Genomic DNA, 72,089 nt, shown 5'->3' with positions numbered 1-72,089 from the left:
TTTTTGTTTGCCAAGTCATAGCCCGATTGATGAGCCTTCTAGCCTGTTCAACCATGTGAGCCCATGGAGGCGTCTTCTGGACTATAGTTCCACCGTATCCCTCTTTGAAAGTTCCTTACGTCACTAAGAGAGAAAGAGAAACCAAACTTCTAGTACACAAAGTTTCTTTCGTTCATAATTAGAAAAAGGACAACCAAGCAGGGTTACTATCTCCACTACTCGCAACTAGACATGCCCTTCTGGAATATCACCACTATGCATGGCAGCATGTGAACAGCGTCATTACCCTTCTGGAATATCACAGTGTCCAGTAGGGCGACTGAAACCGACAAAAAGAAGAGCTGGTTATGAAAAGCAGAGGATTCAACTACTTTCAATTTTCTTAACCAATTCTGCTTTCAGTGTATTTTCTTCTGTCTCCAAAGTATTGGGCAGTCTTACGAACACATCTTGAACCATCACGTCCTTCAATCTGCAGATATTCATGTGGTCCACCTTCAGTCCTAAGTCCTCGAGCGCACTCATCACTTTTACTGCGCAGCTTGTGTTGCATTTACTCGTAACTTTGATCATGGCATCTAAACCAAGAACCTTTACATCCAATTCCATCTGTGAGTTGCAGTCATTGTCAATTTCACTGCTTCTATCAATGGTGCAGCCACCATCGTGTTTAATGCTGAGACTTTTCACAGGAGTCATTTCTTTCTGTTTCCCCAGCTCCAGCTCCAGGGCGTCCACCTTGCTCTTGAGCTCATTGATGTAGGAGACGGCGTCTGCAAGCAATGAGGCCTTGTCCATCTTTGACACATTCGGCACTGCGGCTCTCAATGCATAGAACCTGTGGTTCAGCTTTTCTCTCCTGTTGCGCTCGGCTTCGACATGGTTGAATGGAGAGTTTTGTTTACTTAATGAAGGCCTTCTTCCACGCTTCCTTAGCCGCTTCTCTGGCAGCGCAGGCAGAACGTTCTGCACCGACGACTGCTTGGAATCGACACTGGAGGACGCTGCAGTCTTACTGTCAACTGCAGCAAATGAAGCATTAGAGATGCCATCTTGGTTCACAGTTTGGAGTTCCTCTTTACCAATAACTGGGTTGATTTCCTCCAATAACGTGTATGGCATGAACAAAGACTTGGTGGACAGAATAAAATTTTGGCTCTCTGGAATGATATCCGCAGAACCCAATTCTATGACACCTTCTCCTGTTGGAATACACACAAGGGTCTGGATCCCATGAAGCTGGGCTTCTTTGGTCCTGTCACAGTTGTAACTCTGGAGCTCACCTGCACCAGCCAACCAGATTGATGACCCAAAAGCAAAAGATTGCACAGGGAGTCCATCCCCACAACAGATACGAAGGCCAATCGAGCTGCAGTAGAACCACTCCATACTGGACACCTCTTTGGTATCTTCCAACCCAGGCATCTCGAAGCCAGCTTGTTGAATTTGTCCTCCTTTCGTTTGTTGTTGCTGTTGACGATGATGAAGTTGATAGTATTGGAATTCATTGTGGCATTCCTCTTCTAGCTTCATCTTGTTGGTCTCACTGCCCTTATGGCCTCTATAATAGCCAGAATCAGAGGTCATGACCAGCCCGCCGGCGAAATCATAAGTGGTGCGCCAGAACAGGGCATAGATCCACCAGTCTGAGCAGCTCAAGACTAGAAATCGTATCCTGTCCTCGATTGAAGGCAGAGCTTTTGGCGTCTCAATTTGTGAATCTTGCGGCAGTGAGTATGCAGCGTCAACCTCCATCGGCATACAATACGGCGACTTGAGCACCTCTGAAGCTGTTGCTGCTAGTAATAGCAGCTGTTCTAGATCCGCGATGAAACTACAACTAACAAGATAGTTGGACATACAAATGGAGATGGTAGTGAACTAGAAGCTCAAGGTTATCATCGTCAGCAATGGAAACAAGTAGGAAAGAGTGCTTTGTGTTGCTCAAGAGTATGACGTCTGCTACTGATGAAGAAGAAATTGTGCTTTAAGTAGTCCAGTTGCACACATCCTCCCGTACAATGATTGTAGTAGCCACCTTCCTTCTTTATTACTAGAGCCAAAGTTGTGACACAGAGGAGACAACACCACCAATGGGAAGGGAACATGTATAGCCCTTGCTGACATGATAGGGGACCCCACGCTGCTCCACTTAATGGCGTGTCTTGGCTCATTTCCTCCCTTCGTCCATGCCCTGCTTTTTCTGCAGCAGCGTTGGCTGTGTTGTCTTCTTGAGGACCACTAGAAACAAGGGGACAAGTGAGTTTTGTTGCAGAATTTATCACAAAGGGTAATTACACGAGAGGGAGAGAGAGAGAGAGATAAGAGAGCGGGATAAAGAGTTCTATTTTCTAGGGAATTTAGCAATGTGATGATTCAAAATTTCAATAGCTTTCAACTACCTTCCTTTATCAAACACTATGGTTCTAGGTATCAATACCATCTTTTATTTTTTATTTTTTTGTTTCATAAATTTCGTACTGCAATTGGATGTAACTGTCTCCCGAATCCACTTTTCCAATCCCCTTCTAGCAGCAAGTAACAGGGAGAGGAAACAGTATTTTCTATACCTGAGCTTGTCATTGCATAGTGAGGATCTTTTTTGCTAAATGATTTCAAAATCGATGATATGTGGCATTCTCCAGAAGAAAATCCATTGCTAAATTTTGTTGGTCTTACAGCAATAACAGCATGGCATTTTAATTCATTATCGCTTGTTATCTTCTTTCATGTTACTTCCCCACTTAGTTTCGATGTGTAAAATCTAGAGAGAGAGAGAAAGAGAGAGCACAAGCAGTTAAGTGGTTCGGTCAAGATCGACCTACGTCCACGACAATGTTCCTCTCCTTTACAATTCTGGTAAGAAATGAATTCTCTCTTGTTAAAACGACAAAATTTTTGAAGAGGAAAGAAAGCTAAATAGGAAGATTCAACCTGTTCTATCAAGATCAGATATTTTTGGATCATTATTGAGAAATTGAATTTCTTTCTTTTGAAACAGATTTGGCATCTTCAGACATTGGAGCATTTCTTCCTTTCCTCTTTTGAGTGTTAATCACATTTCTTCCATATTGGGCTTGATTGAAGCAATTTGATTTATCTTACAATATTGGCAAGAGTGATGGATGAATAGGATCCACAACCTTATCTTTACCATGCCCCTTCGATTCAATCTCCATTTCAAGGAGGTTTAGCATTTCCTTGAGATAATGAAATCTTGGTCCTGGTAATGCTTAGTAAAAATATCAACTAATTACTTTTCTGACTAAACATATTTAATCTCAATTGTATTGTCTACCACCTTCTTTCTGACAAAATGATAGTCAATTTATATGTGTTTTGTTCGTGCATGAAAAACTGGATTTGCTGCCAAGTATGTTGCTCCAATGTTGTCGCACCATAGAATTGGTTTCTCAGTTTGAATTCCCAGATCTTTCATTAAGTTATTCAGCCATATCACTTCTGAAAGAGCTCCTGTAATGGCCTTATACTCTACTTCTGTGCTAGATTTAGCTACTGTCTGTTGTTTGGTAAATCTCCAAGATATAACATTGTGTGCAACTTTTGTAACATAGCCACTAGTGGATCTTCGGTCGTCTTGGCACCCAGCCCAATCTGCATTAGAGTAAGCAGATAAAATGAAATAATTGAATTTTGATATCACAAAACCATGCTGCATTGGTACCTTTAAGTATCATAAAATTCTTTTGACATAAGTCTTGTGAGTTGAAGTGGGCTGGTGCATGAGCTGGCAAGCTTTATTTATTGCAAAGGTAATATCTGGGTATGTTAAAGTGACATACTGAAGAGTTCCTACAATTTGTCGGTACTGAGTTTCATTTTTCAATCTTTTGCCATCGAGTTTGGATAGAGAAACATTTAGAGGAGCAAGCGTGACACAAGATTTTGCACTCTCCATGTGAGAAAAATTTTGTCCTTTTGATGTGACACTTCAATGCTTAAGAAGAAATGTAATTTGCCAAGATCTTTTATAATTATATCATCCACATATATAAGTAAGAAGATGATTTTATCTTGAGTTTTTCTAACAAAAAGTGAAGTGTCAACTAATGATTCCCTGAACCCATTTTCAAGAAGATATCCTTTGAGTCTTTCAAACCAAACCTGGGGTGCTTGCTTTATGCCATAAAGTACCTTTTTGAGGTAACACACTTGGTGAGGCTTAGCAATATTCTGAGATGCTGGTGGTTGAGTCATGAAAACTTCCTCCTTTAGAATCCCATGAAGAAATGCATTGTTAACATTCAATTGATGGATACTCCAACATTTGGACACAACAATAGAGAGGACGACCCGCATAGTGGTAGGTTTTATCACTGGACTATATGTGTTAGAATAATCAATTTATTCCCTCTGCTATAACCTTTAGCCACAAGGCTGGCCTTGTAGCGAGCAATGGTCCCATCTGAACATCTTTTGATTTTAAGGACCCACTTACATCCGACTATATTAACTCCCTTATTTGGTGGGATAAGGTCCCTAGTTTGATTTTTGTAAAGGGCATCCATTTCATTTTGCATTGTTTCAATCCATCGTGAGTCTTTTAAAGCCACCTAAAGACTTTCTGGTTCTTGTTCTTCCAGAGATGTAGCAGCCATGTAAACCTTGGGTCGCCTAGTTCCATCTTGGGACCTTGTGATCATGGGGTGAGTCCTACTTGAGACATTAATGGTGAGATTTGAAGTAGATTGATCAATAGCATTTTTTTAAATCCCATGATTATAAGTATGACTTTCATCAATTGAGTTGGTCGACTGGTTGTTTTGAGTTTGATCTTCTTCCCATGAATTTGGACTGGGTAAGAATATATATTTGGATCCATTTGGATTAGATTCAGCTTTCTTGGAGTTGTCTTCTTTTTGAGTCTAAACTGAAGGCATGTCTAGATGATTGGAAATCCATTTTCCAGCGTCCCTTTCAGTGGTAGGAGAACCACATCCATGAAATAAGAAATTGGTCTCGTTAAAAACAACGTGTCTACTAATAAAAACCATGTTAATAATAGGATCCAAATATATGTATCCCTTATGACATGTCCCATAGCCAAGAAAGACACATGCTTTAGATTTTGGAGAGAGTTTGGACTCTCTATATAGCACAAGAAAGGGATAGCATGTGCATCCAAAAACTCGAAAATAATCATATTGAGGAGCAGCTTTGAAAACAATTTCAAATGGAGATTTATTGTTGAGTTCTAAGCTAGGCAATCGGTTGATGACGTGAACTGTTGTTCTAAAAGAATCAACAAAAAAACGTTGAGGATGATATGCATGAACCATCATACTTAAGCCGGTCTCAACAACATGACGATGTTTTCTCTCCACAATGTCATTATGTTGAGGCATGTAGGGGCAAGAAAGCCATCTTTTTATTTCATTAGAGCTAAGAAAATTTGAGAAATCATTGCTTAGAAACTCGCCACTAGAATCGCTACGAAAAATTTTTATCTCATGTCCCAATTGTTTTTCCACAAAAAATGTTGAAAGCATGGCAGCGTGTCTGATTTTCTAACAAGGGGAAAAATTCAATTAAAACGTGAAAAATCATCCACAATCAATAGATAATATTTGTAGCCTTATCTAGAGTACGTTGGGGCAAGTCCCCAAAAGATTGGCATGAAGTAAATGATGTGGATGAATGCTAGTACTTAAACTAAAATCAAATGGTAGTCGGTGCATTTTAGCCAAGACACAATTAGAAGAGAAATCAAGTTTACTATCATCAAAAGGCACATAATTATTTTTCTTAAATTCAATGTCTTCAAGTGAGAATGACCCAGCCGTTGGTGCCAAAGATTGACCCGAAGACTTCTAGAATGTTGTGTAATAAGAGCACGCTTAGATCCTTTGCTGGCTTCATCAGTCCATATGTATAGACCATCCTTAATTTTTCCCTTGTGAAGAGCTGCCCCTGTCTGCAAATCTCTAACAACACATCCATTAACATCAAATTCCACTGAGCAATTGTTGTCTTTTGTAAAACAAGAGATAGATATAAGATTTTGGCTGATTGTTGGCACATGCATTGCATTCTTTAACTGAAAGGAACGAGAGACTGAGTTGAGAAATATGTTACCGATATAAGAAATTGGAGTCTTAGTACCATTGCCTACAAGAACTCCTTCACCTTGGTAATCGACTTTGTTTTCCATGGATTCATCACTATAAGCCACATGGTGGGTTGCACCACTATCAGGGTACCAAGCATTGTCACGACCTCCGTTTAGGGCCATGGCCATAAAGGCCTTAGGTATGTCATAGCATCTCAGCATAGTATGATTTCTACGCCCACAAAATTGACATATAACCTGCTGATTTTCAGAATTATTTTGCCCTTGAGAGCTTCATCCAGCAGAGTAAGAGTTCCTTCCACGACTATGGCCACCATGACCATTACGGCCACTACTTGCCCCACGGCCATTATAGTTTCCACGACCACCATAGCCTCCTTGTTGAAGTAATTGAAGTCAACACTCTTGATTAAGCAAGAGATCATGTAACTTGGAAAAGGTGGGTAGAAATTTGGACATGGTGATTGTTGTAATAAAACTCTCATACCCACTTGAGTTGAGAGTATGCAAGACCAGATCTGAATCTGATACTATCTCATTTACAGCTTTAAGAGAATCAACCAAAAACCTCACGTGGTTGAGATATTCTAACATACATTTGTCATTCTTTTTAGCATTTTGCAAATCCTTCTTTAACTGAAGAGTATGAATATTTGAATGAGATGCATGAGCCTTATCCAGGGCCACCCAAGCTTCACGAGCTGTGTCATATGAGATAATTTGAGTAAGTATAGATTCAGTAATGGTTGACAATATCCATCCTAACACAAGCTGGCCAGAGTGTTTCCAATTAATATACTCCAGATTTATTTCGGTGGAGTTATCATTCAACCTCTCAGGTGGAGGAGTGGAAGAGCCATCAACATACCTTAATAAATCTTGGCTATACATGGCACTTCGGAGCCAGAGGAGAGAGTTGTTTTCGTCTAGCTTGACAGATATGAGGCTTGCAATAGCATTCCATTGAAGACTTATGGTTGTCATGGTAGATTGCTAAAGTGAACATGGCTCTGATACCATATAAAAGTATAGAGACAAGAGAGAGAGACAGACAGAGAGAGCACACAAGCAGTTACGTGGTTCGGTCAAGATCGACCTACATCCATGACAATGTGTCCTCTCCTTTACAATTCTGGTAAGAAATGAATTCTCTCTTGTTACAAGGACAAAAAATTTTGAAGAGGCAAGAAAGGTAAATAGGAAGATTCAAGCAGGTCTATCAAGATAAGATCCGAGATTTTTTGGATCTTGATTGAGAAAATGAATTTCTTTCCTTTTGAAACAGATTTTGGCATCTTCGGATGTTGGAGCATTTGTTCCTTTCCTCTTTTGAGTGTTAATCACGTTTCTTCCATATTGGGCTTGATTGAAGCAATTTGATTTACGTTGCAATATTAGCAAGAGTGATGGATGAATAGGATTCGCAACCTTATCTTTAACATGATGTTTATTATATTGTTTGACCCTACAATTTAGAAATCATCTTGACTTTCTCTAGAGCCCCAACTTCAATCGTGACAGCAGACTGGTGACTGTAACTCTGCATTTACAAGCTTGTTTAGTTGGGTGTGAAAGTTGAAACTGTCGATTTCTTTTCTGTGAGATTTGGGAAGATCTTTCTCAAATGCTTGGTTTTGTCGCATTTCTCAGCGATCAGATATTGTGTCGTATAATTGATAACAAATCTGCAATTATACCTAAAAATCCCACTCTAATGTTACATGTCTGCCGTTATGGTGTAAAAAATTTAGAAGGTATTGATTAGTTATATGCATGCACAAGCAAATTTTATAACTCTTGAACTTCAATCATCAAATGAAACTCTTTGGGTTTTGGATGTTATGTAGGTATCCAAATAAACTGATCTTAGCAGATTCACATTTCGAGCCATTGGCATGACATCTGCATGGTTAGAGCTTTTTAAAAAAATGAAAAATTGGCATTTCAAAAGTCATTTCAGAATTTTTATCCAAATATTTCTCTATTGCGATTGATTTTCTATTTTCTCTCTCATCTCTTTTCTCTCTCTCTCTCTCTCTCCTCCCCCCCCACCCCCCCCCCCCCCCCCCCCTCAAGTGGCATGCCAATTCGATTTAGAGGCCGATAGAGGGTGCATGCCTCATTTGCTTTTTTTTTTATAAATATTTTCATGGATTTTCTTAATTTAATTATTTGTACATAAACTTGCATTTATTTTTCTTAAAATTGGACATGGTAATATTTTTTAACAATCCACAAGTGACTACTCTGAATTGCTAAACGGCGCAATGACTGAATCGGCACCCTATCTAATTCAGTTCAAAATGATAACGTTGGGGAAGACGATGTCAGTTAGTTTTCGAAACAAGTCAGTGGCAGCTACATATCAGAGATAGCGACCGGAATGCATTCATGTATGAGCCATCAGTAATATTTTATTATAACTGTTCCCGGCTTTTCCTTATTTTAAGCATAGTCATTCTCTGGCTGTAATATTTAAATCTCACTCTCTGGTGCAAAGATTGGTTTGAATCACGGGTGGAGATGGAGATAATGATTAAATCTGGATGCATTTGGCTTCAATTATATGGGTCTACCCCAATAAGACTTGAGTCACTGTTTTAAGGTTAATTGAAAATTTGTTAACTATATATTTATATATTTAACGATTTAACATTCTATAAAAAAAACTTCTGAACTTAAGTGAGACCAAGTAGAAACATAGCCCCTTAAATTTTTGTTTCTTTGATTGAGTGGTAAAAGAACGTAAGCCTAACTTTTAGGTTTATTAGTTTTTCTCCTTTCCTCTTTCTTTTTCCTCTTCATTTGCTGTTGGGGAGGATTGTTGTTGGGGGTAAATTTTTAGAAGATATCTTTTTTTTCGAAAGCGTACTTTTCTGTTGTGTTTTTTCCCAAATGCCCTTGAAACTGCACACGTAGCCATGGCAACGCCATAAACTTGACTTTTTGTTTGCGCATTTTGAAGTTTTCTAGTTTGTACGCAGGCGCAAAGACCAGACAGATGGAGCAAGTTCATTTGTATATGGACCTGAATCGCTACCGAAGTGCGTGGGGCCCGCCCACACTGCATGTAACTTAACGACTAATATTACATAAATGTACACCAAAAGCGGCGTATCATCTGAGTGGGCTGAGGGCATGTGATGTGGTAGAAATGAATCCCAAAGGGCATGGTTTAAATGGGTGGGTTGAGGTCACGTGATGCTTAAGGGTGGGTGTTAGGCCGGGCAGTCTGTGGGTACTTTATGGGTTCCGCTTGGGGTTTAAAAACAGAAATCGACTGAAGAAGATTTGATTCGACTCGATAACTTTTAAAAAATATTTTATTATTATTAATTAAAGATATATTTTATATTTAAAAATTATTTTTATATTTTAAAAAATACTTTTTTATTATAATCGGGTCACGTCCATGCTCAGGTTTCAGATATCAAGCCCAAGTTTCGGGTATCAGACGCAGGCCCGAACCCTTTGTGCTTCCTTACAAGGGAGAGCGAGCGAGTGGTTTTACATGTATGTAGAACTTCGGCTCTCGGGTGTGATAGAATAATCTCCTACTCACCAAAATGGGGGGATAGAAAATGTATTATAGAAATGAAGAAAAGGGATGGAATTGGAAACATTATGATTTGATGTAGGGACATGACCTATAAACCGAATGAGAAGAAACACCACTTTGTTTCACCAGTTCAGCTTCCGTGATTTTATATGAAAGACAACTTACTACAGTTGCATGTGGACGCAGTCAGTTGTCAAGATTTTATTTTTTGAGCTGTTGGCAAGAAGCTATTGGTCATAAGGTTTGGTATTCATTACCATACCAAATCTGCATCCAACTTTTCGTCCAGCCGAACGGAGTATGGAGCTTTTGCATATATCTTGGACTCGGAGCTGCTTAACTTTTTTCAATCTAAATAGGAAGTAAAAATAATAAATGGGCAGATTACACGTGTCTGTTAAACCTGAAGCCAACACAAGGCAAAACACAGATAAACAGAGCATATACAACAGGGAAGTGATCAGCGTACATGGCAGTCTCACATTTTTCCTATAGTAGGGAATACATATTTATATTCTGATTACATAAAACATGTGGGAAGAAAGAAAAGAGCAAAAAGAAGAGGAGAAAATCAAATCGCTAAGAATCAGAATGAGATACAATCGAAGTTTCTAGGCTTTTTCACTTGAGTCTAGAAATCTTTTGAATCATACTTGATATTATTCATAAGCACCATAGTTCTGTAAAATAGCAGAGTAGAGACACTACGAGAATTGACACCTTGCAGCATCTTCAACTTTATATTTTCCAACACTCCCCCTGGAAACTAGGGTGTGAAGGCCACAAACACCCAGTTTGGATTTCAAATAATCAAAATATTCCTTTGAGAGTGACTTGGTAAACAGATCTGTTAGTTGGCAGTTAGAAAGAATATTTCTGGTGGTGATTCTTCCATTTTTCACCAAGTCACGAACCAGGTGGTAATCCAACTACACATGCTGAGTCCATTCATGTTGGGAGTGGGTTTGCAGCCATCTGGATAGCTGACATATTGTCAAACATAAGCGCGACAGGTACGAAAAGATTAGAAATTTCAGATCACGTAGTAGATATTTCAGCCAAAGTACTTCACAACATGTATTCACATGGCTTTGTGTTCAGCCTAGGCGGAAGACCTTGACACTGTTTGCCGCCTTTTGGTTTTACCTCCCAAGAACACACAATAGCCAGTATCGATCTCCTAGGCTCCTTACATGTTGCCGAGTCAGCATCATAGATGCTGTAAACTGAAAATCAGTATTTTCAGGAAATAACAACCCTTGTCCAGGATGAAGCTTCAAATAACAAAGTACTTTGAAAGCTGATTTCAGATGTAATGTGGTCAGTTGATGCATATAAAGATTAAGAGAGTAAACAGCATACTTAATGTCGGGGGTCTGGTTATAGTTAGATATATTAAATGACCGACTAGATGCCGATATAATGAAAAGTCTTTCAAAGGTTTACCTTTAGTTTAAGGAAAGATTTAATCTGCTCTCCATTGGAACATTAGATGGCTGCTTCATCTAAGACATCAAAAGTATATTCTTTGAAATAGAAAGATGTCTTTCTTTGATCTACTGAGCCCAAGACCAAGAAAGTACTTCAAAGTGCTCACATCTTTCATGCGAAACTGCTGACTGAGAATGCCCTTTTAAAACTTTTCAGTGCTTGACAGGTCATTTCCAGCAATGAACAGATCATCTACATGTACAAGTATGGAAATGAACGCTTCATTTTGCTGAAACGTGAACAAGGGTTAGTCATTTTTAGACTGCACAAAATCTTGAGTTGTGACAGCGGCTAAGAACCAATTTCAATGGGTCTGTTTCAAGCCATATATATGTTTGTTCAATCTGTATGCACTTTTACCACCAACATTTCCATACCCAGGTGGCAACATCATATACAATATTCATCCACATGTCCATTCAGAAAAACGTTGTAAACATCCATTTGGTATAAAAAACAATATTTCTTTGTGGGAACTGGCAGTAGGCAACAAACTGTAACTAATTTTGCTACTAGAATATGGGTCTCGTTGAAATCAAGCCCTTCGACTTGAGCATGGCCTGCAGGAACAAACCTCGCTTTGTAATGCTCAATTTCCCATTTGATTTGTACTTGATTTTGTACACCGATTTATATGAAATGGGTTTGACGTTGGCTGGAAGTGGAGAGAGCGTCCACGTCTTGTTCGCCTCCAAAGCTTCGTCTTCAGCTTGCATGGCCTTTTCCCAATTCAAATCCTATGTATCTTGGCCATAGTATGATGGCTCAACGTAACGAGAAATGTTAAGCAGGTATGTTGACTGACATACTGAAAAATGAGAGAATGAAAGACTTTGAGAGAGAGGGCACCTGGTTGAGAACTTCCTCTTTGATGTCGATAGATTAAGTGCCTTTTGAACGGCTATGTTAAAATCTTTCAGCAGCATTGACGGTATAAGCCTTCAAGCAGAGCCTCTTAGCATTAGTACCTGATCATTAAGAGGCTGGGAGGTGTCTAAATTTTTTTGTAGGTTCAGAAATTTTGCTTATGTTGTATGGTTTGGACAGGTTCAGAGATATATTCAGGTTGTTCACCAGAATCAGGCCGCAAGTTGTTGAAATTTTCAGCCGGTTCAGTGTTATTTCTGTTTTCAGAGGTTCTTTTGGTTCATAATGATCAATATGTAGAATCAGAACAAGTGATCGCTGAGATTAGTGCTGGAACATCCACTTTCGATTTTAAAGAGAGGGTTCGAAAACATATTTATCCTGACTCAGAGGGAGAAATGCATTGGAGTACCAGTGTGTACCATGCACCTGAATATACACACGGTAATGTTCATTTCTTACCCAAAACAAGTCATTTAAGGGTGTCCTTGAACTGTTTTAAGAATGTTCAGGTTTATTATAGTACTCTTCTAATGACCCATCATTTTCAAAGGTATGACTATTAATGGTAAAACAGAAGATTGAAGTCCAGTTTCAGTAAGCTTAAATGAAAACACATTCTCATAGAAAATGACATCTCTACTGGTGAACATTTTTTTAGTTTGAAGATCATATATTCTGTAAGGTTTTTCCCATACAGATATGAAAGATACAGCTAAATGCCCTTGGATCAGACTTGGTTTTAGAATACACATTTGTTACATAGCATAGACACCCAAAAGCATGTGCATGAGAGTAAGATGGTTCTTATTGAACAGTTTTTCAAAGGGAGTCATGTTATGCAACTGAGAAGATGGTGTTTTGTTTATTAGATAGGTTGCAATCATGACACACTCATCCCAAAGGTTAATGGTAAACCTTAATGAAATCTTAAGACATGAGCAACATCTAGAATATGGGGATTCTTTTTCTCAATAATTTCATTTTGTTGATGAGTGTAACACACAAAAATTGATGATCAATCCTCTTGTCTAGAAAGTAACTTTTCACTTCATTTGAGAAGAACTTTGTTCTGTTATTAGTCCCAACCTTCAACCCAACAGTTTCATGTTGCTTTTCAGCCATGATTATGAAGTTTTTCAACTTATGGAATGCCTCACTCTTGTGTCGCATTAGACATGTCCAGACAACATGACAGTCATCAATTACAATTGATAGGAAATCATCAGCTTTGAAATGTGTTGCCTGAGAGTAAGGCACCCAGATGTCACACTGAAATAACTCAAAAGGAACGTTGGACTGAGTATCACTTAAACAAATGAAAGTCTGCATTGCTTGGAAAGCTTACATGTGTCACAAGGGACATTGGACCATTTTATATTGGCATCAGGCTGTGAAAACAGATGGCACTGGGAGGAGTGTTTGCCTTAGGTTCCAAACACAAGATTGATTTTGATTTCAACTCAGGACTAAGGGTTCTTCAATGCTTGCTGAATATTTTGTATATGTATTACCCATTTCTTAAGTCTCCCAAACTGGTCTTCATCGCAGAGTTCCAACCCTACAAGCAAAATCATCATAAGAAAACAATATGTGACAACAATATGGAATGGTTGGTACTTACAGAAATCAAGTTGAACCTGAAATTAGGTAGGTAGTAGTAGACAATATGAAAAATCAAAGAATAAGATAAAGGAACTTGGCCAACATGAATGGCTTCAATGATTTTGACATTAATTAGAATAGGGTCATTTAGCCGAGAGATATTAGTCATGAAATGAAGGGACGATGACAAGTGGTTGTTTGCACCACTATCACAATCCAAGTATCCTCTTGAAGATACATCGTACCTATAAAATTGACTTGGGAAATAGGTTTATTTTCCAAAGGTTGTTTGATTTGCACATACTCATCCATAGTCGGCACTGGAACAAATTCTTTGATCAGATCCTTGCCAAACAGAACTGAAACAGAAGTAGCGAGGCTCATTTTATCTAATTCTCCAACACATGATGCAGACATTTTCTCAGTTTTTTTCTTAGTTCCTTTAAAACTGCTGGTGGGATAGCCATTCAACTTAAAGCAGTGGACTCTAGTATGGCCAGAGATGAGACAATAACTGCAATAGTATTGAAACTTCTTGTTGTCACGATCCTTCTCATGTTTGTCATATGTGTTTGCAGCCAAACTCACACAATCAGAAACATTGGTTTGAATTCTAGCCTTTCATTGTTTCTCTTCTTGCAATATCAATGGGTAAGCTTTGGCAACCGTATCAAGTGGTTATGGGAGCAAGATTTGTCCTTGATGCTGCTATAACTCTCATTTATACCCATTAGAAATTTGTTTAGCATGTCTTCTTGCTGCTTGGCAGCAATTTCTGCTATAACCCTTCATGAAAAAGTTGGCAGACCGTCATAAGGCCCAAGCTCAATCCAATATGACTTAAGTTTGGTAGAACAGCTTGCAGAAATCATGATCTCCTATGGCATACAATTAGTGGTTGCCATTGTTTGATGTTTATGTTGTGCTCAACTGTGAGTAAACCTTCCTTCAGGATTCGCCCATACGTCGCTTGTTGTTGTCGCATATATTATACTATCTGACTCTTTGAAGATCAAATTTAGGATCCAAGACAACACCATGTGATTGCGACCCCTCCACGAAACAAATTATGGAGATGCAGGATCTGGTTGAGGAAGAGTCCCATCCACAAAGTTGATTTTATTCCATTGACAGCACCATGATCATAGGTCAGCTCTAGTTGCTGTCATTTCCACTGGTTAAAGGCTGAGGAACAAGGGTCATACTTGGATTTTATCCGAGTGATGCAGGTAAAAATGGTTTGCAAAGTCACTCAGATTTAAATCAGATGAGTTGTTTGAACAACCAGAACCACCTAAACCAAATGATGCAGAGGCAGGCAGCCATTGATCGTTGATCTGATACCACGTGTTAAAGCTGAAGGCAACAGAAGGCAAAAGCACAAAGAAACAGAGTATATGCAGCACGGTAATAAATAGGGCAAGTGGCAGCACATTTTTCTTACAACAGGGAATGCATATTTATACTTTGCCTGCCTTCCGTTTTTCCAGCAGCGAGTTACGCCAACGAGCCTACCCTTGCGGAGCAAGTTCTTGGAGTGCAGCCCACGCCTACCCACCTTCTTTTCCCCTTGACCGCCGGATTGCAAAGAATTGGAAGACAAGAAAAAAAAAGGGAAAATTTAAATCACAAAGAATCAGAATTAGTTACAATTGAAGTTTTTGGACTTTTTCACACTTCAGAAATATGTTCAATCATACCTGATATATTCATAAGCACCATAATTCTGTAATATAGTAGAGAGCAAAGATACTTTGAGAATTTGCACCTTGCAGCAGCTTTAACTTATATTTTCCAATAGTTTTCATATCAAATTAACCATGCAGCCTCTGAAACACATCAAACAATTCAACTTTCAAATTAGGTGGATAACACTCAACCCCATGTTAGGGGGCTCCACTACACACCCCCACACTACTATGAATTCATGTGTTGACCGTGAGTTAGAAGGGCATGCGTAGGGACAAATAAAACATGGAAGGCATTATATATTTGTTGCACACAAGGGTTTAAAGAGTTCTGGGTTTTCATACTGTAGGTGATAAAGATAGCTAAGTGTCTTCAGTATGCTGATAGTGATATCGTATTTATGAGTAAATATGGAGAGAAACGAAAGTGATAATGGATTGTTAAGCAGTCCCATCAATTTTTTAGAGCGGAAGTTATGGTTCAACCGAGGTGTCTAGCTTTTTTAAGTGGTGGTATAATAAATTAAAACAGTGGAGCAATGATCACAATCAGTGGGCTTTGCTCATGATGTGATGTGATGTTGGGCGCTTTGCTAATAACGTGATGTTCATAAATATAAGTGTTTTCTTTTCTTTCTTGTAATGTAGGTGTGTGAGACCCCATGCTATATGTACATATAACACGTCAATGTTGAAGGCAAGTAAGTGAAGTTTGTCAAGTGCATCTTTCTAGTTTGTTTTCTCTTTTTTTTTTATTTAGTTCTAGTATGTTCTAGTTTCTGTGCTCAAGAGAGTCTACCAATTTGCATCAGAGCAGCCTTAAATTTGACAAAGTCTTTGCTGCCCATTTTTTAATGGAGATATTTAATGAAAACTTTTTTTATTTCAAAAGAATTATGGGATTTTGTGGAGAATGGATATGCAAAAGTAGAATCCTCCAAGTTCCTAAAAAAAATATTGGTTAGAAAGGTGATGCAGTAGAACAATGGAAGAAAGATGGCAGTGCATTGTTGGTGTTGCAACAAGTTGTATCAGGGGTCATACTCCAGGAATTGCACATGCAACTAAGTCACGAGGTATTGATGATATTGAAACAAGAGTTTCATAGTGACAAGAAGAACATTGTAGTAAACCTTCAAACTTTAGGAAGAGAATTTGAAATATTCTTAATAAAAGGTGGTGAGCATGTTCAAATCTTATTTTCTAGACTTGTTGTCATGTGAACCAAATGAGGACATTTGGGAGACTATGACTGATCAAAAGGTAGTTGAGAAACTATTGAAAAGTTTATCACTAAGGTTTGATCAGGTTGTTATAGACATAAAAAAGTCTAGTGATCTCTCATCATATACTTTGAATGAACTGATGAGTTTTTTGTTGGCATATGAACAGAAATTAAATAGGGGGTACAAAAAGTGTGACTGAACATTTTCATTAAAGGTTGATAATAGGGACGATAACTGCAATGAACAGAAAAGTTAAAATAAAGGTCGTGGACATAGGGGCTATCAAGGTGGCTATCACGGTCAAAAGACAAGCCGTGTTAGGTCAAGCTATCAAAGGTATAATAATGGTGAGAGGAACAAAGCATTCAAAATTCAAGCGGTAAGCAATCATATTTTTGTGTGTGTGTGTGTATATATATATATATATATATATATATATATATATATATATATATATATATATATATATATATAAACTTGGAAACAAACTACTTTGAAAAATCTAAATGTCAACCAAATTCTATGAAAAAAAAAATAATGTTTTCTGCTAGTGCTCATTTAAGCGTAAGTGGCCAAGTCAAGTTAGCTTCGGCCAGTGGATGTAGTAACCACATGACTAGTGAGAAAAGTTTATTTAAAAGCATCGCGAGTCTATGAAATTAAATGTTTGGTGTAGCAATACTCATCAAATTCATATTGTGTGAAAAGAAAACTAATGAAGTATTTTTCAAATCTAGTGAACACATGCTCATTGAAGATGTATATTACTTTAAGTAGCTAGACAACGATGTAGCAAACAGATGACTTGTGAGAAAAACTTGTTTAAAAACATTGACGAGTCTATGAAATTAAATGTTTGGCCTGGTAATAATCATCCTATTCAAATTGTAGGGAAATTAACTATGGAAGTAACATTCAAATCTGGTGAACAAAAAATCATTGAAGATATATATTATGTTTATGGTTTAGCACAAAATTTGCTAAGTGTTGGATAAAACTATAAAGGATGGTTGTTCAGTTATTTTCAAAAATGATGTACGTGAAATAAAGAAGACTAAAAAAGTGATTGTTAAAGTTAATATGGAACATAATTGCATGCTTCCTCTTGAACCTTCATGTTTTGACCATCATGCCTTAAGCTCCCAAATAAGAGATGTGGAAAGTATAAGGAGTGCTTAGAATGTAGAAAATAGAAATAGATGCAAGGGACAAGCAACATGTCATAGATTTTTTAATGGCTTTAAGATCTGAATTTGAAAATATCAGAAGTAGGATCTTTCATCACTGAACCTTACCTTCTTTAGTTCAAACCATTTCAGAACTTATGGCAGAAGAGACTAAAAATAAATCTCTATGAGGAAATGGTATAGAAGAGTAAGTTCTTGCAGTAACTAAACAATTTTGGTGAAAAATGAGGCAGTGGAAAATCATTTGAAATAATATTCAAGGAAAATATTGCAAAGAACTGGAGCACATGAAACATAATTTCCCATTGCTAAAGAAAAATAAAGGACTATATTTTGCTGGAACTTCTAGAGATGAAGAGAAGAAAGATTGGAAACTTGTGATAGGATGCAATTAAAGAAGTATGCCTCAACTAAGGACAACGATCACCAATCCATGCCAACATCATCAAAAGTATTCAAAAACTTATTGCTCATAGTGGTCTGGCAGCCTCCCCTTTCTCTCTCTACCAGTCCTCAAACTTTCTCTCCTTCATAAGTTTCTTTTGTTGGTATATCTTGTGTAAACTCTAATTGGCTTCTCGATAAGATGTCTCTTGTCATATTACCACAAATGAGGCTGTCTTAACAAACTATCATTCATTTTTTTTATTCTTTAAAATAGTAAATGGCTCTTCAATGCCTATAACTAAATCTGGTACAATTGCTTCCAATTCATGTCTTGGGAGTAGGTTACATATTGATGATGTTTACCATGTCCCTTATCTTGTTGTGAATCTGATTTTTGTTGGTTAAATTACAAAACAAAATTGTTCTTTATCCTTTTTCCTATGGATTCTGTTGTACATGATCTGCAGTCAAGAAGGAGAATTGAAATTGACCATAGAAAGAATGATTTATATTACTACAACTAGCTAGACATGATCTACTTGAGGAGAGAAAATTTTTGAGCATATATGTCAGTGAAGGATGAATCAATGTTGTGGCACTAGAAGTTGGGTCATGTTTCGTCTTTTAGATTAAAGCACATTTTAGAACTTCTTGATGAATCTAAGACTATAGTAACTGATCAAGTAAAGAATAGTGAAAGTTGAATGGCAAAAGATCTGTGTCTTACCCTTTTGTTATAGGGAAATTGAATTAGAAAACCCATTTGATATAGTTCATTCAAATGTTTGTGTCCATCCCTCATTTTCACAAAAGGGGGATCAGCCTATTTTGTAACTTTTATAGATGAATATACCAAATTTACTTGGACATACTTGATGAGAAATCAAAATGAACTTTTGACATAGTTGAGAGATTTTATGTTATGGTTGAAACTTAATTTTCAACATCAGTCAAATATTCATGGATTGGTTACAAAGAAAAGATATACTGCACCAAAAATCATGTTATTACACTCCTAAACAAACAAAGTGGCAGAAAGGAAAAAAAACACATGCTTGAAACTACTAGGTCTCTTCTTTTTGCTACCAATGCTTCAAATGGTTATGGGGTACATCCTATATACAGGGTCATATATCAAATAAATCATATGCCATCATAAGTTTTGAGTAAAATGTCCCCTTTGTAAAAAGTTATATGGTCAAAACCAAACTACAGCATGATGAAAGTGTTTGGATATACTTGTTTGTACTTATACAAAAACAAAAAGAGAGATAAACTCTCACTTAGAGCTGTGAAATGTTATTATTTGGGAATCTCAAAAGACAAGACAAGATACAAGTGTCATGATCCGATTGGGAAAAAAATATGAATGTCTAGACATGCAGTTTTCATGAGTATGAACCATACTATGCTCAAACAGAAGAAAAACCAAGGGATAGTGGTATGGATTTGTCTTTCTTAATGACAGATCCCTTGAAAAAAATTAATGAAGTAAAAAAAAAGACTGCTTGAAAGTAGAGAAGAAAATAACCTTTGCAATATTGAAAAACAAAAGGATACTAGTCAAATCTATCAAATAAAGGCAAAAGAAGTTATTCATATACTATTTTTAGAACATTCTGTATCATTGGAAGGTGAATTAGAAATGTCCAATTAATATATGATCTCTTCAATAGATTTAGAACCTACAATTCAAGGAGGAAATTGGCCTCCATGTTTGCCCATCATGACTTCCTTAGCTATACGCCATAGTTCCAAAGTCTCAGTTCTTCCTTCTTGTCTTGTATCTTATGACTCTTTTTCCTCTAAACATTGTGCCTATATTACCTTGATTCACTTTTATGATATGCCCAAGACCTATAAGGAAGCTGCATCTAAGGAGGAATGGCAACTAGCTATAAGTGAGGAAATGAATGCTCTAGAGAGAATGAAGGCATGGGACTTTGTGAAAATCCCCTAAGCAAAAATGTTGTGGGCTGTAAATGGGTTTTCAAGATCAAGACAAAAGCAGATGGATCAATAGAATAGTATAAGGTCAGATTGGTTGCAAAAGGATGTATTCAACCATTTGAAATAGATTATTCAAAGACTTTTGCACTTGTTGCTTATATAACCACTATTAAGACTCCCCTTGCGATTGCCTCTGCAAACAATTGGAATCTCTAGCAACTTGATATGAAAATTGTATTCCTAAATAAAGGTTTAGAAGAAGTCTATATACAACTTTCCCAAAATGTTTCTGGTCAAGAAGGCAAGGTATGCAAATTAAAAAGATATATGGGCTGAAACAAGCACCAAGAAGATGATTTGAGAAGTTCGGTATAGCAGTCAACAAATTAAATTTAACATGAAGCTTTCATGATCCAGCATTGTTTGTTGATGATCCAGCTTGTGTATGTTGATGATATGACCATCACCGGAGAGAATCTTGATGTTATTGAAGAAACAAAAAGAAAAATGGCACAAATGTTTGAAATGAAGGACCATGGGTTTTTGAAATATTTCTTAGGTTTAGAAGTGGCATACTTAAAAGGAGGTTTTCCTCTCTTAACACAAGTATGTAGCTAAACTTGTGACTAAAGCTTGATTATGTCATGACAAAAAAAGGGTATGGACTCTTATAGAAGCAAATGTCAAATTGAGGCCTCGTGAAGGAAAAAAATTAAAAGATCATATGGTTTATAGACAACTTTTTGAAAGCTTGATTTATCTTACTATCTTTAGACTATGTATAGCTCTTGCAGTCCATGTGGTAAGTCAATTTATGAATGGGCCTAGATCAACACACTTTGCAGCTATGTTAAGAATTATCATATATGTGCGAGATACAATAAATTATGGCATGTTTTCTCTTCATTCAATTCTGAGGAACTTACTGCATATTGTGATGTCAACATTGAAGGATCCACTCGAGATAGACTCTATACAACTAGATTTTGTATCTTTTTTGTCAATAGTATGATTTCATAGAAAATCAAAAAGCAACAAAGAGCAACATTTCATACAAATGAAGCTACATATAGAGCTATGGCTCAAGCTACAATTGAAATAATTTGGATAAGATGGCCACTAAAAGAAGTTGGGATTCTAGTTCAGAGACGAACAAGATGGATTTGTGACAATATGAGTGAAATTCACTTGCGGTGAACCAGATTGATTTGTGATAACATAAGTGTAATTCACTTTTCTAAAAATTCAGAATTCCATGAAAGAACAAAACATGTTGAGATTGATTGTCATTTTACAAAGAGGACAAATGAATCAAGGTTAATATCTCTTGAACATGTAAAGAATGAAAATGAAATTGCTGATATATTTACAAAAAAATTACCACCTTTCAAATTCAGAATTTTTGTTGACAAAAGGATGATAGCTCTTAATCATGCCAAGTTTAAGGGGAAGTGTTAAAGCACACAGTTATTTCATCTACTTGAGTTGGTCAAAGCCCACATGTGTCCAACTTATCATAATCGGTCTTAAGGTCTAATTGTTATAACCTGTATAAGTGAAAGACATGATAGTCTTTTTTTATTTTTAAGTAAGCCTTAAAGTAGGGTATTGTGCTCCATTGGGTGGACCATTTATTCTAAGGTGCTACTGAAGGGCTGCTGCTGCTGCATTTAGAGGAAGTTGCTTGTTCACAATGTAAGACTACAAATCAGGTTAGTATTTCTTGTTATTAGACTTTGGGTTAGTCATATTCATACCATCTGAAGAGAGGATTGACCCCCAATAGTCCCAATTGCCTATTGCTCTAGGCACTACGTCCTCTGTTAGGTATGACCTCCCCCTTTTCTCCTTTAACGTGTTCTTTATCTACAGTGGCCTATTGGTCCATTTCGTTTTAGTCAATAGCATTTGTCTCCCACTAAGCCTTAATTAAATGGTTTGTACATTTGAGATCACGTGCAAGAAAGAGGTTCACATGGCTATCAGTTTTGTGCCTCAAACGCATAACTAGACAATTGTGTTGCATTAGCAAGCTGCTATGTTCAAGGAGTACCAGTTTATTTAAGGTTGTAGTTTGTCCAAGCAAAGAAAACAAATGATGTTAGGTGCATGATTGAAGCATTGTCATCATTTATATCTCAATTTTCATAAATAGATTAATCTCACTTTAACCATTTGTTTTCATTAAATTAATAATCAGCCACCCTAAAATCGGCTTGTGTTTTGAAGCGACCTTCTTGAGAAGGCCATTTCAATTGAGAAATGGTTTTAGTGCCGTATCATACTGGTTCGGAAACCAAAGGAGCTGCTCCGTGCACAGGGATAGATTTCTACATTCATTGGAGGATACATTTATTTCACATTAGTTCAAATGTCCAAACCCTAGAAGCAAATGGTTTGACTGCCCCCATCCTAGCAGAGATAAGGTCATCTCATCCCCTCTAGCATAATCAGGCCAATATCTTGGGCATTAGGTAATTCACAATGAAGCCCTAAATCATCCTTTTTCAAAAGATATAATCTGAAAATGTATACAAGAAACTCTTGACATCACAAATACTGCTCATAAAAATTCTATAAGGCCTAGGGAACCAAAGTTTAATCCTTTCATGAATTTAAGCTATTGCTAAGCTAAATGAAATTCTATTTCAAAAACACTTTTTTTGGACCAAACTATCATTCAAAACATGAATGCTTAGATTTCTAGTCACATTAAGAACTCCAGAATTTTAAACAAATTGAAATCCAATTCAAGGAGTTCTAAATCCGTACAAAGTTTATTTCAACATCAAAATCTCCAAAACAACAAGGTTTCTACAGTATGGATCAAGACCTTCAGGACAAGATCATTTGGCCACACAAACTGATCGCCTCAAGTGATATGTCGTAGATGAGGTACATGTGACAAACAAAGCCTACGAACACTTATTTGATAGCGAGATGGTCTTTGACTAACTGAAATGATGGTGAATTGAGACAGGTGAAACCACTGTGAGTTGTTGCATCACATGTATATATTATTTCAAACATCATGTTGATTAAATCACTATGAATTCATGTGGTGTGAAACTAGAAGACCAACATGATTCCCAAATCTATTAGATTTAATAACCAGATACTTTTAATGAATTCTACAGTAAAGAATTTGTTTGTTCAATGCTGCATAAAATCGTAATTGTGAGTTGGCCTTACTATAATGTGTGAGACATACCATCAGCATTGCATTGACAACTAAATCAGCCAAAATGGAAGTGAAGAACCCTGCTTCTTCATCGTGTGGGTTTCCAGGAATTCTGGATTTTACGTCCTTGAATACCGACCTTACACCCCATTCTTACCATCCAAGATTTTGTTGATCTTCATTCCCTTGTTCTCTCCCCAATTTTTTTCATCACACCAAGAAAAATGTATGAGTTTTCTCTCTCCTACACTTTGGAACATATATGTGCGATCATTCCTTTTTCTCTCCATGTTTTGTTCGTGTTAGTACATATTAGTTGGTTCTATTTTTCACATTTTGTGCTTGTTTTTGTAGGGCATCAACACCCCCAATCCACCTGCTACCTTCTTACATTCTACTAGCTTGCTGGAGCATTTCAAAGCCATGGAACGTGTGGGAGTCTCCTAAGAATCCATGACCCCCCTTCTAATCGGTGAGTCTTTTGCTTTTCTTAAGTCTACGATCTAGTCAAGGTGTTAATTTTATTTTTCCGCACTTTGTTCAATTTCCTAGCATCTTATTCTTTTAAAGATCATTCTCTTCCAAAATTTAGGCTCTGGATTCTGCTAAATAAGGAGCTGTTGGTCAGAAGGAGGAGATCTAGGTGCCAGTTGCCTAGAGATCCTTCTTCAAATCTAATGTACATCATAGTTTGTTTCCATGGAGCCTTCCAGTTTTTAGTGTTAGGAATATGTGTTTAGGTGGTATTTGTGTCATGTTCATGTCTAGATTTAGGCATGGATATGTCTGATTTTAGGTGTTTGCTTTCAGGCTTGGTTTTTTTAGTTTTTCTTTTGGAGTTGTAATATAGGAGCTAAGATGTCCAGCACTCGGGTTCACTAGTGATGTTTTTCTTTATGGCATCAATTTTGTGGTTTTCTCTATGGTTTGTTTTTTCAATATCCAACATCTAAGTAGTTTGTTCTTCATGTTTTAGCTCTGGATATAGTGTTGTAGATTTAAGTTGTGCTTGAGTGTGGAGATGTATTTTCTATTTTACTAGATAGTGCCGATTTCAGCTTTACCAGTTTCATGAGAAACGGTGACGCTACTATTTATCCGGCCATATTCCTACGTGGTTCAGCCTTCTCAAGCATAGATCTCAACTGTTTTTGTGTTCTTGGGAAGGCCAAATCTCAAGTATATTACATATTTTCTGAAATGGTACTCAATCAAGCCAATTCAACGTTTCTCGTTTCTTCTCGTGACATCCGATGAACATTCTTTATAACCAGCAAGAAGTGATTTTTCCGACATCCGATGAACATTCTTTATAACCAGCAAGAAGTGATTTTTCCGGGAATAATTTCTAAATGCTCCAGCCAGTCTTGGACCACATATTGAGTTGCGTGCTTGGATCATTTTTCCGTATGCAGCCATTTTTAGAAGTCTGAGATTATCCAGTGCCGTTGTAGACATATATAAAATGTTGTCATCGACCGGAATTTTGTTGGTTCAATCGTAACCACCAACGTTCTATCATCTGAGCCAAAGGCCCCTCAGTCAAACCATTATGCACCTATCACATGAATAGTTTTGACACGCAGTATTTCCATCCAGAGCCTGTACAAGACTTGCGTTTAACTTTGATGACTGTCAAATCTCGTTAGCTCAACCTACAAAACCCAACATGAAGTGGCCATCCATACAAATGATGTTCCATTTATAACTAGATATGATCCAAGGCATCTAGGATGATGGAAAACAGTAAGATGCATACCTTGACCAATAAGGCTCCGAAACAAACTGAATTGCCTTCCATCTGTGCCCATGACATCTAACACTTGAGCCACCTGCTCATGAAATAGCATCTTCCAAATGTTCTGTAAAGAACTAACGATTCTCATCCTGAACTACCACGAGCGCAGGGAATCGTCATTAGGATGATATATCAATTGCGCTACAAATCCCTTCAAAAGGAAAATATAGCAAATGCCCTACAAATCAATGCACATGGAACTCTAAGAGCCACAGCTAGTCATATTCTTTCCTTCATTGGCACAATCACGTTATACATAAAAACACTTCCGAAGATGTATGAAGCATATCAAATTAAGTGCAGAAGGAATCCAATAATAATATGAATACTGTCTTTTGCATAAGGCCTGAACACATCATAACAATTGCCAGTCATCCCCGTTGGAAGTGCTATCCATCTTCACATTATGATCATCCACTGCAAAACCATCTACATTATCCAATGAATCCATCAAATTATCTTTGTGTGCTCTTCTAGATGAACTCGAAGCCTGTGAAACAGTATACAAAGGTGCACCATTTGACTGATTCGCAAGATCTGCTGACCTAACACAGAAGTCTTCAAAATCATCTGTGCATAGGACATTCACATATAAGATCAAATCCAACAGAAATCATGACAGGATGGTGCATGTTGAAATGGACTAAAACATACCTTTATCTCGACAATAAAATCCAATGGCTATAGACGGATCTAGCATGTTCAGATGCATCTGGCGGACAACACTGATTCAAGAAGACAAAAGAGAAACAAGAAATATATGCAGAGGTTAGAATCCCAACCCCAGAAAAGTAGAGTAGTTGGCATAGAAATTTACGAAACAAGAATCAAGCAAACTGCTCACTGCTTACCTGCAGTGGTATGAAGAAGGATCAGCATCTGGATTATTACATGAAATATCAACCACCTGCTAACCCAAAACAGAAAGTCAAAAATGAAGTGTTCGCTATTGCAAAGCATATATATATATATATATATATATATATATATATATATATATATATATATATAGATGGAGAGAGAGAGAGAGAGTTGTAGATACCACACTAGGTTAGGACAAAAAGTAGACCCCTCAAAATTGTTCCCCATCTAACTGTATAAATATTATCTTAAGAATGTTTTAATGAGAAACATACACTTTGAATCATTTTTAGTTGAATAACGTTTTTTAAAATGAAGAAATGAACAGCTCTTATAACATCAAAACTCTAATAACAAAAAAAATAAATATTTTCACAGAAACAACTTAAACAAAGACATGCTTTATGCTAATTTTGTATCCATGAACACATTAGAATGTTCATATTTTGTTTAAAATATTATTTGACAAGAATTTAGGAGGTCTGACCTAAGTGGTCTGGGACATACCAATCTCTCTCTCTCTTGCTATATACACATATATATAGAAAACATGAAAACTTCCAAAAGGAAGAAGCACCATTGGCAACAAGATCCAACGTGGGTACGGGTGCAGGCAAGGCTGACACAACTTGGATGTGGCTCTGACCATGTCAGGTGCAGTCAATGCACCCAAGGCCAAACCTATCCCATACTGGACTCGGTCAATTTTGACGAAGTTAAAAATTGTCCAACATTTATCATTTTCTTTCACTTTTTTACCTTTACCAAGTCTGTTAGTGTTATTATCATATGAATATGATCTGATTTGACACTAATAAACTTGTTTCCAAGTCTGTTCATCGCTTGTTTTTATTAGATTTTGTTTATTTTATCTGTTTCTAATCTCTTAATTGACGAAATATTATATATTACTTTATTCTCCTTATTCCACGCAACAACTTTCCACAACTTGAAATTATCAAACACGTATTGTTTCATGGAACTCACTCTAATATTTAATGCAATCTTACGTTAATCAATGGAATATTATATATATGATACATTCATTTGTAATTTATGCAGTTGTATGTATTAATTTTCTAAAACAAGAAATTATTCAACATTTAACGCCCTAAAAAATTGCAATATTTAATATTTTATAAAAATTATCGTAACATGAAAACTTGTGTAAACCAGACACTATTAACTAATGTGAAAAAATTGGTTTTTCAGGATTATCTGTTAGGTCGGATCCAAATTAAGTTTGATCCAGGCCCAGTTGTGTTCATCTCATTTGCCATGCTCTTCACTAATGGGATCTTGTAATTACAGCAAGTGCCTTGGGTGAAAATTCTCACATGGTATCAGAATCGCTCAGTTCGCAGGTCTGAGATTGCCTCCAAAATTGTGCTCCAGAAATCATGTTATTGAAAAAGAAGTTTTCTTCTTTTCCCAAATATTCCCTCTTTTCCCAAATCTACGACACAACCTGTTGTGTTTTCTTCTTCAGTTGATTTCCATGAAAATCTGTGTTTCTTCTTCTTCAATTCGCAACATAGGTCTAGTTTTATTCAATTTGTCATCATTTGCACTATTTTACCTCTCATTAAGGTATGTCCTCAAAACCATAATTTGAATTCTTTTTCACCAAAACCTAATTGGTATTATTACTCATTCTACTTATTTCAAATTCCTAGTTTAATTTCTCAAATCTGCTTTTCTGAAATCTGATCTGTATTCACATTAGATCTGGTGTCTGTCCACATCATCAACTTTAAACTGAGTCATTGATATTTGGAATTCATGTGAGACACATTCCTGATTTAGTGCATCATATTGAGATCTCCTCCTATTACAAGATACTCATTGCACCAGACCAGCCCCCAAGTCGCTGATAGGTCTGATTGGAGATTAAGTTCAATTGCTGATCAGTTTAGCATTCCCAAAATTCTACATAAGAAAAAGGATGAAAATTGGAAGGTCAAGGCAGACTTATACTATTTTGAAGTTCCCATAGATTTATACATCATTTTGGACTATATACCTTGTTTTTAAGAATAACTATGGTTTTCTCTCTTAGTCTGTACTTTATTAAAGTTTCTTAATTCTACTTGTTTATGAGAAAATGAAATACTTCAAATTTTTTGACTTGGAAGAAGCAAAGAATTTCTTAAATAAGGAGATCCATTCTCCTTAGTCACTTGGGTGGATTTTTCCAGGTCCTCCACAGTTCATTTCATGAGAAGACAAAGATGACAATAGACAACTTTAACCATGTTCATCAGAAACCCATAGCATCTTAATTGGGAGAAAAGGGTCACCTATATTACATCCACTGTCACAAGAGGTGCATGTGCAACTTGAGATGATTGTTCAGCTGCACAGTTATGGGAAGATGGTTCAGACATACATGCAGATCACTAAATTTCAAGCATGAATTTCAGAAGATGAGGAAGGACTCCACATCTGTCATGAAATATTTGAACCAAATAAAAACCACAACAAATCAGCTGGCCACTTCTTGGGACTTAACTATCACATTTTTATCACCTCATTGCTATGTCTGTCAGAGCTCCTAAATTTGAGGATTTATGTGCCAAATTTTTTACATGAAATGACACTAAAGGATTTTCAAAAGAGTCTCGAGTATAGAAAGGTACTCACAATGTTCTTGCCACAGAAGTGGCCTACGATCAATCTAGAGAAGGTTATGCCTCTTGAGGGAGGGAAAGATAGGGAAGAAATGGCCACAGAGGTCGTGGGCATCTTCCTATGCCTAACATGCCTCCGAATCCCCAAATGCAAAGGCTCTTTGGTGGGCTTAAATCTGAAACCAAATTATCAAGGGACTTGGCATGTCGATTCCAGGGCAGCGATCCATGTCACAGGAGATAGGGAACTCAGAAATCTCATTCTCGATTCGGTAGTAATATAGTCACTGGAGATTGTTCTCATCATTGTTGAATAACATTTATAATAGGTGGTCTTTTGAATATTTAAAAGTTGTATTAACAGCTTTTATTAATAGTTGTTCCAGTCTTGGACTGTTTTTGTAATTTCTTCTTTTTACCCTAATTCTCATTTAACGTGAGAAGTGGGCAGCTTAATGAATTAGATCGTGCAGTTTTCTCTCTCTCTCTCAACAATCATCATGTCTCTCAAGTTGGAAACTCTATTATTCCCATTCAAATTCTACTTTCCACCAATGTTCTCCATGCCCTCAATATTAGAAAAACATTCTTAGTTTGCAAACTTATTGATGATAATCATGCTTCAGTTGAATTTCTTACTATTCATGACAAGGATCTTCATATGAGAGAGATGTTTGCGCAGGGAAAATACAACACAATGTATATGTTTTTCAAGAAGTTTCTTTTGCTCATGCTCATTTTGCTTGCCTTGCCTCAAAGCCTTTGTCAATGCCAACTTCAATGTTTTCCAAATGTGCTTTTAGTGTCTCTAAATGTAATAAGCCAAATATTTGCAGGGTCAACTAGGCCATCGTGTTAAGTCACTTTATTAAAAGTTTGTTTCCAACAATCTTGTGGCTAAAAATAGTTTTGTGAACAGAACAGAATGTGTCACAAGCAACTCAACCTCACACACAATGTGGACAGAAAACTACTTTAACAGTATCTCCAAATAGCTGTCGAATAGCTAAAAGAAAAAAGAAGAACAGCCTACAGTAAATAGGGAAAGTGAGAGGGCTATTGGAGTCTCCAACGGCTTGAAATCTAGCAGCTGGATTCTCCAACGGCTAGCTCTCTTCAGTTGACCTTATTCAGTTGAACAGAAAGAAAAGATAAAATTACAACGAATAAAGAATAAAGGTACATAAAAGAAAGAAAGAATAAATAGAAAATATAAGAATAAATACACAAAAAATACAAGAAAGTTACAATAGCATCTAACATCCCAACTCCCACCCCCTTCTTCAAACTTAAGTGGTATCACTGAAAGTTTGCTAAGAGAATCCCTCCCACCCACCCACGCCCCCCTCTCTCTCAAACTTATATAGTTATATGACTTATATCACTGAAAGTTTGCTAAGAAGCAAAGAGAATCTAGTGGCTCCAAGTCCTTTGGTGAAGATGTATGCCAATTCAAATTCAATATTATTCTTAAGAAATTCCTTTCGCACAAAATGACAATCCATTTCAATATATTTGGTTCTCTCATAAAATGTGTTTTTTTGAAAAAAAAATGCAATAAATTAAATTGCTGTTTAAAACTTTAAAGAAATGTCTTTTTTTTTAAAAAAAATGTTAAAAATCGAAAAACGTATTTTTAGCGCGTTTTTTTTTTCATTTTTTTCATTTTTTTAATGCCAAACAGCTTTTTTTAGTTTCTATTTTTAGTTGTTGCAAATCTACTTATCTTTTGATGTTTGTATTATTAGTTTCTCACTTATTTTAAAGTGCACTTGCAGGAGCGAGCTTTTCCCCCATTTTTAGTTTTTTTAAATTTTTATAAATTTACCGTATTTTTCCCTTTTCTTCAAGCTCGCCATATTATACCCAAGAAAAACATCGCCGTTTAAAACTCTGAAACGTTATTTGTGACTATGCTTCAAAGCAAGTACCTTGGGTGAATCAGATTCTAACAGAGATATCTGGTTCGAATGTTCAGTCTAGGTCTAGTCCTGAGGTTATGGGCCCAACCTAGTTTCAGGTCAGCCTTGGCCCAGCATTTTTAAAGCCAAGTCAAGCCCGTATTAGCCTGGCCCAGCTTAATCCAACCTATCTACAATCCTACTCACACTTGAGGTGTTAGGATCCACCAATCATAGAATATGTTTGATTCATTATATGCAAACATCAATGAAAAGCATACGTACTCTGCATGATTTCATGATACAAATAAGGGACACATAGGACACGCTTGCATGCATTATGCACATCACACGGAATGTCATTTCAGGAGATTTTTGTTATTTAGAGATTTTTTTCATGTGTTTCCTTACATTCAGGCCTTATTTGATGAGACCTCGTGCCAACCTTGCAGTATTAGCATTTGAAGCTACTAAAGTGGTTGAATTATCTAATTATATTGGAGAAAACAGTACAGTTATATGTAACAGATATACCTTCATATGGTTTAGAATATACGTAGAGTGAATATCAATTTAGGAACCAGAATGTACATGTAAAAAAGATTATAAATGATTGTTCCGATCTTGTTGTTTTCATGCAGACCAGTGCAAAGCTGGTTCTGTCCATGACCACACCTCACACATAAAATGGCTGCCAATCAAGGACAGAAGCAGGCATATACTGGATCATATTCCTTGGGTAGTAAGAACCATAATGAAAACTTCAAAGTACAGAAAAAAATATTGTCATAGCAATGAGGGAGTGCCTGAATGGTGGACAACGTCTGAGACAGATGTTTAAACTTGATTATAAACACCTGATTCAAACACAATGGAGGATTTAAGACATCTCAAGGCATCCTTCATCAATCTATTTTAAAAAAGGGGTAGTCCCAAAAGCTTCTGTCACACCCCTGGTTTTCGACAGGAAGAATGGAAAAGAACATCTAGGACATTCTATCTGAGATGTTCTACTCCTTGCGCACAAATGTCCCTGAATGTGACAGCAAGCATGTAAAATGGCAACAAGCATGCAGCAAAAGACTTGGAAATATCTGCGGCATTTCGGAATAAAAAAATTCACTTAATGTCAATTTCAAAGAACTCACTGGTTGAACTTCATGGGGATCCAGGTATATTGCTTGTTCATCTTGCACTCCAACAATGTAAGTCGAGGCTCCAGGTTTTCCACCCAATATACCAAGGGATTGAGGAAACGTGAAAGTTGCACATAGTGAAGGTATATACCTGAATTAAAATAAGGAATAAAGTTTAAAGAACCAAAAAAGACTTTATCTGAAGCTTTGGTTTTCCAGAAGAAATATCTGGAAACAATTTTCTCCACATGTTTCAGCAGCATGTAAGGAAATATAATGATGTATCAACCGTTAGAACATCTAGAAGGCTTTCAAGAAAGCATGGTGATATTTTTTGTTTTATTTGAACCATAAAGCATCTTCCTCATTAATTAATAACCAGAAAATATCTTTTGGAACAGATACATATATTAGGGGAAAACCATGGAATATACTTTATAACTGTGGTGAGTCATAACTGTTGACAGTCTTTTCATCTTCTGGAAAGCATTTGATAAAGATACCTAATCTAAGACCATGCAAATTATGATAAAGGAATTCAACTTCAGACATAGGCGCATAACAAACATAATACGTGTGTGTGCATGTCTTCATATGGAAGAGATTAGCATTTTTGTATTGTTTTATCTTTCAAACTAAAGAAAAGTGGGTATCCAAAGAAGCATCCAGTGCTTTCTTTTCTTTTTTCCTTGCGCTCTTCAATTTTCTCTAACTGATATTTGCTAGAGGTAATTTGTAGGCCCACTAGGATGTCAAGGCAACTTCTTGACAACCATATCGCATTCCAATCAAGCTGCATGCTAGCCAGTGTTTGCACTTTTGTATTTTAGCACTTCGTTAGGAGACACATATATATTTATTTCTTCTTTGTTTTACTATTATTTGGATCTGGATATCCAGTCCAGTTCTTATATCACCTATATTTATGAGTCTAAATACTGATTGTATGCAATGATACCTAGCCTCTTTCTCTACTTTTTCAATACTTTATCAGAGAAAATCTAATCATTGGACTGAATCTTTATTCAAAAGGCCTCTCCAGGGACTTAACATCTCTTTCTGAAAATTCTCTTTGTCTGATTCTTTTCTTCTTTTTTGTTCCCACCATTGCTCCCTTAATTCTCCTTCTCATATATTCTGTTTCTGTCTCTAGATCTGATTTTTGTCTGACTTATGTTTGCCCTAAACAAATTTGCCCTAATTCTTCTCCCCCAACATCTGATTTCTGCCTGATTTCTGTTTGCGCTAAATCAGTTTGCTCTAATTCTTCCTAGTTGTCTTTTCTTGTCCTAACAGATTGAAATTACATCTCAATCTGAATTTGAATTTGAATCAGGTCATATCTTCCTGTTCTGCTGTTGAATTTGATTTTTTTGGTCTGACACATTATTCAAAACCTTTCGTCCTTTGCTGAACTGTCCCTAAACGTCTCTAAATTAGTATTCTCTTTCTTCTGTCATCTTCTCTATTGTGGGCAATAAGACGGCTCCAAAAACGTGTTATATATATATATATATATATATATATATATATAATAAAGAAAAAATGTTGTACAAAAGAGGCCTCAGGTCAAACGTTGGTATAACTCCAACCAAAAGAACTGATCACTACAGAAAAAGAAACTATAATCTGATCTGACCAATTAAAAAAAAAATAAAGAGATTTTCCAAGGAGAGAAACTAACAAAGCCAGTATCTTTTTTTTTTTTTTTGCCCCTAACCAACATTGTTGTGTTGAACATTCTTAGACACACATGTTCCATTCAACTTTTGTGTTTCATATATTCCCATCCTCAATCTGTCATCTTCTCCAATTTCCTGGGTCAACTTGTTTCTTAAAAACTCACCACCTCCAATTTCCTCACGTGGAAACGAATAACTTTCCATTTACTAAAAGCCAAGGTCTCTCAAGGCACCTGGATGGATCCATTTCAGCATCTCCAGAATATGTCAACCATAAAGTTAGAATGGGAGTGGGGTTGCCACTCAATAACTAGTTCCAAATTGTAAGTATAAAAGCTGAATGAAGTGTGAACAAGTGGTGGTTGCTTATATTACTTCAATACTTCCTCAAGAAGTGTTCGTAAGATTCCTAATGAGTGCTCAGCTAAATAATTGTGTGATATTCTCAAATTTTGAAGGCTAGTATTACATACCCTTAGAGAGAATTTCAGCTTCTTACAAAGGGCTCAAGTTATCATGAAGTATTTGAACCAGATCACTAATATTTCTGATTAGTTGGCAGTTGACGGATATGAAGTGGCAGACAAGGACAAAGTTTGAATAACTTTTAAGTAGACTGGTGCCAGAATACCATCTATTGTCTGGTTCTGTTATGTTTATAAGAGCTGTCATCTCTTGAAAACCTACAGGCCAAACTTCTATAGTATGAAATGAAGTGAAGGGTCTATCCAATGAGACCAAGAACAGGCATTAACAATTGTTGTATTGGTTGGCCAAGGGCGATTTGATGGTTTTAGTGGAGGGCAAGGATGTGGCCAAGGAACTCTAGAGGGGGGGGGGGGGGGGGGTTGTGTGGTTGTTATCTACCCTTAATATAGTCCCTTCTATTCTAAAAATGTGCCTATGTGTTTCTTATGGAACAACCAGGGTCACATCAGGGTGAATCGCTGGTACAACCCATAAAACAAATGAAACATCTACAAGGGAGACAGTTTATCAAGGAGAAGAGATAAAGATACTCCATGAGAAATTGGGTTAGATATGAAGGATCTTCTTTAGGCCACCTTATCAAGGGTAAATTTGAAGTGCGATGATCAAGGAGAATGGTGTAGTGTATTGATTCAAAGACAACCACTCATGTTACAGGTAATGTGGATAACTTTCTAACTTAATTCCTTATTTCGAGAAAAGTAACATAGCCACTAGATAGATCAGCATCTCGTTACATACATTGGAAACGAAATTCATCATCCATGACCAGATGTTTGATACCCTATGGCCACTATTAAGTTATCATTCTCAGTTCCAACAACTACTCAAATATTTTCTCTTTTTTGCAATCCTTCTTATATCTCCTTCACTCAAGTTTAACATCTATCCCTACCATGGACACTCCATTTCTTCCTACAATCTCCTTAGTTTGCTGTTTACATATATTTAAATCTGTCATCCAAAAATAGCTCCATAGAATCATGCTTCATACTTCTTTCATATTTCAGAGTTCATGAAGTTGTCTCCAAATTTTAGCCATATAAATGATGCCTACATTCAATCCTTGCTTTCTCATCCACATAATAATATCAAAGAGGATGACTTTCTCCTGACTTTTTTATTCCAACATAATATAGCTAAATTTCTTTCTTATCCCAACAAACATCTTCAAAGACCAACAAAATGTCAAGGAGTTTCTTCCTTTAAATTGGCCATTACTGATTGAGAAGCCAGTGTTAGAATTAAAAATAGATATTCTTGCACTCAAGAGTTTATCATTGAGATCATGGTTCTTCCCTTGAAGCCCTAAACCAGATTTTATTCACAAATACCGCTGAGACAATGGAACTTACGAATTATTTCTATGGTCTTCTGACTTAAAAATATAGTCTTAGGTTATTTCTACCTCTATTTTTTGTCAAAATCCTTAAGTCTCCCATCTTAAAAAGTCCATAATTAGAACTGTTTACATGCTTCATAAGTCTTAATATACCATCTACACCTAGCCAAAACAAAGGTAGGAAAATACCAAATAGGCAATGAAATCATATGGAAGCAACCGAAAAATGAATATGGCTGGTAGCAGTTACCCAGAAAATCCACACAAACAAATATTTGCAAAAAAAGAGAACTGAAAAAGCCACAAGTCTCAATAAGACATGTTCTCTAGAAGCCAAGGGATGACATCAGCATTCACTTGGTTGAAATCTGTCACAAGGGTGCAGGTGTAGGAGCAGATGCAAGCATGGCATTTCCCAAAGAAGAAAAAAAAAACCTGGTTTTGGCAAGAAGGGTTGTGTGTGTGTCCATGTAGACTAACAGGATCCAAACTTCTATTAGCATGACAACCCTAACAACTCACTTCACTCTCTCTTGTATCTTCTGAAGTAGAAATAAGAGAATAGTCAAGTTTGTCATGTTTACAGCAGTGAGTGTATGTGTGTGTGTGTGTGTGTGTGTGTGTGTATCAGGACAAAAGTCCAAATATTTAGTGCAATTGGTCAAAAGGAACCAAGAGAACTTGCACTGACCTTGGGTTAACTTTATCAAGTCCAAGAACCAAAGGGACCAACAGAAGAAGAGGGGCCCATGTTCCTTGACCATTCAAGAATTCTGAACAAAGTCTAGCAGCATCATCAATGCAAACAACAGGTGCTCCACCTCTTTCCCCATGCTCATCACCAGAAACAATGTACATAGCCATGGGCAAGGATATATTCTCTTCTTCAAGATCATCAAGTTCCCTTTTAGTAAAAGCAAGAGATTCCCACGCACGACACATAGCATATGGTCCTAACCAAGAACCAGGAACTAGGCCATACACTTTCCCAGCTTCAAGTAGGTTGTGGATCGAAAAGGCAGATGATCTAGAGTCGCCAAAATGATGCAAAATCTTGATATATTCCCCATTGAATGGCTGCATAATCAACATGGTACCATCATAAGCAACCCTGCAGTGGCAATTTAAAAACCTTATTACCCTCTATATGATTGGACCCATGAAAGTGTGGAGGTCATGCAATGGAGAAATGATCCAATCATGTCCCCATAATTTGCTACTGCATCAAGGTAGTAAAAATATAGACAAAAATCTGTATTTTTCAAATACAAACCTCACAAAAGAAATAGTCAATAGGGCTAAATCAAAAAATTGTTCAGTCAGGCACAAAAAAAAATGTATCCACAAGAGAAAGCTTCAAAGTATATTAGATTATAAAGAGACAATAGTCCCTTTCATAGAGAAGGAAATCTGCTGGAGGCTTTCCAGTGGCTATAAATCTAATGGTTGCAGCCTCCAACTAGAAATCTAGTTGTTGGGGCCTCCAATGGCTAAAAGAGCTGCAGCTTTTGTCAAGGAAGCTGTTGCTCAGTTAAAACCAGAAGCTAAAAATGAAAAAAAAAAAAAACAAATACAAAAAGTAGAGAAGATAAAAAATAGAAAAAATACAGATGTACAATTTATATGTATACACATGTATGTATATTCTGGCACATTTTCTCTAATTTGTGTTGTTATCGCCAAAAGTTTTCTAGGAAGAGAATTAGACCAAGGAGAAAATAGAGCCTTCTTGAAGAAGTTTGCAATCTAGAACCCTGTGGTTAAATAGGGGAGATCAATTATCTTCCTTAAATACTCCTCTCTGACAAAATGGCAGTCAAACTTTACGTCTGTTTGCTCATGAAATGTACTATTATAAACTGCATAGACCGAACTTATATTACACGACATAATTTTGTAGTTGTTCCAAGCAAAGACCCAAGTCTTCCCACGGTTCCCTAAGCCATACGATTTCCATTGTTCTAATAGTTATTACTCTATACTTTGCTTCAAAAGAATAGGAGACCTTTCATTGTTTCTTGCATCTCCAAAATATAAGAGGTTCTCCTTAAAAAGCACAAAAGACAATTGTTGACAGTCAATTATTTAATCTACTTTATAGGCAGTATCAGTATAAGAAATTTTTTCAAGTGAGGAAGATGAGGGAGGAAATACACCCTCATTGATAGTTCCTTTCATATATTTGAAAATCCTTAACACAGCACCCAATATCTGAGCAAAGAGCACGTAGAAATTGGCTTATTATATGAACAGAATAAGCTATATCACGTCTGGTGAGGTAGAGACACGTGAGTGATCCAACAAGTTGTCTATACAAAGTCGTATTATCCACAGAACAACTTTCATTTTCATTTCAGCAATCTCAGGAGTTTTTGTAATTTAATCATTTGATAACTTGACAATCATATCAAAAGCAAGTTTGGTATTAGAATAATATATAGTATATTACCCTGGCCTCTGGTCGAATGCACCACTTCAATTCCCAGAAAATTAGGCTAGAAAACCAAAATCTGCATTTCAAAGTTCAAACCTATTTTTCAAAGAAAGAATTTAATTTCCTTAATCTCCTCTTTGTCACAACTTTTATTAAAATCTCATCCACGTATAGTAACAGTATCACAATCCCTGTATTAGAATTCCTAAAAAACAAAGAAGTGTCAGAGCAAAAATGATTTCAAACTACATTTTAACCTTTATTGCTGAACATACTATACCAAGCCTTCAAAGGTTGAATGAGTCCATATTGAATAAGCAATATTGTAGCCTTCTGTGATTTACTTAAGCAGAGCCAGAAAGCCTCTGATTAAATCAAACAGATATACTTTGTATTTAACTTACGTGCTAATTTTAGGCCTTTGTAACTTACGCTATAACCATTGGCAGTTGAGGATTTAAGTTAGCAGCCTTTGCAATTTACCAGAATTATGTAATTTTAATTACCCTGAGTACCTTAGTTTCAGACAGATGCATATGCGTAAAAGCACTTGTAATTTGTGACGATCTAACAAACCCCTTCTTTGGCAAACTGGCAACTCAGCCATCAGAGCCTTTTGCGATCTACTTGGGTAGAGCTCCTAGACCTGCAACTTTGTCTTCTATTGTTGTGATTTGACTATTGTTTGCTAATCCTGTCCCATGAACTAATTCAGCACCTCACAGCTCATATCAGCTTAAGCAAAGATAAAAATAGAACAATTTTTCCAGCTGCAAGACTATTTAAATATATATATCACTCAAATATAACACCTTGGAAAAGACACGCTCAAATATAGAACTGAAGCAAAAAGCTGTGCACTAAGGCACAAAAGAAAATGTATTTCACAAAAGAAAATGTATTTCACAAAAGAAAGTATCAAAGGAGCTTGGGATTACAGGAAGGGACAATTGTCTCTTTCATAGAGAAGTAGATCTAGCTGTTGGAGGCTTTCTAATGTTTAGAAATCTAGCTATTGGAGCCTCCAATGGCAAGAACAGCTGCAACGTTGTAAAAAAAACTGTAGCTTAAAACAGAAACTAAAAATAAAAAAAGAAATATATAATACAAAAAAATACAGTTATATATACACACACACACACACATATATATATATATATATGAACGAATGTATCTGCATATTCGTATCTGCATGTCGTCTAACACATGCATCTCACCTTTTCAATTGGCCTTCTCCAAGACCTTCCCAAGTGGTGGAAAAGCAGCGCCTACATTTATAAGATCAATGTAAGATAAGTTAATAATCTAAAAAAATTATGATAAAATTACATGCATAAAATATTTTCAATACAAATGAACAGAAAGAGACAATCTAAAAGGAGAGTGCTGAATGTAACAAACAAATTAACAAGGTTGCTAGAAGTATATGAGTTCCATAGATTGGCCCAAGTTTGAAAGCAAAAGAGAAAAGAAGGTACCTGAGCAACAAGCATCTGACTACTTCTAAGCATGCAACCCCAGTTAACATCACTGGTGAACTTTGAATCGCCAATGGCTTCAAAACCTATTGAAAGACTTCATAACTTAGCAAAGAAAACAAATGATAAGGATCATGAAACCACCACATGGCCGATATAGGATATGAACTATGAAGAGAGGCTTCTTTGCCTAATGATGGATAAGCCTCAGTTATGCAGGTGTTGAAACTTACCTTTGCGATATGTCATTCGGATTCTTGAGGAAAAATCTTGCAGGAATGCAATGTATCCATCACTCTTATTTGTATCACTTGTCTGTCCCTCAGGTGAAATCTTATAGCAGACTCCCAGCAGCCATATTTCACTGGTATAGCTAGAAATACCAGGTTTGTTGAACCCAAGAATACGTTCCTGGAAGCGCTTCATTGGGTTGCAAGTTAGAGCTTTCCTTACAGTTGTACTCCAACCATCATTCCTAACTTTATAACCCTTCGACTTCTCCCCGGATGACTCCTTATATGCATTAAAGGCAGTAAAAGTGGAGGAAAATAAGGTTGACCAAATAGATTTATTGTGAGCCTTGTTCTTTGAACTAGTGGTACCCAAGGGACAGTCCTTGATACAAGAATCAGAAGAACTTCCAGCAGTAAATTTTGAAGTTCCAATGTCAGGGAAGCCCGTCATCATCTACCACGCCATGAAAATTTAGTAGCCAACTCCATATCAAATAGCATGAATATGCCTTCAATGGCTACCTTGTTGAAAACTCAACTGCATACAAGTCAAATTGAGTCACAAGAAAATGTCAAAAAACAGAAAATGACATCAAACATTGCCCACAAAAGTGAATTTTATTTTAAGAGAACATAAAATACCACCAGGAACTAGTAGACCAACATTTTTCCAATCTATAATTGATAAATAACTATAAATCACAAACAATATCCAGAATCAAACTGGAACAAACAATATCCAGAATCAAACTGGAATGAACAACAAGCATCGCAGCTTCACAAGAAAATCAATCTTCCCCTCCTCATATAGAGATTCCTATTTTCACACCAACAACTATGGATGCTTTTCAGAAAATGTCTTTAACTGTTCTCTAAATGGAAGTAAGCACCCATTGATGGCACAGACATTCAGGATGCATTTTTTACCTAGCCTGGAAAGATAAGAATATGACAAAGATCAGGTTTAAAAGTAATTTCATAATTAAGCTCTTTGAATCATACTGCATGCACAAATTTATGGAAATAAAAGTCTTGGTAAACAAGCATCATTCAACATAGATAAGAAAAACCAAGTTAATTGGAAAAGTATTGCACAGTAGAATATATTTTGTGGACATAAGAATAGGTGTTTATGCCATTGTCATAAATTATAAATATCATTTTCAGGTATAACACAGTGAAGCTTTTCTCGGGTACAATACGGAAAAGTTGTTTTTCTCATAAAAAATCTTGGCAGCTTTGTGTTCTGGGAGTGCATTTTTTTATTTGTTCTAGGCATTTGTGTATCATGTTCTATTTGTTTGTGCGCTCATAGAGTAATTTCCTAGAAGAATCATTCATTTAAATTATTTCATAATTTGATTTATTCTCATTAGAAACATGTGTAACTTCTAGCCGTTTCTTTACAATGTTTACATGACTATTACATGTGCAGTGTTTACAAAATTGTCCAATTATGTATTTTATAGTTCCAGTTTTCTGGTAGCAGGTCGCAATCTATGAATTCTTTTGAATTTCTCATTTCTGTTTAGCAAGCTTTTACTGAAAAAACAACATTTTTTTAGCATGACATAACATAGTGCAAATATGCTGGTTCAAATTTTCAGTTGGAGCCAAAGACAGAGCTCACAGTGTTTCTTTGAAAATTCCTGCTTCCTCAAAAGAGCTTTCGAAGAATCGAGTGGGTTACTAACATGGAACTTTGGAAGCAGTTGAACAGCTTTATTGTAAAGCATTGCATTTGAAAACTCGTCTCCATTTTGAAAAATGCAAGTTATAGATGATAAGACTCATCATCTTGTGGACTCCTCTCATTGGTACGAGGTTCAGCCACTCTCAGCACCTATACTGTCAGTAACTAACCGAGGTCTAATGCTTATATTGACTCATTAAATTTCGGCAGAATGTTTGGGTCATCAGGGTGATAACCTCGAAGTTATCATTTCAAATCAAGGACTTTGAATTGTATTTAAAATAAATGCATAAGTACAGTATATGCTTTCACACAGAGCTGGCAAAAAAAGTTTGAAAAATGACTTTGAGAATAGCATCAAGAATGAAGAGACATGCTTGGATTAATATGAACCCACATTTCGCCCTCAATATTCATCCTAGGTCATTGTCAGAAAATATTTTTAAACAAGATAACTAAGGTTTTGTAAACTGAAAATCAATTGGTAGATAGAAAACAGTATCACAATTTGTACAATATGATGCTGAGTGAACTACTGGCAAATGAGGATAATACCATGGGTGGGGTATGCATCTCTGTGAAAAAGCCTTTCTCAAATGTAATTACTGATCAATTCGAAATCTAACAAATCAAGCAGCTAATTTGACCAAATAGGGTATGTGTTGCTAAGACTATGTGATGCATATGGCTTATGTGTTCAAGTCTGTCCTTTTGAAAAGCTTAGACCCTTTTAAGTCTGATGTGGCTTCAAAAGCGTCTTATCTGTGCTTCTCAAGGATAGATTAGAGCCTGTGCTACAAGATCTAATCTAAGTTTCCCAAAGACATTGCTTGAGCAATCAACAAATCAAGAAAATGGATCCATGTCCTTACAAATTCCAAGAATTTTCAAATGATTCTAAAGTTTTCAGTTTAAGACTCCAAGTTAAACTCCATACTTCCCTCGGTCAAGATTTAAACTCAAAGTGTCTAGTTTGATCTTCTCAAGGATAGCTCTGAGTTTATGGTTCGAGGATATTAGTCCAAGTATCTCAAGAATTTTGCTCAAATCATTGACAAACATAAAGAAGACTAGTCAACCGGAGTGTTCAAAATATGCATCTATTGCATTTTAGCAATTACATTTTTTAAAATTATGGACAGCTATTAAGATCTTCATTGTTACGGCGTCACCTAGTCCATGCCTAGGCATCGCCTAGGCATGAGTACACACCCATCGCCTAAGTCCACACTTAGGCAACGTGTTAGACTGGTGCCTAGGTGCACCTAGGCTGGACTAGGCACTAGCACACCTAGTCCATGGGAAGGTGAAAAGTCAGCTTCCCTTCAAATTAAGTCCGTAATTTTATAATACACCATTATACTGTATGTACTTACAGTTTGCTATACGTTAATTACAAATTCTATATCAACTCATCAAGTGGAAGCCCCAGCCATACGTTAATACATATTCTATAAAACCATGAATTTCTGTACATATCTTATGTTCTCTTAAACATATGTTGTGGAACCTATGCCAGCCTTCTTACCCATGTTAACACCTAGGTTTATGGTAAAAAGACCACCAATTTCTCTTGTTTAGTGCATGTCTAGTAATCAAAGAAATATGGCAGACCTCACTTCAACATTGACTGATGTTAGAGCTGCAAAGAAACAATATGAACTATGTAGATGATAGTCCACACATGAAGCGTAAAACATTTCCTAAATAACGATGTTGTAAAAATCTTGTCTGATGCATTCACTTAATTCATGGTCATCAAATATTCAGTACACAAATAGCAAAGTAAAAGTTTGTTAAATATGGGTAAATTTCTTCATCTTCATTTACAGACCGAATGCAATTTTTTATTATGCCAACTAATTTTAACTAGATATGACTTAATTTCGGAAGAGCTCTCAAAGAACTGAAGTGTTAGTAACAGAATAAAAGTCTGTTAGATATTGGAGGCCTTTTTAGGCTAGGCGCACCTAGGTGTCACGCGTTGGCTGGTGCCTAGGCAGCGCCTAGATGCCTTGACTTGATAACTAAGATTAAGATAAAAATTCAAATTTTCCAACTTAGGGTATGCTTTAATCATGGTATGCTCCAATAAACTATGTTAAAGGAGATATGATTTCTCAAAATTTTTGTCACAACCATGTAGGTAATCACGAAACTTGTGGAAGAGAAGGTCTCAGATCTTCTGTCTAAAATGTTTTCCTCCATGTTTGCAAACAAGCCCTTATTAAACATCCAGCTTATTTAAGTTACAATGATTCTATTTTTTTTGCGCACCTTATATATGCAAGAAGCACACATGAACAGGTACATCATAGTCTCTATATCTAGACATTTCAAGATCCAGACAAGATTTGAAACAGAAGCAACTTTCAATTCAAAGAATAGTCTTACAAAACTTAGGATGAAGCTAAATTCAAATTTCACAACACTTAAAACCATACTAAGTTGGATTTTAAATTCGTTTAGAGATTGTCTGAATCAAGTCCACCATCGCACGTGGGTCAAATTAAGAAGGAAAATATGCAAGCTACTGTTTTTGCCTAAACGGCATTAACAATAACCTATATTCATGGATATCTTCAATATTTCAATGACTATGGGTCAAACTTATTCGCCTATTGCCAAAAACTTAATGATCAATTGAGGTAAAAGTTCTGTTCTAACTTCTAAGACCTTTTATTTGAAAAATGTTGTTCTTTATAACCAGTATGATTAGCTACACATTTAAGCTCATAAGATACAGTATAGAGCAATAGAGTCTCTTCTCGTCAAGTACATAGGTTAAAGCAGTAGGCAAACTGAATTTTGGCAAGGAAAAAAGATGTAAGAAGGATATTTTTATTGTTATGATTGGAATCATCGTCAAGACGGAAAAACAGAGATTGCTAAAAAAACAACGTGTTTGACTTGCAAAACTACAGTAGCAGGTCACAGATAATAGCCAGCATTTTAACAGCACACTGCATTAGCAAGCCAAAGGGCATAAATGAAGATGTATAACGAAGTGAGCTTCTAGTAGCCTACATAAGGAGTTAAGATTCAGGGCATAGTCAATTAATAAGGGCTATGTTAAGAGCTGAAGTTGGATTTAAATCTTATATCCTGATCAGGGTCCACAACTGCCACCAAGTTCGAAGGATAAATTTTCCAAAACTTATTTTCCCCCTGTCATCTAGTAAAATAGTAATGTCATTATTGTACCAAGACGTCAATTTTTTTTTGCTGTAAATAAGATGAGATACCACACAGCTTTCATGTTGAAAATTTCCCCCCATCCTTGAGCGCAAAATGACACCAGACATGATATCAGAACAAAGCATCGTTAGCTATCTCGGAACTGGGATTCAGAATGGTTCATGTGTTATTCGTAACTTGGACATGAATAGCACGCTTTCAAACATATAGAGAAATTTGCAACAGGCATACATGTGTAATCAAGTATAACCCATGATAGTGTGCACCACATTTATTTGACAAATTTATAACAAAAAAAGGATATATAATAAAATCCTTCAATAATATATAACGTGTAAGAAGAAATACAATGTATCATTTGTGTGCAAAAATATATTTTCCAACACTCCATAACCTGTAACAATATCAATATTGCAACTTTTTTATGTTTTTAATTGAGAGTGCTGAACACCAAACTTTAAGAGGATAACACCAGGGGAAATGAAAATTGATAGATAAACACAAGCACTCTCGCATACTGTTCAACTTATGACATGGTAAAGATAATTTTTTTTTAATTGTAGATCTCTTTTGACTTTGTCCAATGTTGTTCTAGCTGATTGTACGATAAATTCACACATTTTAAAAATCAATTTCTTAATCGCTGAACACAGATGGAATTCTAATAAAAAGGAAAAGGAAATCCACAAAAGATTAGCAAAGAGGGATGAAAGGAGGGGTTTGTGTGTGTGTGTGTGTACGTGTGCACGCTGGCGTGTGTGTGGGTGTGCGTATATGTGTGCGTGTGTGTGTGTATGTGTGTGTGTGTGAGAGAGAGAGAGAGAGAGAGAGAGAGAGAGCTGGGACCAGGCAGGCCAGACGGGTGTAGTCCACCTGATCCCGGCCCGCTGGGCTGCCTGGTGTGTGTGTGTGAGAGAGAGAGAGAGACCTGGCCTGAAGGCTCTGGCCCCCTGATATCCTGCCCGCTGGAATTATGGTACGAGAGAGCTCCGATCTTTGGCGAACAGCGCTGGGCAGATTCCGGCAGTGGCCGTCCTCGCTTCAATTTTGGGGTATGGGGAGGGGGAAAGAGAGAGAGAAAGAGAGACGACACTCTAAGAAGATCGTTTCTTCAGAAATTTACATAACGGCCTAACGTACTTACAAATAGCGCGTAATGTTTGCGAAATTATAGATCACTGCGTAAACTTATCAAATAAATCACAAATACACGGTTTGACAGTGTTGCGGGGCGAAGCCCCTTCAGATCTGTGCGCTCGAGGCAATGGAGATCCAGCTGTGCGCATCACGGTGGCGTACGTAACAGATATGAAAAAAAAAAGGGAAAAAATTGGGGTATTTTAGAAAAATAAAAATGTCTTTTTAAAGTTTTAAATGTTTTACTTTTTTTTATCAAAAAGTATTATGATCATTACATATTTTCTTATACAATTTTTCATACAACACAACCATGGGTAATGAGAGGTTTTTCATTCTTTCGTGCACATTTCTTTAAATAAACCTTAGTGGCCCAGCTGAACAGATGGTTGGGTGTAGTCAAATTGTTTGGCACATTGAACCATGATCAGCCATTGAATCTTAAGTCAACCAGCTCAATTATTATTATTATTTTTGAACGTACCAAACCCGGTTTTAGGGTGAGCTGAAAGTTATTCCTTATGCCAGAGTGAAGGCGGACGTGCCATCTCCCCTTTTTCTTTTCCTCATCATATTATCTAGTTGAGGTGACATTTCTGTTATACTTTAATCTTTTGTTTTATAAAATATTGACGTCACAAAAATTCGAAACAGAATCTAGCAGTCTACCAATCTTTGCCCCAACCATTGCACCAACCCCCGGTTAAATGTATACATTTAAAAGAACTCATGTGAAAGGTGTTAATTGATAGTCCAACTTAGCTAGGTTTGTCGAAAAATGATTAGTTTGAAATCTAGATCTGGGATTCTAGAAACGCAAACAACTCTGGTTCATATTCAATAAGGACATGTTTCTATGTGCTTTATTCGAAAAGTATGCATCTTATCCAAAACTTGTTCTGGTTGCTCTCTGCTGTAAACTTTCCAGGACGATATTATTAATCGAACCAAGGCTTACAACACATTAAGAATCTCTTTACGTTGTGGCGAACCGAAGAATATGACAATTTCTGACGGAATTGAATAAAAAAATAAAACCCGAAACCTCTTTTTCCAGTGCCAATTAATTTTCTTATTTTTGTCTTTATATTTTAAGTGGTTCTAACTTTAAAATGTTTTTTGTTTTTACTAATTCAATATAAAGAACATCACATCCAACTAAAATTAGTGCAGCAAGATGCAGCCCAAGCATATAGTCATTTATAACTCCAATATAATTTGTGACATTGCAAAGCAACTCATCTTTGTATTTTACAACATTATCCTATATACATTAACAATTAATGATGACTATAATTGGGCACGTTTGGGGGGCAAGAAATATCCATTGGTGGTAGAAATAAAATTCAAATTTTCAAAAGTTATTCTTGTTCATCAAACATAGGATGAAAAAAAAAGGAACGTTGGGGTGATTCCTGAAAAGATATTTCCAGAAATTTCGTCCCACCCCAAGGGGTCGGACTATATTTTCCAGACCAAAAAAAATCTTTACCTTCCCTGCCTTTATCTTCTTCCTCTCCAATTCCATCCCAGGCCATCTAGCTAAGAAGAATGTTTCTAGGAAACATCTTCCAATCCTATCACACACTCAGCAAAAATGGAGGATGAAAATTTCCCATTCCATTTTCCTGGAAACTTATTTCCAAGATCTTATTTCTCATTCCATATTTCTAATCCATCAAACAGCCCCTAATTGCTTGCCATCAGCAATAATTTTATGTCTTCTTTGAAGAAGAAGACATCTAGCCGCCCACCATTCATAGTTAAAATGTTGCAGCAGTAACCCAGGAGTACACTAACCACGCCGACGACACAAAATGCGGTCCACATTGCTCAGTGACTCGAGCAGTCCATCATGAAAGTCCAAGTCACACAATTGGATCTCTCGACTTCTTCAACACAGTGCAAAACTTTGTCAGATGGGAGTAGGACACCATTTAATTTGTGATATTTCTCATTTTTGCAAAGGGAGAAGTGTCATTCGAAAAAAAAAAATAATTTTCCTACTTTACCGATTTCGTCCAATAGGAAGGCTTGTTTCCCGGACTATCAAGTTCAATCCGAGGCATAGTCGGAACAAATCTACCTTCTCTCCAATAACGCACCAACTGTTTTTTGGCACAATGGCCTGGTAACGATGAACAAAAAGCCATGCAGCCTTATCTGGATTTTGAAAAGAAGCCTGGTTGACCACGGGATGACCCAAAACCTTTTCCTGAGAATCTCACGATCCTATATATATATATATATATATATATATATATATATATATATATATATATATATATCTATATATATATGGAAGAGACAGTTACATCCTTCAACTTGAAAGCAACGCAACTACATGAACTTGTAACCCAAACCCATTTTTATGAGCTACCTTGCCACCTGGTTGCACTAAGCCCCTCGGAGCAAAACTATTACTTTTTGAATTCACAGTTTCTAGCTTGGCCTACTACCATCCTCAACACATGAAAAGGATGTAAAATAGACGATGCAAATCAGGAGTTGAAAAATAGTTATGATTTTGCAGTGGAAAGTACCAAAAATTCCAACTTCAAGTCAAGTTAAAAACGAGTTCTAGTTGGTGACTCCACTGAAATCAGCAACAAGTCTACGATTATATTAATTCAGTTTTCCCACCCTTTACATAACCATATGTGTGTCAGATTCACCAGCCATTCTTCTGGGTGGTTAGTAGAAGTCTTGCTCATTTTAGAATAAAACTCGTGTCAAGATGAGCTTGTTATGATGTAATAAGCTTTACCAAACTCACACAGAGTGACACTGTTGCCGAAGAGAACAAATAAAAGCAAATGTAGCCGGTCGAATGGTAAAAGATCCACGGAAGATCATGCATCCACAACAGCTTATAGAGAGGAAATAAATGACTTTAATGCATCAGTGTACTAGAGGGCTTGTATATACAGATAGGCCTAGAAAGTAGGTTGAAGAATATATGCAGATAAGAATATACTCTGGATGTAAGACTAATAGCAATCTAAATTGATCATTCCCAGGAATGCTAAAATTGTGATCATCCTCAGATCTTCCCAGTGTTTGTATCATCAGATGGCCACTTCACAGTTTCCATAAGGCGCTCTCGCATTAGTTCCAAGTTCTGATCAGAGATTTCTTGGTACATTTCTGCATGATCATACTTCTGAGAAATGGAATGACAAGAACATATGTCAGGCTTCACATGGGTTACAAGGGAACGATTGCAGAATGCTGAAGTCATCATATCTTTTTCAATTTCACATGCAGACAGCCTGGGTAGGGAGATATAGTTGACCTTCTTTGGCTTATGCAAAGGTGTGCACATGTGCACCTAGCAGTCATAGCCTCCCTATTATGCCACACTCTAATGGAGATCATTTTTATATTTGTATGAAACAAAGAAAATTTTTAAAGTTGCTGGTTGCAAAGAAATGAAAGACAGAATATCCTACGTACAATAACCCAAACCAAGAGAGAGAAAACAAGAAGAAGGGCAAGGAAGCAAGTGAGAGAGAGAGAGAGACCTTGACCCATTTGCTGTAAAGATGAAGACGAGTTACCATTACCCGCTCTGCTAGATCTTGCTTTTCCTGCATTTATTTTTGTATTTTAGCTATACTAGAGTGAAGCTATATCATAAACGATTGAATAGCTGCAGTATATGCATCATTCAAGAATGGTACCTTGCCAAGGCTGCGTATGAAGAGTCTTCCATCCCCTGGCTTATTTGTGACAACAAAACTGCATTTTTAATGAACAATGTTTCAGTTGAATATTGACAGATGATCACCAATTTCTTTCTAATGTAAAATACTAAATTACAACCAAATAAGTATATAATTGTGAACAGCACAGGAAAAATAGTAAAAGCTGTGACATTAGATTGATACAAAATCCAGAGAACAACTTACTCATAAAACCACCTGTACTGTGTTGGATTCATTTCATAAAGCTGGTTAAGGACAGTCCTCACTGCTTTGTATGTAAAGTAGTTGAGCAATTGCTGAAATTTCAGACAAGAAAACACCAATAAAAAATGTTGATAAGATAACATTGTCATCAATGAAGCAATCTTACAATTTGACAAGAATATGGAATCATTTAGTTAGACCCCGTGGATGAATATGAACTAATGGTCCATTAAAATCCAAATGCAACAATTTCTATTGTTTTCCAAGCTTAGATCAGGAAACTTTCCATGAAACAATATCATCCAAGAGCTCTCACATGACAGCATGAAGACAGAAATATTGATGCATACTTGTATATATGTAATATATACATGTGTACACACACACACATGGAAATAATGGATTTGTCATTTTTTCCTTTTTCCATTAGGTACCTGTTTTTCCCAAACAAACAAACAAATACACTTCTTTTTTGCATTAAGCATCTGATCCACAGATATGAAAAACAGCAACTTTAAAATTTTCTTTGTTTCTTTATTTATACAGATAGGCTTAGAAAGTAGACAGGGTTGACACCATTCCAGATGACATATTCTCAGCAATATAAAATCCAGGCAACCACTAATTACATATAAATAAATAAATAAATAAATAAATAAATAAATAAATAAATAAATAAATAAATAAATAAATAAATATATATATATATATATATATATATATATATATATATATATATATATATATATATATATATATATATATATATATATATATATATATATATATATATATATATATATATATAAGAGTATTCACTTACATATGATGCATAATTGAATATCAAGCAAGAACATCATTGTCAGCCAAAATACTTGGAACCCTGACTAATTGTATGTGTATGCATGTCAGGCCCTTTGAACTTCGACGTTCTCCAGCGAGGGATGCAAGGTTTCACAATGAGTCAAACCATTCAAACTAAACTATTGTTTTACTCAGTTAAAATTAGCTCGAGCACAGTTTGCACTTTGCAGAATTAATGAGTCAAGCTCAAGCCTGAGACTCATTAAGGAGCCAAGGACGAGCAACCTGTTTTGAGCTTAATCAACTTGGTTAGCTTGCTAGAAAAGCATATTTATATCATTTTTTCATTTTGAGCAACTGAAGTTGGTGCAGAGTCTGCAGACACGCTGGTGACTTTCTCCTTCCAAAGGAGGAAAGTAAGAGTTCTGATTTTCAAGGTGTCTTTTACATTTAAGAAAAAATTATTTTTGTTGCAGAGGGCTTCAGCAGAGAAAAACCAAGCTCAAGCTTGGATAAACAAGCTTGTCTCGAGCTCAGTGGATTTGATCTGAACCAAGTTCAAGGCTACCTCAATTTTGAACTCAGCTCATGTATGCCTCTACTTAGATGGGCAGATTTGTCGAAGATGCATATGCTGTTGTTGGTGACAGCTCATGCTGCCCAAGTGAGGAGCATATCACTAAGTACAACCCAGCCAAGGGTCAGTAACTTCACAAGTTCCCCAGGATCCCTACATGTGAAACCATTATGAATATATATATATATATATATATATTATTATAGACATCCATAAGGCCTATAGCTCACAGATTGTAGTGCATATTTTTAATGCACATGCTGATTCTGGTTGATGCTGCAATAAAAAAAGAGTTTCCACAAAGACCATAAGATGGAGAACAGACATCAGAATCGATCGACCTAGTAAAGGACTAAGAAAAAGATAGACCGAGTAACCCATAAAAAAATGTAGCATGACCTAAAGTTTGGAATAAACCAAACAAGAAATACAAATATGTGGACAATATTGTGAATTCAACGTGATATCTCATCTTTTATAAAATTGATGTATTCTGTATTTACTTTTTGTTATTTATTTTTTTGGCATTTTTATGTATTATCTCTGTGTGTGTACATAACTGTCATGCACTTCTGCATGTGCACATTGCATTTCTACTTCCACATGGTTGAACATCGTGAGAAATGGATCATTCCATGAACCTTGAGTTCCATTCAGCCAAATCAAAATCCAACTCTTAAGAAGGTAAACTGGTAAAGATTGAAGCAGGCTAGAAGAAAAGCAGATCATTATAGCACAACTCTCCCTCCCTCACATGTAGTTGTTTCACTTGGTAACTGAAAATAATATGAGGATACTTCATGCTCCTTTTTTTTTTAATCTTCCTTCAACATTGTTCCTTTTCTCTATCCAGACTGGAGCAATATTTCCGGAACAAAATAAATCACAAACTTGTATGAGTTAACTTGTAAGAAATAAGGACCGAGAACATTAGTGATGGCTACAAATGATACAGAAAAGAAATTAAATGTTGACAAGGGCATAAATAGAAAAAAGACAAATGGGCATTAAATTAGCAGGATAACTTGAAATCCTTAGTGACCCTTCGTTTTTGGTGAAATGCCATCTAAAAGGGGGAACAGAGAAACAAAAGAAAAATAGAAAATTTGTCCCATGATTTTGATGCATGTTTGTCATCCACTTTTTCTAGTCCGAGTTGTTAACTAATGCTGCCTAACGCCCTGTTTGGTTGGAGGGAAAGGGATGGAGGGAAAGGGAGGGAAAGGAATGAAAAGGGAAGGGAAGGGAAGAGAAAGGGAAGAGAAGGGAATGGAATGGAAAGAGGTGATTATAAAAGCTTGTTTGGATAAAAGTGAATGGAATGGAAATGAAACAATACAATTTATAATAATACCCTCAATAGTCAAAAGGTTGAGAGGCAGGGAGAAAAAAAACGTGGAGGGGTATTGTGGGCAGTCAACACTTTTGTACTTACTCCCTTTCTTTTCCCTTCCAATCCGTCCGATTTGGGAGTGATTGAACTTACACTATACAATCCTTTCCTTTCCTTTCCCTCCCCTCCCATCCAAACAGACTTTCTCTCTTTCCCTTCCTTTCCGTCCTTTCTAATTAGCCAACCAAACACAGGAGGGATTGCTGAATCCCTCCCTTTCCTTCCAACCAAACAGGCCCTAAAGCGTGCACAACTTTCTTCTCCTCATGCAAACTAATTGATTTACTTCTGAAAAAACTTTAGCTAGAGCTTCATACATCTATTTCATAAATACCATCGAAGTATAAGCTCCATCTTGAGGGTCTCATCTGCACTTCTATCTGAACTGAATCAAAAGGACGATGAACTTTTTGCATTAATTTCCGAGAATAGAAATAAAGACGTGACGATAAAGGATCTTGATAACCTTCAATAAATGAAGGAAATGAACTAAGCAATAAATGGAGAGTGTGCATATGAATGTTGCCTATCATGACAAACCGGATAAAGACCTAGACTGATGAAACCTATACACCCAACTCGTCACCACTGATCAAGGAGGAAATCACAACTAACCAAACTTCCACAATTCGATCACGCAAATTATGAACACAGTTAACAGTTACATGTGCAGACAATGTAACACGTATCCCAATCTCCCCCTAAGAACCCAATTAGAACCAAGACCAATCTAATGAAGGTCAAATCTCAACCATATTCTAATCAAGGCTTTGATCATGCAACCGGTCGAATAAATTAACACGTCCAGGGCTAACTATTCCATCGACAGTTTCGCAATTCAGACAACAGAACGTTAGTAAAAGTAAAGAATAACCAAATCTGGAAAGGGGCTATTTACCTTCTTAACATCATCAAAATTTTCTTCATATTGGCCCCCAAGTTCATCTACGACCAGAAGATCTCGGCGCCCCCTCTGTTTTCTCTCGCGCAACTGTATGAGGCCTGACAAAACCCTGGAAGCCAGCCTCCATTCACACCATGAATTAGTGAAGGCGCTACTGAGTTTCGGCTCCCTCCGACCCAATCGCACCCTGTACAACCCCAGATCCACGGAACAACCAGCACCGTCGCAGAACCTGCCACTCATGCTCTTAGAATTTCCGCCCGAAAGAGCAAGCGCGTCAACCGTAGACGAGAAGCTCCCGCAGAGGCGAGGCCGCATGTGCGGATCCACGGACAAAGCCACCACCATTCTCTCTCCCTCTCCCAAACAAACGCACACGCACGCACACAGTTGCAGAAAGAAAGAAGAGAAGAGAAACCGAAGGGAGAACCGAGGAGATAGAACACCCCTAGTTCTGTTTGAACCAATGGAGATACAGCAGCATCAAGAGGAAGAAGAAGACGAAGAGAGGACTGAAATAGGGTTAGGATCAAGACTCACTCTCTCTCTCTCTCTCTCTATCTACCAATTGGTGAGAGAGAGAGAGAGAGGGATGGAGTCCACAATTCTCCGCCGCTTTTCTCAGCCTCACCTTCCCGCTGTTTCTACGGTTCAGTTGCAGTTGCCACGTGGCCACTCGTTACTGCGTGATTCTCCGCCACAGTGGGACTGAGAGAATCGTCCCCGCCATGACCGACTCGGATCGAGCCGTTTAAACAGTGAAGTGCATGCTTCAAAAAGATACCATGACCACCGTCGCTTCTACGGCGGTCCTCGTCTTATTTGAGAAAACATATAAAAATATATGTCATGACACTATTGCCATCAATCACACCAAAAAGACTACCAATAATGCATCAGAAACAAAAATCCTAAATATCATGTGTTGTTCATCCTGTTTAGGCAAAATTTATTTATTTTTTGCTTAAATCAGCAGTCAAACCACTGTTTGGCTATCATTATCTAATATATCTGTCTTAAATAAAAATTAAAGCAAAAAACAATGTAATAAAATATTCAATTAATGTATTTTAATTTTTTGACAATAACAATTTATTACTATTACCAAACAACTTAAAAACTCTACAAATAATTGACAAGAATTTAAATAAAAACCTGGACCTTAATTTTACGTACCGCTGAATTTAAACAGTGGGTGCAGTGAAAATTCGTCGTTCTAACTGCCAAAACTTTCAAAGACGGCGAGTGAATAGTAAAAAAGTCCTACATCAACGACTTTTATCACCTGAAGCCCCAACAATCACGTGGGGCGACCGAATGGGACTTTCCTGCATCGCTGCTGCCTGATTTCACGGAATTTCCCAGCGTGCCTCCACAAGATGCCTCGACAAGATTTTCTGAAAATCGTCCATCGGTCTAGAGGGCAAATTTGTTTCCTTTATTTTTTTTTTCCATCTAAAGAAGCAACTCTGCTTTCATCCTTGTTGAACATTTAATAGGTCAGTTTCACAATCAACAATTTTTTTATGTTAATCATAATTTTAATGCTGAGTTTGGTTGTCTTGGATTGCATCCAAAGGGATTTTTGTTGTGCATTAAGCCAGAAAATCACGGTGGACAAAAAATTCATGCGCATGAACTTCCACCCCTCCAAAATTATATATATATATATATATATATATATATAGCTATGCAGGGTGTCTTTTTCCTCATCAAACCTGCTGGAGTTAGACCTCCAAATCCAAATTTATTAAAGCTGATATACAAAAAAAAACAGTCAATATGTACAAGAATGAACAAAACTGCTGTTGAGAAAAAACAGTCCAGAAGCCCTAATGGTGTCAGCATTAGGGTTCTCTTTTGTGAAGCGGGAACGACGCAAGTGCTTCTGCAAAATACAAGGAAGACCAGACCCTGTCCTCCAGCCACATTTCAAGCCACTTTATCCAAGATTTGTTATTGGAGCCTATGATAATCGTGCTACTGCCCCCAAGCAGAAAATGCTGTAAGAAATCCAGCATCTCCAATTCTGGATATGGAGAGGTTGATCTGCAACAAAAAGATCTCTCACCCTCACCAACTGAGGCTGAGCACTTTATACTAACTGCTATCATGGATTCACTTGGAGGCACTTTGGATGTGACTCTGCTGTTCCATGTCAAGTTTCTATACACCCGGCATAATGCTAGCCCTGACTCAGCATCTTAACTCTTCGAGAGTATCAACCATGTTCGTAAAGATGGCTTCAAAACTGGTCACACAGTTATAATAAATCTGTTTTGTCATAGCCTCAATGGACACACTCCGTTCCCCATGAAAGCAAGCATTTCTCTACTTCCAAATGCTCTAAATCAAAACAAATCCTCCAACATCTCATAACCCAGCCCCTCTTGAAAGTATAACTGTACCATCTTTTCAGCTCCTTTATAAGATCACTGCCATTTAAAAATTTACGGCTGAATTTACCAACAATCCACCTCCAAGACTATCGAGCCAAACCACAATGAAGAAAGAGATGATCATTAGACTCCTCCACCGAACAACAAATTGGACACCTATTAGCAAGCTCAAGACCCCTCTTTTTTTTATGGTCTAGAGTCAAGAGCCTTGAGAATCATCTACTCTTGGATGAGCAACCCTGTCACATAGAAAAACTCTCCAGGATTCCTCCGCCCGCCCAAGACGATTGCTAGACCAAAAGCCTCTCGCCTTGACCTCTCCATATGCAGTCTCTCCATCATGTTAAAAAAGGCTGGTTTATGAATGTAATCACCCCAAATTTTTCCAAAAATAATGTCCTCTTTTATTAAAAACACAAAACTTAATTTTTGAATCTAAATTGGTCCAAAGCCACAATCCAAATCCAAATTAGATCTAAAAACCGAAGTTCAAATCCAAATCAAGCATTTGAGACCCATTTGCCCTTTCCTTTTTATAAAGAACCTCCTTTTAGAGGGTAATTTTGGTTTTTTTAGTAAACAAGACCTATTTGCCCATTCTTTTTGACAAAGAACCTCCTTTTAGAGAGCAATTTTAGTCTTTTTGGGTGGACAAAACCAATTTACCTTTCTTTTGACAAAAAAATATTTTTTGAGAGTGATTTTAGTCTTTTTGGGTGGACAAGACCAATTTACCATTTCTTTTGACAAAAAGTCTTCTTTTAGAGGGTGATTTTAGTCTTTTTGAGTGGACAAGACCAATTTACCATTTCTTTTGACAAAAAGTCTTCTTTTAGAGGGTGATTTTTTTTTTTTTGTAGACAAGTCTAATTTGCCATTCCTTTTGACAAAAAAATCTCCTTTTAGAGGGTGATTTTAGTCTTTTTTGGTGGACATGACCCATTTGCCCTTCCTTTTGACAAAAAGTCTCCTTTTAAAGGGTGATTTTGGTCTTTTTAGGTCAAAAAATTCAAATTTTGGGTTTTGGCTCTAAAATCCTCTATAAATACCCATCACTTCCCTCCTCTTGGACAAGATTGGTCATTGGGAGAAACTCTAGTGTATTCTCTCTTGAAGACTTAGAGTTTCTCTTGAGCTCTCTCTTTCTCCCCCTCTTCCTCTTTCTATTTCTCTCCAACTTGGAGCAAGCTATAACCCTCTTGGAGGCATCATCTTGGAGCTTCACTCAAGGGGATCTTTAAGCTAAGGTGTTCATTTTCTTTAAGTCTTTCTCATTTAGAGGTATGTAATCAAAACCTCACTCCATTCTTTATTTTCTTTCTTTTCTTCTTCATCTCCCCATGGCCATATGAGATAACTCTCACTCTCTATTTTAGAGTCAAGAGGCTATACTCGAGAGCACCGGGAGCATGAGAAGATGAGATAATCTTTCATTCTACGATTAAATCATGTTATTTATTTTCTCAAATATAATCTTGTTGTTGTTGCTCTTTCCTTTCTTGAATATATACTTCTTTTGCTTTCCTCATTTTCTTCTCATCTTCCACTCCCATGGTAAAAGGAGATAACACTCAATCTCTTTTTTTAGAGACAAGAGGCTATGCTCAAGTGCACCGGGAGCATGGAAAGATGAGATGATCTTTCATTTCATAGTTACTTCATGCCCTTCCTCCTAGTTGAATCTTTCTCTTTTCATCTTTCTCTCTCTCTCTTTCCTTCCTTGAATATTGTCTATATATTATCCATGCATAGTTGCTTGGTTTTCCATTTATATGTAAATGTATGGTGAGAATGAGAGTGTGGTTTAGTGATTCTTTATCTTTATATTAATTTTTGAGGTTGGGACTTGTCCAACCTGGAGAAACCCTCACGAATATGTACATGTTAAAAAAATGCATTCTCATGTCATCACGTATAAGTTTCCTTCCTAATCACCCCATTAGGAACCCTAATGAGTGTCTCGTTATATTGCTTGTTTTCTTCCATACCCAACGGTGAAAGAAATATATCCCTTACAACAAACTAAATAACAACATTATATACTTATATAAATCATATTTTCCAAAACATTTTCAAAAGCAATCTTCTAACATGGCCTTAGGGACTTAGCTTAGACTCTTGCATGAGTCCAAGCTCCCCTCCGGCCTACATTAAACTCGAAGTTGGTAGTCTTAAGTTGTTCATTGATTTCTAATCTTGTGAAGGCACGTATGTATATACATATTATATACATCCATGTACATGTGATGATCCCTCCATTTTTCTCTCTCTATGCTTTCACTTTCCATTTTACAAACATTCATATATGCATGAATGTATATGCATATGTGCTCTATTTCCTCTTTTTCAAATATTTTATTCCTCTTTTCAAGACAAATGTCTCCACTTACAAAATTTCTTATACATACCCATATATACGTATGTATATTTTTCTTTTCCTCTAAAACCTCTCTTCTTTCTCTTCAAATTAATACATCTTTTTCTCTTAAGCTTTCATATATGTGTATACGTGATGACATGTACACATATATGCATGTCTTTCTCTATCTCTCTCTCTTTCTTTTCATAAGAATGTTTTATCTCTTGTATTCTTTTAATATTTTCCTTTCACGAACTTTCTATTTACCAACTTCATTAAGATCAATAACCAAGTAATGACCCAATATTAGAATCATGCTTGATGGTCTACAATCCCTATCCCTTTTCAAAAACTTTTCCTTCTTATATACAATAATTATAACAACAAAATCCTAGATGTATGTTGTGGTAGGAATGACTTTAGATGAATGTTGTGGTAGGAATGTTTTACATTCTTTCAATCATATAAGATAAATGCATCCATACATTCTCACCTATTTTATTTCACTTATGATCACAAGCACATCTCCAAAAGAACTTAAGCAAGATGGGATGGAGCTCTAGCTAGGTGGTAACCGAATTAGAGCAAAATCTCAAACCTACTTAAAGTCTTAAGAGAACACTAAAGTGATTTCAAATGATATTTACTAGTTCCATTTTTTCTTCAAAACATTTCACATTTTCAAGCAACTCTTAAAGAATTTTTTCAAAAGTTTGAAACATCAAACTTTCAATATTTTCTACACCGCATATAGAATCAAAAAGATGTTTAAGTTAAAATGAAATGCAGCAATGATAAACATAGCTCTTGGGTTGATTACCCCCAGTAAAGGTGTCGGGAACGGTCGATCCTCGTACCAACGGGTGAGTCCATTTCTTTCTTCTTTCAAAACAAAACCTCATTTTTCTAGAACACTCCAAAACCAATGAAAATTTTGGGATGCAAACAATGAATTAGGTCAGAGTCTAATAATTCTGGCCATCTTCTTGGAATCTTCAAAGATGGGCCTATTCCTCCCCCCTCCCCCTCGGCGGCAATCGTCAAAGTAAAAACGAATGTCTCCTTTCCAGCAAGCATCATGAAGCTTTTTTCTTCAGCTTGTTTGGATTGAGGGAAGGAAAGGGAGGGGTGAAAAGGAAACAAAAAGAAAGAGAATGAGAATGAAGGAAGTGAAAGGAAAGAAAAAAAATGATTATAAAGCTTGTTTGCAAAGAAATGAAAGAATTGCTAAAATCATGTTTGTTTGGATTATATAAAAAATGAAATAATATAATTTATATTACTTTATAATAATACCCCTGCACCAGACGATAAAGAGGAGGAAGGAAGCATCATTAACAGTGGTAAAAAGATAGACAAAGAAGATAAGAAAGATGAACCTGAAGAATCTTTTTTGTTGTGATGGTTTACATGAATGGTAGTAAAAAGAGACTTTGGATCGAAAAATATGTTGCTATCACATAAAACATTGTTCATGCATGCACAAAGAGATAGTGTACCTGACTAGTTGATCTTTTGGCCATTCCTCTAGGCACACTAAGCCAGTGCCTCCTTCAGAATTAGGGTGCAGCTTGTCCCCCAAGCAATATGGTGCTGGCCCTTGGAACTCTCCCAACAGCCCACAAGAATGCTGCCACAGAGGAATTCAGCTTGTTAATGACCTTTCTTGGCAAAGCAAATATTGTCATCCAATAATTTACGACACTCGTCAAGACATGTTTCAAGAGGCATATTCTTCGTGCACAAGAAAGAATTGATGCTTTCCATGCAGCATGATGCTTGTCCACCTTGTCTAGTAGAGGTTGACACCAAACCTCCTTAAGCTTCCCGTAAAACACTGGGAGACCAAGATATTGCATGGGAAGAGTCTCGATGCTCCACCCTAAAATAGAAAGCACATCATCCTTAACATTAGTTGCAGGGTTGACAAGAAGATAAATTGAGGACTTCTCATTGTTTATCCTTAGCCCTGTGTTCTTCTCCAAACTCTGCAACGAATCCTTAATCTAAGAGATAGAGTTAGAGCGGGTAGCACTTAACAAAAGGACATGATCAGCAAAAGTAAGGAGCGAAGGGGTTTTGCCCACTCTAGGGATAACAGACATTTAATCAACTAGTCAGCCACCTTACCTTTAATACATCTAGAGAAAACCTCCATAACAAGAATAAATAGGTAAGAGGATGGAGGGTCGCCTTGTTTGAGGCTGCGTGCTAGATCAACAGAGATGACCAGAGAAGTCCAAGCTTCAGAGAAGCCCAACTGAAGAAGGCTGCGCCTGAGGAAACTTCAATTTACCGTATCATAAGCTTTCTGTAAGTCTATTTTCAAGCAAACAAAAGATCTCTTTGAATTCTGAAGTGAATGAATGATCTCATGTACAAGAATGACATTCCCATATATTGATCTTCATGAGATAAAAGCACATTGCTCAGCCTCAACAATTCTTTATAATACTGCCTTCATCTGATTGGCGATAAACTTGGAAATAAACTTACATAAGAAATTTCAAAGATCGATGGGCCAAAAGTTATGTTGGACATTACAATCTGTAATGGATTAGGAGATCACACAAAAATAGGAATGGTGAGATTATTTTTAGTATGTTATTATACTTGCATGAAATTAGGAATATGAACTGGTTTTTATCCACCGACTATATAATTTTGTAAATTATTCATAGTAAAAGCATGACATTATACTATTTCCTTCTCTGTTCCTCTCACTGCATATTGTCCATGTTCCTCATGTTGCAATTTATCATGGTATTAGAGCCTAAGGAACGTTGAAGAGATCAACCATGGCAGAATCTCATGAAGTGACAGGGGCATCATCAGACTCAATGTCGTCCACTCAAGAAGATAGTCCATTTTTTCTTCATCATTCAGATAACTGGAGATAATTATGAAACGTGGAAAAAGGGCCATAACCATGGCTCTCTTAGCAAAAAATAAGATGAGTTTTGCTGATGGTTCTATACCGAAACTCACAACTCCTCGTTCTCTCGTCATTTCTTGGCAAAGATCCAACAACATGGTACGTTCTTGGTTGCTTAATTCCCTTCACAAGTCCTTGACTTCAATAGTAGTTTATGCCAAAAACACTTCGGATGTTTGGAAAGAATTAAAGGTTAGATTTTTTTCAGTCAAATGCTTCAACGTTTATACCAGATCCAACAATATATTATTAAATGCAAGCATGGACAGTCTTCAATTAGTGCATATTATGCTCAAATCAAGAGCGTTTGGGATAAATTTGATTCGCTAGTCACCCTTCCCACCTGTGAATGTAGAGCTATGAGGAAAGCGCATGATATTCAATAACTTGATAGACTGATTCAGTTCTTAATGGGGCTAAATGAAAGCTATGGAGCAATCTGTAGCCAGTTCTTGCTCATGGATCCTGTTCTTAACACATCCAAGGCTTACCCCTACTGGTTCAAGAAGAATGCCAACGTGAACTTCATGTTCCGCTTCAATCTGACGACATTTCTGTGGCTGCTGTAAAGAGACAAGATTATGACAGGTTCAAGGGTCAAACCAGACCTCAATGTGAACATTGTGGATGACTTGGGCACATCAAAGTCCGTTGCTACCATCTCCACAGTTTTCTCAAGAAGGGCACTTCTAGTGGCCAAAGTCAGCAACCTCAAGCAAATCTTCATTTTACTAATAATGCATTGTTGATTTCTCCTTCTACAAAGCCTCAAGAGCAGCCAACTTTCTTCACACCAGAACTGTACTGTCATTTTATGGAATTCAAAAATTCCAAAACACCCAAAGTCAACCTCACAGGTATATTAGACTCACCTATTGCTTGTTTGGCCTCCTCTCAAGTATAGATAATTGATACCAAAACTACACATCATATTACCAATTACTTGTTTAACATTGTTTTCCCTACTTTAGCCCAATCTAATCCTGTTAAGCTCCCTAATGGTTCTACCTCTCCAGTTACTCATGTTGGTCAGTTTTATTTAAAGGGGGTCGAAATGCGAATCAACAAAATTCTTTTAAAATTGAGAGTTTTGAGAAAAAAATTTAGGAGAAAGGGATCCGCCCGTCGGTACAAGGTCGAACCGTTCCTGCCGCCCTTAGCCCTTAATAGGGCTAACTGGACCAATGACTAAGGATCACTTTGATCATGTACGAGTTATTGATGCAAATCCTATATGCTTATGCATTGAGGTTTTGGATTCAAGAACCAAAGTTATTTGTTTTATTCAAGAACCAAAGTTCATTTTGAAGAAGTGACTTGAACTTGTTTTGAAAGCGAATTCCTTTTATTCGAAGATTGGAGGGTTTTTAAATTGATTTAAAAACCTTTGTTTTGGTGTCATTTGATTTGAAATCCACAATTCTTAGAAGTTTTGAAGATTTGATATTGAGTTCTTTGTTGTGAACTCAATATGATTCATGAGTTGAAATGGTAATCATCTTATGATCAACTTTTGGGAAAATAACGAAGTTTACTTAACAAACAAAATTGATTTTGTGTTCTTCTTTTGATAGAACATTGGTTCCAAATTGTTAGAGAACGTATTGTTTCTAAATACATTTTGGCCAAGCTTGTGAATGTATTGCTTGTGTTTTCTTTTGAAGTTAAGTAAAGTTTAAAAATTCTTGTTGCAATATGACTTGGTCACTTTTTGCAACTCAAATTTGAATCACTTAATTTCTTGAGAATGTGCAAGTGGTGCTATTGATTTTAAGTGAAAGTGAATGCATGAAATAGAAAGGAAAACTATATGAAACATTCATCCTCTTCTCTCTCATAATTTATCAAAATTCATTCATATGAAACATTCATTCTTTACTCTCCCATAATCTCTCAAAGTCTATTCATTGTAATTACATGTCATACATGCTACACATAAAGATTGATTTTAATTAAAATGTAGGAATTTCTCTAAATTTGCTTATTATATTATTAAGTACATGAATTAGAGATGCAGTCCACAAACTTATAATGCCTCATTTGTATCAAGACATCTAGCATATTCTGTGCTGAATCCTCTTTCATATAGGATGTCAGTTAAAATGAAATACCATGAAGACATGTGTCTCAGAGCTCTTTACTCTTTTCGAGACATTTTAGGTGGAAGTGTTCCTGTCCAAAGAAAATCTTTGATGTTCTGATACCATGGTGTTTCTCTGCTTTTTGCTTGTAACACCTGTTCTAGTATGACAAAAGATGGTTGTTCTAGTCTTTCGACTTCAAAAGATCGGATAGATTCTTCAGGTTTGAAGGTGATGGTAGAGCCTAAACTTGCCAAACCGTCTACAATTGGGTTAAATTCTCTTTTGACATGCAAGAGCTGATACTCTTCGAATTGTCTTAATAGAGAAGTTGCTAACTCTTGATACGAGATCAATTTCTGATCTTTGACTTGCCAATCTTCATTGACTTGACTGACAACTAAAAGAGAATCTCTAAAAATACGAACTCTTTGCACTTTAAATTTGAGAAGCATTTTCATTCCTTAGATTAAGTCCTCGTGTTCTGCCGTATTATGCATGCATGAGAAATTCAATTTGAGGGAGTAAGGAATCATTTTCTTTTCTGGTGTAATGAAAAGTATCCCAATGCCTACCCCCGTTGTGCTTTTAGATCCATTGAAATGCATTTCTCACATTGGCTATGGTTTGGTCGTTAGGATTTGCTCATCTGGAAAATCATCATTTGTTCTAATTTCTTCAGATAGAGGAAAATCTGCCAATTGATCTGCGATGGCTTGACCCTTGATTGATTTCTGTGGCACATATTCCAAATCATATTGCATCAACAAAACCTGCCACTTTGCTATAATTCTATTTAGAAATGGTTATTCATGGATATATTTAAATGGATTGAGTTTGGATAAAATTTTAACCTCGTAAAACAATAGATAATGCCTCAATTTTTGACACATCCATACCAAGGCTAAGCAAGTTTTTTCCATGTGGTAGTAATTTTTTTCATACTATACAAATGTCTTGTTCTATTCAACATCCTTCTTCGTATTGAGCCAAGAATCCACCACAGGTGAATTGTTAACTATGATGTAAAGAAGTAGAGCTTTTCCCAAAATTAGGGGGGTTTTAAAATTCGTGGGCAAAGAAGATACTTCTTGATCTGTTCAAATGAGGCTTGACGTTCATGTCATCATTCAAACTTGACTCCTTTCCGCAGTAAATGGTTGAAGGGTTCACATCTCATGGCAAGATTAGATATAAACCTTCTGTTTAACTGAATTGTGCCTTGCAAGCTGCGTAGCTCCCTAAGATTTATTGGTGGTGACATTTCAATGATAGCCTTTGCTTTGGAGGGATCCATATCGATTCCTTGTTTGCTAACCGTAAATCCCAAAAGCTTACCAGATTCAAAGTCAAATACACTTTTTTGTGAATTCAATCAAAGCTTATATTGTAAGAGTCTATAAAAAACTTGAGAGAGAATACTGATATGATTCTTCCTTGTTTTTGACTTAAATAGTAGATCATCCACTTATGCATCCATGACATGATGCATATGATCATGAAAAATAGCTGCCATAGTCCTTTGATATGTTGCCCCAGCGTTCTTCAGACCAAACAACATTATGGTATAGCAGAAGGTGTCCCATGAGGTTGTAAATGATGTTTTGGCTTGATCTTGAGCAGCTAGCTTAATTTGGTTATAGCTAGAATATCCATCCATAAAGGAGAACATAGTGTGACCTACAGTATTGTCTACCAACAAGTCGATGTTTGGAAGTGGATAGTCATCCTTTGATGTAGCTTTATTCAAATCTCTGAAATCGATATAGAGTCAAATTTTGCCATTTTTCTTTGGGCCACCATGATGTTTGCTAACCATTCAGGATAGTCAATTGTTCGGATGAACCCTACCTTTAGTAGGTCTTCTAGGCCTTCCTTAACTTGTCCCTCAAGACGAGGGTCTAGTTTCCTCATTTTTTGTTTGATTGGCTTGCATTCTGGTTTCAATGGTAGTCGATGCTCGACTAATTTTGTATCAAGTCCTGGCATGTCCTCATAAGTCCATGCAAAGGCTTCTTGATGCTCTTTGAGGAAGTCTATCAACTCTTTTCTTTCTTCTGCTGAAAGACTTGTTCCAATTTGCAAAATCTTTGGATTCTCTTCCGTGCCAATGTTAATTTTCTCAATCGGATCATTAATCAAAGGTGATGGTTGATCTTTCTTTCTTATTTGGACAAACTCTGGGCATTCTGCCTTGGTGAGTTTTGGATTTACCTCCTTAAAAGCTATTGATGTTTGATCCACAGATGTCATCCTAAAGATTATAAAGAGGTTAGATGGGATTTGAGACATTTTATATTGAAGTAAATTGCACATGTCATTGCATATTTAAAGGTATTACAAAATAAAGACACTTGGTCTATTGGAGTACAATGACGACAAAATGACAAAATGATGACTAGATTACAAAATGATTTGGATTTGTTGATTCAAATTGATGGTGAACATCCACCTATGGTGTTGCTCTTGACAAAAGGTACTGACTTGAATTCTTTCTTGGCATCCACTTTTCCATAACTTTGACATCCCAAAGCTTGAGTTCATCGTTGTCCTATTAAGGTGATTGGTTCCAAGATTCCATTTTCATAGTTGCCAAGGCCAGTGAATGGTTGGTAGCAATGGCACATGAGTAAATCCAATCCTTTCTCATTTTGGAAAAAAATTTTGAACAATGGATGACTTTTGTAACTTGTTTCAGGCTTGGTATCCTTTTTCACCCATATTTGTTTCTTTGGCTTCTGAATGACCAATTTGCTGAACCCTTAAGATATTTCTTCTTCTTTGCAAACTTGAATATTAGGTATCTCGATTGTATACATTGGTACCTGAATCATTGGATGCACAAGACAATTATGTCTCTCCTTTGCATGGATGGTTATGGTATTCTTGTTGTGATTCCATTTGACGCACTGATGTAGAGTGGAGGGAACTGCATTGGTAGCATGGATCCATGGTTTGCCAAGCAACAGGCTGAATAAGGGTTCTATATCCACCACATGGAATAAAACCCGATGATATGTATCAGAGACATTCAGATCCAAACATATACATCCTATGCAAGGTTGTCCTGTTCCGTCATATCCATGGATGAAAATTGATGATGGAGTATAGTCGGCTTGCCTTATGCCTAAAGTACAAGCTGTATGCTGTGGACAAATATTCAGGCTCACTCCACCATCGGTTAGAACATGGGAAACTCTACTGCCCCTTGCCTCTACCATTATGTGCAATGTATCATTATGCGATGTGCCTCCAATTGGTAGATCTTTATCAGAAAATGTGATTAGACCATTTTCATATAGTCCAAAAGCCCATTTATTCCACCTGTTAGGGTTAAACCCTTCCTTCTTGACTTGAGGAAAGAGATCTAACTACTTGAAAATGGATTCCAAAGGTTCAGGGTCTCTTATTTGTGACTTTTGATCGATCTCTGTCCGATTGTCTTATTTGCCTGACCTAGTTTATGTATTGACAGATCCTTTATCATGTTTGGAGAGTAACCCGAAGAAACCCAGGGATGCTTTATCCCTTTTGTTTGTCACCACGACTTGATGATTTGTTGAAAACCTGACCATTGAAACTGTTCATTTTCCATGTTTAGGAAAAGGGTTTTTGAGGATTTCTGGTTGTTCACTTACCTCTTTGGTGATTTCTTTGTCGACTACATCTTGTACAATATTTTTTAGTACAAGGCAATCTTCTGTATCATGTCCTAAAGCATGATGAAATTTACAGAATTGTTCTTTGTTTTTCTCCATCATTGGTTGGGGGTTGGAAAATAAAGTGTCTCTTTCAATCAACATGTGCATGACTTCTTCATAACTCTATTGTAATGAGTTGTATATTCTTTCGTATCCCCATCCATGATGTTTGTTTTTAGTGCCACTGCTACTGCTGCTAGCTTTGTCTGTTACCCCTTTATTCTTGGGATATTCTGACTTTTCTTTCTTGAACGTGGTGGCGTTGGCTATGATGTTGGTCGAAGCATTTTGACTCATGCTGTTTTTCTTTATATCTTCCCCAACTTTCACCGGGATGATGCCATCAAAGGCTCCATTTTCAATTCATTTTTCGATGCATTCTGCTCTTTCGGTAAGATCAATAAAAGACTTGATTGGAGCATTGAAAATGAGGCTCCTCAATGGTTGTGTTAAATTGTTGACGATCAATCCTAATGCATGGAATTGAGAGATTGGGTCCCTCATTTTGGTGCAAGAAGACCTCCATCTTTGAATGAAGTCCCTGACCTTTTCACCTGGCCTCCGTTTCAGATAACATAGTGTGGTGATCATTGGTGCAGTTTCAACATAACATTCTGGATGAACCTTTTAATGAAAATGTTAATTAGTTTGTCAAAATTTTTCAACTCAACCGGATTGATACGCTCCCGGTACCACTGTGTTGCAATTCCCTCTAAGCTCATTGGGAAGCATTGGAAGAGAGCTCTATGATTGTGGCGAAATTTGTAGCATTCTGCAAAGAACATAGCCAAATATGCCTTTGGGTCTCCATGGCTATCAAATTTGATAAATTTCTTAGGCAAGTTTTTTATATGCTTATCATTTTCAAAACTTTCATAAAAATCTTCGCAGGTGAAATTCCTTTTGTTCTTGCCTTTGAGTTGAACTGCGTTCAACTTCTTTCCAACTTCTTGAATTTTTGTTTTCTAGGATTCTCCCTTCTTCTTTTCTTAGGAGTCTTTGGTTCTTTTTCACTGCTGGATTATGTGGTAGTGTCTTAGAAGAATTGGAACTGCTCGATGAATATTTCTTTGCCTTCTTTCCTTTTTTTTTTTGACCTTTTTTGCCTGGGCTTGTTCTTCGTCGAACATAATCATCTATTTTCAAAATCTTCTATATTCTTCAAATTCTGGATCATTTGCTTCTATCCTTAGAGGTATTTCTGAGGAGGTTTCTTCTCCCTTGTCTCTCATAAAAGTTTGCTCTAACTCCATTTCAATTCTTTTCCTTTGTTGGCTTCTGGTCTCAACCATAAAGCAGATGTTCACCTTGTAAGAAGAAAAAAAATTAAGAGTGTTAGAATTTGAATTGATGAGAGATAATTTGTACAAAGGACAAAATGACAAATTTTGATTGCATATTGAAAGAAAAATGAGATTGACAAGACTTGACAAAGTTCAACACAACTTGACAAAATTAGGTTTGGTTGACCACAATGAACTAGGCATGACAATATAGGACAAAAGGATAGATGGGCGGACTTCATCCCACCATTTTACATATTCAGGACCCATTCCCGAACTAAGGACAAAATACAAGTGAGCAAACGATTCTCAACATTGTTGGCCATAGGTGTATATCCCAGACCACTCTTCGGTATCCAGTTCACACTCTATGATGGCTCATTCTAACTCAATTGGATATGCTTTCCTTTGACGCAGTGAAAATTGTCTGAGGCAACGCTATGGATGGTATTCAACTATGAAGAATGGCTCCAATAGAAGACTTCTCTGAGTAGGTTGTAGGTGTATCTTGACTTGATGGCTTTTCGATTAAAGAAGTCCCAAATGATGGCTGAGTCATCCACTTCCTCTATCTTCCTACGGTAGTGCTCCATACTAGACAACTAGCAGTTGGTGTTCTGAAAATGACATGATTGTGGCCCCACATATTTGTAGAACCATGCTTGTAGTGCGAAAACACATCATTCTATCGAGTCTGCATCCCTAATTGAGAATTTGATCAGCCTTCTATAAAGGAATGCTAAGGCTGTCATTGCTAAAGAAATGTGACAGGCTTTGACATGCCCCCATTTTCTGAAAAGGCAAGTTGTGTAAAAATCCATTATGTGTTCTTTATTGTTGAAGAAGATAAGACCCACGCTACAAGTTACCATGGAGTTTTTGTACTTGTCTGAAACACTTCTAGATAGTGAAGCAGGGTTGACATATTGGGAATATGTTTCACCAAGTTTTTGCAGTTGAAGATATTGATGTCCATCTTTCTCTAGAAACGGCCAACTTTGTTTTCCCGTGAGTTTACGAATCACTTCTAGAGTTTGGACTTGACCTTGATTCACAAGGAACTAGTCTTGAATTGGTCATCTTGGGTCACTTTTTGGCTCTAGCAAACCCATAATGTTGGAAAAATTCATCTAGAGTGATTGTCTATTCAACCCATGGAAACCAGAATGTGTTGGTCCTTGGGTTCCATCTTTCAGCAATTGCATGGATTAAATTGCCGTTTATAGGTTGCATGACAAGACAAACTGCTTCTTCGAGACTGCAATCCTCCAAGTGGTCCAAGAACATACACTGAAAAGTCAGATGCCATGAAAGATACCACTGAGGTAGGTAGACTTCACTTGGGATGATGCGAAGTCCGGATCGACCTTGACACGACCCAAATAGGATGTAGTCATACGGGAAAATGCTTTCTAAGTCCATCTGGACAAGATAAAGCATTAGACGTTGACATGAATTGACCCAATAGAGACTCGAGAAGAGCTTTGACATTGGGTTTGGACATGGTTTGGAGACAAGGTAAAACATCATATCTCATGCATCAAACAAACAATTAATGAAAATTTGATAATGCATTCCCTAGAACTCTTGCCTATATGCATTGTTTTGAAAAATTGATCTTGGAACTTATGGAGAATAAATAGGTAATGATTCTTTATTTATCAAAAATTAAGGTATGCCAATATACCAAATTTATGGTACTGGCATAGACTCCTCCAAGGGTTTTCTAGATTTGGGGTTCTCCAATTCTCCTTGTTCACCCATCGATATACTGGGACTATTGTCTGTTTCAATATTAATGGGGGGACTTCTCAGTCCAATTGGCTGGTCCAGTTGTAAAGCTATATCTTGGACTAATGTCCTAGAAATAGCCCGGCAACATGATGACCATGATATAATGTAGGTAAAGATTTCTTTTTCAAAACTCATGAGAAGAAGTGAAAAAGATGTCTCTATTGCATATATTCCTAAAAGATAGATTTGAAAATTTGAGAACATACATGGGCTGCATACAATCCCTAAATTGAGGAGGGGTTGGATAAATTGAAATAGAAGGGGTTCATGGAATCTCCTCAATGATTACCACATGATGCCGGTATGCATGTTTATGAAAAATTTTGTGCAATTGACATCCGACATTGTGAAAATAACTTATATATAATCCAAATAGGTCTTTAGACAAAGGATGACAGGTCCCACCGGATGTTACAACTATTCGTACCCCACTCTTTTTCAAAGGGGGTCGAAATGCGAATAAGCAAAAATCTTTTAAAATTGAGGGTTTTGAGAAAAAATTTAGGATAAAGGGGTCCGCCCATCGGTACGAGGTCGAACCGTTCATGTCGCCCTTAATAGGGCTAACTGGACCAAAGACTAATGATTACTTTGATCATGTACGAGTTATTAATGCAAATCCTATATGCTTATGCATTGAGGTTTTGGATTCAAGAACCAAAGTGTTTTGTTGGATTCAAGAACCAAAGTTCATTTTGAAGAAGTGAGCTTGTTTTGAAAGCAAATTCCTTTGACTCGAAGGTTGGAGGGTTTTAAAATTGATTTAGAAACCTTTGTTTTGGTGTTTTTTGATTTGAAATCCACAATTTTTAGAAGTTTTGAAGATTTGAGATTGAGTTCTTTGTTGTGAACTCAATATGATAGTTGAAATGATGATCATCTTATGATCAACTTTTGGGAAAATTGCTAAGTTTCCTTAACAAACAAAATTGATTTTGAGTTCTTTTGATAGAACATAGATTCCAAATTGTTAGAGAACTATTGTTTTCTAAATATATTTTGGTCAAGATTGCGAATACATTGCTTATGTTTTCTTTTGAAGTTAAGTAAAGTTTACAAATTCTTGTTGCAATATGAGTTGGTCACTTTTTGCAACTCAAATTTGAATCACTTAATTTCTTGAGAATGTGCATGTGGTGCTATTGATTTTAAGTGAAAGTGAATGCATGAAATAGAAATGAAAACTATATGAGATATTCATCATTCTCTCTCTCATAATTTCTCAAAATTCATTCATATAAAACATTCATTCTTCACTATCTCATAATCTCTCAAAGCCCATTCATTGTAATTACATGTCATACATGCTACATATAAAGATTGATTTTAATTAAAATGTAGGAATTTCTCTAAATGTGATTATTATATTATTAAGCACATGAATTAGAAATGCAGTCCTGAAGCTTGAGACATGAGAAACTCAAAGCAATTAAGAATTAGGCAAATGAGGATGAAATCAAACTTTAAAATATAAAAAAAACGTGGATATCATCCTTTTTCCTCAAAATTGTTATAAAAATTAGATTTTATTCTGATTTAAATGGATTAAAATTAAGATATTGATTCTAAGAGTGTTTGACTTTTGGAAAATGATGAAATTCAGTTTTACTCTATATGAACTAAGCATCAAGTTAGCAAAAATCACGCGCCACATCATCTCATTCATGTCATGGGGTTCTAAGAACCTTTCTTTCTCCCTAAAATCAAACAATATTTCATATTCTTGTCCTAGAAGATCCATTCATTTCTTGGACTATTAAAACACTTTTGATATTGTTCTTTAAGGGATACAAAAATTAGAATTTTTGAAGTGTTCTAAAGACTCAATTAATAAGTCTGAAAATTGGTGAATGAAATTAGAAATTTCTAAAAGGCTTTTAGAGAGCCGATTAGGTAGGGCTAGAACCTTTTTATTGTTCTTCAAAATATAGCCACTTTGTGGCTGAAAATTGACATATCAAATATATAAAATTTGATATTCTTAAGCTAATTCTATAAAACATGGTCTAATTTCAGAAACTTGCATACATTTTACGTATGAATTGTGAAAGTAAATAAATTTTAAGATAAAATGAAAATGATTTCATGGCATTGCACCACGAAATGATCACCCTCCTTAAATACCAATTTGAAAACATATTCCAACCTGATTTTAAAGGAGGAAAAAGATTTTTAACAAGAGATTGCACGTATATATATAACACAATATATATATATATATATATATATATACGTATCTTACTCTTCAAAATGGAATTTAATCGAGAGTCCACATAACTCATGAATTATGACGATTCATGGCTGGGTTCTTTTAAGTAAGAAGATTGAAAACTTGTTTCTAATCTCCTCTACCACCCTTGATCAATTATATTGAAAGACATGAATCCAAATGACTTTAAATGAGAAGGAAAACAAAATAATGCTCAAGCTAATTCATCCATAATTTTGCCATGCAAGGATGAACCACATTCATAAGAATGTATCCATCCCTAATAGACATTTTCATCACATATGTTGCGGCAAAATCACTCTTTCATTGTTGGATTCTCTCATGGTAATGAGTTCAAAATGATTTTAAACTTGTTGTTTTGAAAGGGATGTGGCCTTGGGGAACTTTTCAAAATTTGATACATGGGTTAGTCTTTTTAGAAAAGCCGACTCATGCATGCGTTATGCATTAACATGTATATTCAATCATAGGTTT

The 72,089-nt window shown here is 36.5% G+C and overlaps 4 protein-coding genes across 5 annotated transcripts; all 4 read right to left on the bottom strand.

The window, feature by feature from the left end:
* Positions 1-153: 153 nt before the first annotated feature.
* Positions 154-2,257, bottom strand: LOC116255509 (transcription factor MYC2-like). Its single transcript, XM_031631358.2, has one exon. The coding sequence runs from the start codon at positions 1,858-1,860 to the stop codon at positions 364-366; it is 1,497 nt and encodes a 498-aa protein (XP_031487218.1). The 5' UTR covers positions 1,861-2,257; the 3' UTR covers positions 154-363.
* Positions 2,258-25,160: 22,903 nt separating this feature from the next.
* LOC116256103 (cysteine protease ATG4B-like) lies at positions 25,161-45,280 on the bottom strand. 2 transcript variants are annotated; one of them, XM_031632290.2, is made up of 9 exons: positions 45,036-45,280; positions 39,217-39,754; positions 38,984-39,069; positions 38,723-38,773; positions 35,763-36,148; positions 31,571-31,709; positions 25,882-25,940; positions 25,685-25,755; positions 25,161-25,600 (listed from the first exon to the last, which is right to left on the bottom strand). In XM_031632290.2, the coding sequence occupies exons 2-9, from the start codon at positions 39,668-39,670 to the stop codon at positions 25,386-25,388; spliced, it is 1,461 nt and encodes a 486-aa protein (XP_031488150.1). In that variant the 5' UTR covers positions 39,671-39,754; positions 45,036-45,280; the 3' UTR covers positions 25,161-25,385. The 2 variants fall into 2 exon arrangements, with proteins under 2 accessions (XP_031488150.1, XP_031488151.1); XM_031632291.2 differs by having other exon boundaries at positions 25,882-25,937; positions 45,036-45,270.
* Positions 45,281-48,042: 2,762 nt separating this feature from the next.
* On the bottom strand, positions 48,043-53,456 carry LOC116256878 (chaperonin-like RbcX protein 2, chloroplastic). The gene is made up of 5 exons (XM_031633414.2): positions 52,828-53,456; positions 49,156-49,247; positions 48,928-48,985; positions 48,769-48,834; positions 48,043-48,407 (listed from the first exon to the last, which is right to left on the bottom strand). Exons 1-5 carry the CDS (start codon positions 53,179-53,181, stop codon positions 48,288-48,290), a joined length of 690 nt encoding a protein of 229 aa, XP_031489274.1. The 5' UTR covers positions 53,182-53,456; the 3' UTR covers positions 48,043-48,287.
* Positions 53,457-59,150: 5,694 nt separating this feature from the next.
* LOC116256580 (uncharacterized) lies at positions 59,151-61,253 on the bottom strand. Its single transcript, XM_031632981.1, has 3 exons — positions 61,024-61,253; positions 59,744-59,867; positions 59,151-59,597 (listed from the first exon to the last, which is right to left on the bottom strand). Exons 1-3 carry the CDS (start codon positions 61,251-61,253, stop codon positions 59,151-59,153), a joined length of 801 nt encoding a protein of 266 aa, XP_031488841.1.
* Between the last annotated feature and the right edge of the window lie 10,836 nt (positions 61,254-72,089).

The sequence above is a fragment of the Nymphaea colorata genome, chromosome 6, assembly GCF_008831285.2.
Source record: "Nymphaea colorata isolate Beijing-Zhang1983 chromosome 6, ASM883128v2, whole genome shotgun sequence".
Lineage (NCBI taxonomy): Eukaryota > Viridiplantae > Streptophyta > Magnoliopsida > Nymphaeales > Nymphaeaceae > Nymphaea > Nymphaea colorata.
This window is presented reverse-complemented; position numbering and strand designations above follow the sequence as displayed.

Excerpts from the sequence above, each read along its gene's own strand:
- LOC116256580 (XM_031632981.1), bottom strand. The coding sequence starts at position 61,253 with ATGAAGATTTGCTTGAGGTTGCTGACTTTGGCCACTAGAAGTGCCCTT. Across the intron at positions 59,868-61,023 it reads TTGGCATTCTTCTTGAACCA|GCGCAGCCTTCTTCAGTTGG; the intron begins GTAGGGGTAAGC and ends AAGTTTCCTCAG. Across the intron at positions 59,598-59,743 it reads TATTTATTCTTGTTATGGAG|ATTAAGGATTCGTTGCAGAG; the intron begins GTTTTCTCTAGA and ends TCTATCTCTTAG.
- LOC116256878 (XM_031633414.2), bottom strand. The coding sequence starts at position 53,181 with ATGGTGGTGGCTTTGTCCGTGGATCCGCACATGCGGCCTCGCCTCTGC. Across the intron at positions 49,248-52,827 it reads ATTTTGATGATGTTAAGAAG|CAATTGCTCAACTACTTTAC; the intron begins GTAAATAGCCCC and ends CTGAAATTTCAG. Across the intron at positions 48,408-48,768 it reads TTTACAGCAAATGGGTCAAG|AAGTATGATCATGCAGAAAT; the intron begins GTCTCTCTCTCT and ends TCCATTTCTCAG.
- LOC116255509 (XM_031631358.2), bottom strand. The coding sequence starts at position 1,860 with ATGTCCAACTATCTTGTTAGTTGTAGTTTCATCGCGGATCTAGAACAG.
- LOC116256103 (XM_031632290.2), bottom strand. The coding sequence starts at position 39,670 with ATGATGACGGGCTTCCCTGACATTGGAACTTCAAAATTTACTGCTGGA. Across the intron at positions 31,710-35,762 it reads CTTGATAAAGTTAACCCAAG|GTATATACCTTCACTATGTG; the intron begins GTCAGTGCAAGT and ends ATTTTAATTCAG. Across the intron at positions 25,941-31,570 it reads ATCCCCATGAAGTTCAACCA|CAGGTGGTTGATATTTCATG; the intron begins GTGAGTTCTTTG and ends GTTTTGGGTTAG.